This window comes from Semicossyphus pulcher, unplaced genomic scaffold, assembly GCF_022749685.1.
Source record: "Semicossyphus pulcher isolate SPU_LCO1_2020_fin unplaced genomic scaffold, fSemPul1.0.p SCAF_1, whole genome shotgun sequence".
Classification (NCBI taxonomy): Eukaryota; Metazoa; Chordata; class Actinopteri; order Labriformes; family Labridae; genus Semicossyphus; species Semicossyphus pulcher.
In genome coordinates this window covers 13,298,397-13,356,266 of record NW_027211603.1, presented here as the reverse complement: position 1 = coordinate 13,356,266, position 57,870 = coordinate 13,298,397, and the positions used below count along the sequence as shown (strand labels likewise).

Here is a 57,870-nt window from a genome sequence, read left to right as displayed (position 1 = left end):
CAGCCTTGTGTGAATTATCTGCTCGTCATTTTCTTTATTTTCTTTATTTATTTTGCCTTTAAATTGAGGCAAAATGTAATTTCCGAAGGTTTGGACACCAAAAATCATCACTGGTGAGGCTGCAGCAAATATACGCTCCATCAGGAATATTGATTTAACATGATGAGCAATGTAATATTGGTTATATTGTTAAGCAACTCAATAATTAATTTAAGCTCAATGTCTAAGAATCAAATTAAATGCTTTGAGTCACATCTTTGTAAGCAGTTAGACTTTGAGGTTTTGACAAAGTAAAGTACTTGAAACTTAAAAACAAACAAAAAAAAAATCCCAAATCTGTTCGAGTCTGTGGTGTCAACATGTGGCTATATGACCAGCAGATGGCGAGATTGAGCTAGATTTACAGACTCTTAATGTCTAGTTCTGTGCAGGTGTGGGTTAGGGTGCTCTTTTAACGTCTAGTCGTGTGTGTCATCTCGTGTGTTTGGGGGGTGGGGTATGTATTTTGTACTCTTTTAATGTCTAGTCTTCTTATAATGTCTATGTCTTCTTACCTGCCCAGGGACTACGGGCGGAAAATAGCAATTTGCTAAAACCCTGTGCAATGCATGTCTCCTTGTTTTATATTAGGGTAATGTTGTTTGTGCATTGTCCCTGCTCTGATAAAGAACATAACATAACACTTGGTTTATCTGTTTATAAGTGCATTAAAGAATATGCTTTAAACAGAAATATAGATTACAGAAGTACGTTACATTTTGTTCTTTTAACAGATTTAAAATCAGCAAGATAAGGCTGAACAGAATAGAAAGTGAATGAAAAGGAGAGGTTTATCACTCTGAACCAGATTGGGACGGATGCTACTGCAGAGTCCAGATTTACATGAACAAAAGAAAATGAGTTGTATTATGCTGTTCTCTGTGCAGTTTGTGAAGGTCCTCCTCCAGGTGGCAGCATCTACTCTCTCACAAGCAGCGGCAGTCCTGGTGTGCTTTTCATCAGACACAAAGATGGATTCAAAAAATATAAATGAACCTCAGACAAACACATCTTGTACATTTAGAAATGGCTTCTTGTGGAAACAAAATGATGTATCATAGATAATGGCTGACTTCAGCAGAAACATATCTCACATCCAAGGATGCAGCACATCTTTTCGTGCTATCAGTAACACTTGACCTTGCCTTTGACCACTCCCCTCGCCCCTGTCTTTGAATCAAAAGGTTGCATTTCTCCGCCTGGTTTCATTTCCACGTAACTGCTGATGCTTGTGGAAAATTTCAGTTTGCAGATTAATGAATAAAGCATGACAGTGGGTGTGTGTGAAGTATATTTGACACATATTCCCAAATAATCCTTCCAAAATAGCATCAGGGACGTTTGTTGGGACTGAGAATACCTGAGCAGGCGAATCACGCTCAGCCACAATCGATGTGCCATGTAATCAGATATTACAGTCAGGCCTCAGAAATAGAGGCAGTCACATGTATTTTTAGCATCAGGATATCTATTTGCTTGTTGTGGTGATTTTTCCCAGACACAGCAACATCTGAGCGACTTGGAAATACAAACCTGGGGGACAAATGAAGATGAACTTTTGGAGGAATGGTTGAATGATTTTCATGTTAGATAATGATGACGACACAGTGAAACAAGGCTTTTACATTAAGGATAAAGGTATGGATTACTTCATATCAAACATGTATGTCTTCACACGTCTACAACTGAAACATTTTACAAAAATAAAGTAAAATAAAGCTTACCAGTCCACATTTATCTGCCAATCTCACAAAAGTATAGAGCGCCAAAATTTGAAATGACAAAGTCAATCTACTTTCTAATGAAGATTATATTAAGCGACATTAAGGAATCTTTTTTAAGTCTGAGAGAATTGCTAACAATGTAAATAGAACAGAAAAGAATACAACTTTATTAATCCAAAAGGAAATTCTTGTGCCAGGTTGCTCCAAATTATCAGTACAAAAATGAGAAATACAAAATAACACAAATGTAAGTGACATATATGAAGTGTAAAGAGGGTAAATGCAGAGAGACCATGCCTAAGAAGATATTTACAGCTTTGTAAAAGACTTATTTACATTATAATTCCAAGTAAGAGGCATTCATTTAAAATGTTACTTAAGCAAAAGTACATATGTATTATCAAAATGTACTAAAAGTATTAAAAGTACAAAAAATACAGCGGACAAACATCCTCTATCAGTGTTCATTATCTACATTTTGTTGTATTATTATTAGTGATACAATAATGTGACAGCAGCTGGTTGCAGGAGGAGCAATTCTTATCTTATGAACTGCTTTATAAACGCCTTATATTTAATAAGCACAGTGTATGTTTTGTATTCAATAGCCTAACCTGTTAAGTGAACGCATAGAGTTCAGTTGTACAGTATAACGTTGGATAAATGGAAAACTTACATGAAGTACAAATACCTTATTAACATTACTTGAGTGTATGTACATGTTGCATTCAAGGACTGCTGAGGTATTTAGCAGAAAAAGGGGATTAACATTAAATGCTGTTAATTTGCATTATGGGAAATGTAGGATCCAGTGTTTTTGGAGGTTGGCCAACATAAAGGATTAAAAGTCAGAATATCCTGAATTCTGCTGCTTTGATTTTGACATTTATGGTTTTAATTTGACTCTTGTGAACCCGTATAATCGTATGGAGTTGCAATATTAAATTACTGTAGAAACCCTTTAAGTGAAGTTTATATGCCTGATTTTAATCTAACACAACTTAATAGACCTTCTGAGACTTATATCTGAACAAACCCTAATATAATAACAAATTTGAAGCGGCAAAACCACAGTTTATGTTAAACCCCAATCCCTACTTTATCTAAACCAAACTACTGCATCAACCCTCCTAATCTCACCCTTCTCAGTCACTTCATCTATTTCAGCTGTAAAGCTGAAACTCTCATAAATCATTTCAAGTTTCTCAGTATTGTCAAGGCCAGCGCCTCTATCTGGCAATCAGGGGACACAGCCGTGGTGCAGTTGCCATGGATACAAACAGCACATCTACCACAACACAAGCGCTTGGCCAGCTCATATCTCCCCCTACTTGTGTAAGAGCCGGTGATCCATCGCCATCACCCTGTCAGAAAATAAAACCATACGGCAAAAATATCCGACGCTTCTTTCCCCTAAAGACCTCTGTGGCGACACGTGTGTTTCTGTATTCATTAGGAGCTTTATTTAGCAGCATGTTATCGAGTTTGTGTGGAAACCAAACCAACCACACACACATACTGCCTGTCTTTCCTGGATGCTGATGCTCGGCCTTCACCCAGGTTCAGGGTCGGGTGTAAGGTTCAACTGTAACAACTTTCTAAACAATGTACACCTTTTATGGGTCGTGTATATCCAACTAATAACACTAAAGGCTGTCAGGCGGAGGCCTTGGGTTTCAGAGTGGATTATAAATCACAGCAGAAGAGACCAGATGAGGTTCCTGCTCTGTTGGTGGTCTGTTATGATAATTAAAGAAAACAGGGCTTTGCTGTCATGGGAGAGAGGTCACGATCTGTAAGTCTATACTTGGCTGTCATCTTACACCTACACCATAAAGACTTTGATCTATGCGCTATTTTACAGAAAATATCTGCGAGCTCGCTCTAGCCTTGGTGTTTGAGTTTTGGCCTCGTCTCAGCTAGCTACAGTAAATGTGGATTGAGACGTTTGCAGACAGTCACACCCCGACCCCTGACATCTGATCCCAACAATGTGGGGTTACTCAGTATTAAGCCATGACCGATTCCGAGTGGGCAACACACACCTACGCGCTCTTCAGGGAACTCAGCTGACTTTACTCTGTGACCCTTTAAAGCACTTTGGTCAATCCTCTGTTTGCACATAGTGTCTATAGCAACGCCACACAGTCAGCGCTACATCACGGCTCAGTCAACCCCTATTTATTTCATACACGTCTGTTTCAAATCAGAGTCAGATACATGTGGCTGCTCCAGGTAATAAGTGCAACAAACTGGAGTAGACTAAAGTATCACAGGTTTATATTCAGAGCTATTTCAGTCATGGTTGTTCAGAGCTGATATAAACCAGGAGCCCGTTGATATAGTAAACAGGTTCTGGATATACAGCTATTTGCTTCATTGGTGTCATTTACTTGACTTGAATTACTAATAGACCAAACCATTTTCCAGTACTGATATGATACATCTTCCAGGCATCTTTTATTTGTGGTGTACCCAAGCTGACAGACCGTATAAACGTCAATGTAAAGTCCCAGCTGATAAGGAGTCCCAGAATTCTACAATCTGTTCATGTTCATCAAGTTTTCATAAGTGTGACCTACTCAGTGAGTTTTTTTTGAACGATTATGTTTTTGGCCTTTTATGCCTTTATTGAGTGAGAGAACAGGGGATAGTGTCGGGAACAGGGGAAGAGAGAGTGGAGATGAGCATGAGGATGGGAGGCTGCTGCATCGAGGACTATAGCCTCTGTACAATCTAATCACTGAGCTAACCCGGCGTCCTCTCAATTACTTTTTTAAGTAACAACAAGACAAAGAGTCTACAGATATGCTTGAAGCCCTGTCAGGCTACTTATGCTCAGAGATGCTTTGAGCTACATGCTAACATGCTCACAATGCTATTCCTAACGATGTTTACAAGGTAGTATTTATCAGATTTTTCAAAACCTATTTTCATGCAAAATGTGTTGGGGGTAAGGTGCTACAATTCAAGTAATCCGTTATAAAGTTACTTTGGTATTTCCCTTTTCCTTTTGTCGCCACAAAACACATCTCAAAAGCACTCTTTCTGTTTCTCTCTTAGCTGCGCACCAGCGGAAGGTAACATAAGTGCTTGTCAGCTGTGAAGAGCTCTACTTTAAATTTGAAGAAGTAAGTAAACACAGCTACACTGGTGGCGACTAAGTTGTTGTTGTATTGTTTTCATTGAAACAGCTGTGCTTAATACTGTATGCCTCTGCCTGGTTTACTGTCAGACTGTTGTATTGCGTCTGTCATTCCTGTTATTAGGCTGCAGAGTTACAGATTGTGGGCCGTAAGCGAGGCTGCAATGACGGTACAGAGTCAATATATCCAAAGGTAGATGTACAGGAGGCTACACGCCGTCCTGACAATACAACCGACGTGAATAAAGTTGCAAAGGGGGTTTTCATTTTTGGTAACGCAAGTAATCTAACGCGTGACCTAGCGCAGTAACATAAGTTACTTATTAATGGCAGTAATCTTCTGATGTAACGAGTTACTTTTAAAAGTAATGTTACCCAACACTGATTCTGATTAACACTGATCACAAAGTACAGCTAAGCCTTCCTCCTGGGGGATCCCGAGGCGTTCCCAGGCCAGACGGGATATATATTCTGGGTCTGACCCCGGGGTCTCCTCCCACTTGGACGTGCCTGGAAAACCTCCAAAGGGAGGCGTCCTTATCAGATGCCTAAACCACCTCAACTGGCTCCTTTCAATGCGAAGGAGTAGTGGCTCTAATCCGAGCTCCCTCTGGATGTCCGAGCTCCTGACCCTGTCTCTAAGGCTGAGCCCAGAAACTAATTTCGGCTGCTTGTATCCGCGATCTCATTCTTTCGGTCACTACTCATAGCTCTTGAGCACAGGTGAGGGTTGGAACGTAGATCAACTGGTAAAGCGAAAGCTTTGCCTTCAGGCTCAGCTCCTTCCTCACCATGACAGCCCGGTACAACGGCCGCTTTACTGCTGATGCTGCAGCGATCCGCCTGTCAATCTCATGATCCATTTTACATCAATTTTTTAAGCTTGATGGGAAAGTCACTCTGCACGTATCTCGTCCTAGATCTGAAGGCACTAGAGTCAAAGTAGAGGGATCACCAAAGGCACTACAGTTCTTCCTCAAGGGTTAATGAATGTGTGTGCCACATTTTGGCAATCCTTTCAATAGTTATAGAGACATTAGAATCAAAATCAAACATGTCAACCTGATAGCAGCGATAGGAGAACCATGAATGTCTGTACAAAATCTCTCAGTCTGGACCCAAAGACAGAGAAACCAACAGTGCAATTCATAGAGTTGAGCAGCTCGAGCACGAAGAATACATGCTTAAATTTGTTATGTCATCACGAAGAAAGTTACAGTCAGACAGACCGAGACTCACTAGTTTAACACGAGGGCTCTGTCTCTATAGAGCATACGTTTCTGATGTAACATAGTAGATGGTAATGATGAATGAACTATTTATGTATGTATTTATTTGGACCTTGAGATTCAGAACAAATCATACCTTTTATTTCAATTGAAGTGAAGTAAAGCTTTATTGTTCCCAGACAGAACAATTGAAGAGTGATCTGATATCTTAATGGGTCTGACTGGGAGAGACCCATGTGATCATCTCCATGCCTGTCTCTCTGGGTTGTGTCCAAAAACATCACTGGCCTTTGGCTGGTTTGATCCCTCTGCATTTGCTATCTGCTACAACTCCCACAACCAACCACCGCTGACACATTCAAGTCAAAGGGGTCAGTCATGCACCCAGAAGCGTCACAAGTTTCCAAGATCCCTATCCCCCGAGCCAGCTGGGTCAAAAATAGTCCCTGTTAGCCTTTTATAAATCAGAGTGTTGCTATAAAAAGCCGTTGGCTGACCAGAAACCTGGGCTGAAGCCACATCGCCCTATCTTTAGCTTTATTTATGTCCTGGTGTTGACAGCACCACTTGCAGAGCTTTCCAGTCACCGTTCAATGGGTCACATGTGTGCCGAGCCCATCGGTCCGATGTTGGAAAGCACCGTCGAGTAAGAAACGGTAATCAGTGTGGCCGCAGAGCCGGCCGGCAGCATCCCTTACAGAAACAAACCCTCCAACAGCTGCTGAGTTAACGGCCTGATGATTCCTGCCCTCAGATTCTTTCCATCCACTTAGTGTTTATGGAGCTCTCTAGTGATGACAGATAAGCATGTCCGCTATTGTGAAATGATGATTGGCATTATTACAATCGTCACATGACAAAACTATTGTTACACGAGAGCTGTTAAAATAGAAAGAGCCATAACTGTGGCTTTGTTTGAGTAATGTAGGCCAAGCGTCCCCGTCTGTGGCTCGACAGTTTTATTCATCGTACATAAACACTTGTCGTCCCTTTTTCAGAGGGAGCCTCATTCATTCCTGCTAGCACGTGCAGCCGTGTCATGGGAATGACATCTTTTTCCGGAGTTCAAAAAGGCAGGCACCTTCTTAGAAAGCTTGGCTCCTATCACTCAACACGATATGAAAAGAAAAATATATGATCACGATGTCAATACAAACTGAGATGAAGCGCAGATGAAGAGTGAGTGCAAAGGAACATGTGTGTCGCTTCTGTTCAAGTCATTCGAAAAAATCTAAATGCTAAATAAGCTAGTTAGATGAGTCATTCAGTGTGTTTCTTTATGTGTCTGGAGAAGAAAGAATAGATGCTTTTCCAGTAAATATGATGATTATCTGCCTGGGTTGTTATTTTCATGATGGGTTGTGTTCTGCTTTTATTTTGGCCTTGTGCTGGACTGGTGACCTGTCTCCCCTTTCATCCAATGCTTACTGGGAAATATTAATTTCCTTTGACCCTGAACCAGAAAAATTATTTAGAGCATGGATACTTTTATTATCAATCCATTCATGCATACACCCATGTTACGACCAGTGAATGAGGCTGAGAGAATGAGCTCAGAGGCTTTGCGATAGTAATTAGGTGTATTGCAGGGGAAGGGAGATGGCAAGGGTGTGAGCGCGGCTGATGGAGTGGGGCAAGCTAAGGAGTTGAAGATCCAGCTGGCAGGTTGAGGCAGACAGCCAGGCAGGAAGGCAGCGGGGGAGAGTGGTAATCCACAGTAGCTGAAACAACGATCTGGTGATGAGTGGCTGGAGAACCGGTGTAAATATACACTGTTGGGTTGATGAGTAGATGGAGAGCAGGTGTGCAGGTTTGAGCAGGTGTATTGCATGAGCAGCAATCAGGAGGGAGCCGGAGAGTGTCACTGCAGGAAGCCACACCCACACACACACACACACACACACACATCTTTGCAGCTTGCCTGACTGTATAAAAACATGGACAACATGTCAGCTCCCTAAAAGTGAAGCCAAAACATTCTAGCGCCCCCTGCTGACTGGCTGCAGTATAGGTCATAAAGCCCGCCTCCTCCATGTTAACAGATGGGACATGAGTCAAACAATAAAATCAAAATACACGTCAAATAAATGTTTCTCAAACATGGTTTCTGTCATTAAAGTTAGTTCCCTACATGCTGACTTACTTCAAAGTGTTCATTTTTCTGACAAGTTTATTTTTAATTAGTTATTTGATGCTGTAAAAAGGATGATTGACAGCTCTGTTGACAAATACGGCTCCTGCAGCCGATCTAATCGGGATTAGCAGAGTAGAGGAGGAACGGCGAGAGGAAAGGTTACTAATACAATCACTACAGTCACTGAAGTTTACATATCTGTGAGTGTTTCAGACCAACACAAGAAGCTGTTCTGCTGTTAAAAACGCCGACATGCGGGATCTTTGCTGTTTTTTTCAGTCAGTTAAGTGTGTGTTTTAGTTAGCGGAAGTGGCTCTACTGCGCAACTCTGGCTCCAGATGATATAACCATCACAAGGTGGCCGGCCCATCACGGGAGCTATTTTGGCTTTAATTTTGTTCAGTGAGAGTACATGGAGACGCACCGTCCATCTTTATATACAGTCATCGGTTCTGACCTGGATAACATGACTGACTGTCATTTAACGTGGTCGTGACATATGATCCCAACAACCTGATCTTCTGTCTAAATAGAGATCGAGTTAAATCATTGAAAAACATGTGCATTATGCATGCAATTCATGCATGCATGTTTGGCTTCATGTGTATTGCAAATAGTGTGGTATAAAAATTACTATCAAAGTTCCAATACAATAGATTAACTCATTGCATGTAAATGATGCTTCCTCAAGGTGCGTTTTGTCTTTGTTTTAGTTTGGTGATGAAGGAGAATAAAAGCAGCAGTCAGAGAGCTGTGAACAATCTGGATTTTTAAAGATCTTTCAGGTAACCTGCTGAACAAACATGACACTAGAGCCGCTTTCCCGCTGGTCAAAAAACCTGCTCACACCCGCTATCACCCGGCATTTTAGCTTAATGGGAAAGGTTACAATCGGCATTCAGACCTGGGTCAAATGACTCTGCAGTAGACCCAGGTAATTTGATAGAAACACAAAACCTGTGTCGACCTCTGTCTCTCCGGTTCCATGCTATGCTCCGTCGGTAACTTCTTTTTTTTTGAAGATTATTTTTTGGGTTTTTTGCCTTTATTAGATAGGACAGATGAAGTGAGACAGGAAATGTGGGGAGTAGAGAGTGGGAGTTGACATGCACCAAACGGATTGGAAGGTTGGGAGTCGAGCCTGCGATCAGTGCATCGAGGACCGTAGCCTCTGCATATGGGGCGCCTGCTCTTCCAACTGAGCTAATCCAGAACCCCACTCCGTTGGTAACGGGGACTCCTTGTCATCTCAGCAACAAATTCCTCCCGTCTCTGTCCAAGCAGCGCTCGAACATCGTCCAAATTCAAAATTTTTCGCTGCCAAGTTTGATACACAGACTGAATAAGTAATCTGTACAACAAAGACCTAACCACTGTAACATCTTCACTGTTTATAAACCCTGTTTCTGGTGCGTTTGTGATGTCAGACGGTGACGCAGCAGAAAAGAGACAGAAAGGAGTATACTTGACTGGCAATGGGAAAAGACACACTCGGCATCTATAAGCGGGTCTTCCTGGGTCTCAAAAACCCGCCTCAACAAGCTAATTTTGGTGGGAAAGGGGTATAAGAGGCACCAGGAAATATATAATATATGGAGTTACAGTACAGAATGACCATCAAACAGCAGTTGTGATTCTGCATTAAAAACTAGATTAAAACTGCAACTGATCAGTGAACCCTGTGCACTTTAAATGAACCTCTGAAAGGTCAAAGTGGCCTTCATGTAAAAACAGTGTGTTACTGCCAGAACATTGTCTCTTTTACCTCTCTCCTTCTTTCATGTGTTTTGTCAAGAACATTTCAGAGCCCACACAAGGACAGTAGGTCTCATCCCACTCAAACTTCAGTTCATGACAGATAGCAGAGGCCATGTTCTGATGGTACAGAGATGGTGTAGGAGGCCTGTGTGTATGTGTATGTGTATGTGTATGTGTGTCTGTGTCTGTGTGTGTGGGCTCCTTACGCTCTTCTCAAGACGGCAGCACTGTTACACTAAAGCCTGTGAGCTACGATGTGGGGGCTACCGTGTCTTGTAACGCACGAGTGCCTGTTGCTCTTTCAGCGTCTCCACGGCATGATCATTTTAACCATCACGGTGAAAAGGTGGTCATTGTTGCTATTTTTAAACACTTATCGGACCTGGCATTGATCTGCACGGAGTCTGAGGAGAGCAATCATGCAAATGCTTGTGCCAAGATGTGTCAGAGCTGGTAGATGACTGTGTGGGATGAGTGAGTCTGAGGGGAATGAAAGATTGGAGCATTGTTTCTGCTGGTAATTTACGGTTGCTCATGCTGTCACATTGTCAGGAGATGTAGGTCTGTCGATATTTTTTATTCGCTTTGGACTGTGGGAAGAAGCCGTAGAACCCAGATTATGCCAGATTATTAACTAGTCGGTCCCACATCTCCCCTGTTCTTGCGTCCCTCCAATGGCTTCCTGTAAAATCAGAATAAACTACAAGATCCTGTTACTTACACATAAAGCACTGCATGACCTCGGCCCCAGTTACATGTCAGACCTCTTCGTTCCATTTTCTACGTCGCGGCCTTCTATACATCCCACGCTCTAATAGCAAAAGTGTTTTAGCCCTGACCCTCTGGAATCATCCTCCACAATCTATCAGATCTGCTGAATCTTTGGACAGTTTCAAGAAGCAACTGAAGATCATCTGTTTTGTAACCCTCCATCCCCGTCTTGTGTTTAAGTTTGTTTTCTTTTGCTTATTTCTTCTTTTGCCTTGTTTAACTTTATGATATTTTTTATTTTATTTTATTTTATTTCTTTTTGTGAAGCACTTAGTAACCTGGTGTTTTAAAAGTGTTCTATAAATAAAGCTTTACTTACTTACTCACTTAATATTATAATGATGATTATTTTATCTGAACTAAATTATGTACATTTATCTTTACATTGTTTTGCAAACTGTTTCCAAGGTCATCATGTGTGCACTTTAAATCTGAAATTTCTGAAATTAGAGAGAAAAGACGCTGTGACATTGGGATCTCTTTATTGCTGATGACCAACCATAAAGGTTTGAGGTACATGTGACCCTGTTACATAAAAGGTCTACAAAGTGCTCAGAAAGAAAGATGATGAAGATGGTCCACTCCTCTTCATCATCTACCTCCTCCCCCTGGGCACAATCCTCCGTCATCATGGGAATCATTTCATCATTCACTGCTACGCCGATGACACACAGGTCTACATCTCCTCCAAACCCACCGCTGCCATCCCTCCCACCTCCCTCATCACCTGCCTGGAAGACATCCGGAGCTGGATGAGCAGGAACTTCTTGAAGCTCAATGGCAATAAAACAGAGGCCCTGCTAATTGGCTTCAAATCCACCCTCACAAAATCACAACACACCCCAGCCACAGCTCATCATCGACGGATACCCTGTACCCTTCTCCTCCGAAGGCAAGAGCCTCGGCGTCACTCTGGACAGCACCCTTTCATTTGCACCTCACATTCAAAACATCACCCAGACTGCCTTCTTCCACCTCCAAAACATCTCCAGACTCCGCCCATCACTGACCACATCACCCCTATTCTCATCCAACTTCACTGGCTCCCGGTGCAATACCGCATCCAATACAAAAACCTCCTCCTCGCATACAAAGCTCTTCACCACCTAGCCCCTTCTTACCTCGGCGATCACCTCCAAGATCACAGCCCCTCCCGCACCCTCCGCTCAGCCTCTGCTGGACTATTAACCATCCCCACATCACGCCTCAGCACCATGCGTGCCCAAGCCTTCAGCTGCTCGGCACCCAGACTATGGAACTCCATGACAGTCAAACTCCATCACAACATTCAAATCCATACTCAAAACCCACCTGTTCAAACTGGCATATTCACTTTGACACTGTGCACTACACTTGTTTTAGGTTGATGTCTGGTTTTAATAATGTTTGATGTTTTATTGTATGCTTTTATTTCCTGTAAGGTAACCTTGGGTGACTTGAAAGACGCCATCAAATAAAATGTATTATTATTATTATTATTATTATGAAGGTCATGTGACAGCCCGAAAAGCTCCTCATTAGAAATCTTGAAAAATAAAATAGTATTGCACTATAGTTGAATATTCAGCAACAAGTAATGTTAAAATCATATAATATAAATGTCCTGTTTTGTTACAGTATCAGGCTGCTTGGTAATCAAAGGGGAGGAAATGCGGTTTGCTTCCTGTCTTTCTTCCTCTCATGTCTGACTCAGTAACTTTTGTTTTACATGTGCTTTTATTTGTCTAACATGTAGCTCCAGTGTATTTAATGCTACACAATAGTTTTCATGCTGCTTTAATCTGCACGTTCTGGATCTCGAAGGCTGTCACTCGGGACCTTTTGTCCTGATCCCCTTCATGGAGCTCTCCAGCTGCGGAGCACACTCTGCTCACGGCCTCTGTCACTCTCTCACGGCTTTATCACAAGTGCTGCATGGAATAAATTAAAGCAACAATCATACATAATGTGTTTCTTCTGTTGTCCCACAGTTTGATGAATTGACTTGTATTGGATGAATTAAAGGGTAAAATTAGTTGTTTTATATGGAAATCCAAAGCTTGATATATCTTAATTGTTACCCAAAATAGACAGCCACATTGTTGCAATGGGTGACGTTGTGTTCCTTACTATGAATACGGGCACTTCAGTTCATTTTGGGTCAATCCCACACACACCGTCCTGCTGCAGCACCAAATCCAGGGCTTAAAATAGTGCATATTTTCTCCTTTTGTAGCCATGTTTGCTAAAAACTACAGTGCCCAGCTGTTTCAGGAAGTCATTGAGCCTTTTTTAAATATCTAAGCATAAATTTGTCGTTCGTATTTTAAGATCTTCTAATTTGGGGCTCAGGGTCCCAGACAGGCTGTGGAAACAAACAAACAAACGCATTGTTGGTTTTGGTCTTTTTATGGGAATTGTTGAAATTAAGAAAAGTATAGAATAAAGTAAGCTTTATTCTTTAACCACTAATAAGTAGATCATTTATGATACGGTATAAGGTCACTGATGATGGTTGAATTGCAGGGGCGGATCCAGAGGATTTTGGGGTGGCCAATTAGATTTCAAGGGGAGCCCAGGCCACCCCAAAATCCTAAACTAGGATTGGCTATTTGCCTTGTCAGAGTTGAGACTCCTGTTAAATTCTTTCAGTATTTGAAATTGTTACTCTGACCACACATCTTCTGTTTGAGTCCTTACAGAATAAGCTTAGAAGGAAGGGTCAATTAAATGCTATTCATTTGCATGTGCGTGTGTGTGTGTGTGTGTGTGTGTGTGGACACATACTTCATGCCACCCCTGCATGAGTCAGTGCCGCAGTTGGGCCACCCCAGGCAAAAGAGTCTGTATCCGCCCCTGTTGATTTGGCAATAAATACTCTGTTTTCAGTAAAAGTCTGTTTCTTTCCTGTTGCCAATTGTCTGACTTTAATTGTTGTACATTGTGGGATATCATCTCAACAAATGCAATTAATTTATATTGAGGCCACCAAAAATTGTAGCTGTAGCAGAGTGGAGGCAATGTCGGCAGATGTGATCTGTACGGCTGAATTGTCCACTCAATAAAATATATGTAAAATGATCACATGAGACATCTTGGAAATTAAGAGGAACAAATCTGATTAATCTAAATATAGTTCTTGGCATAATATATCTCCTTATATCTCGAGGCATGAATTCTGCAGTCTATAAGTGATGAACAACCATTGCATCCTTTTGAAACCGGGTATATAATAGGGTGAGTGCAGCGTGTGGTTTAGAGTCTGGCTTTCTTTCTTGTGCGTTTATTTTCCAGCTGCTTCTTGAATCAAATTGTTGATTTCCAGCTTCCTGTCCTGATAGACTGAAATGTATGAGTGATTACAGTCTCTGAGATGCCATAAATAGCAGGAGTGACGCACATTCTCTGTCAAATGTCCATTTTCATGTGACAAGCAGTTTAAACTGTTTTCCTGTGCGCAACATCAAATTACTGCATTGGATGTATGATAGAAAATAGAAAGCAGAACTCTGACCTCCTCCGTTTTGTGGCTTTCTCTCTAAACGTTTCAATTCTCCTGTGTGTCAAAGAGCAATTCTGTTTTACATAGAAAAGAAAACCCATCTTTCTTTTTATGTTGTTGTTGAAGTGATAAAAACCTCACAGTTACTGCAGTAAAAACTATTGGTGATCCGATGTAAACCAATACATAAATCATCTTAAACAATTCATTTTATAACCTTTTAAGAGTTTTATATGTTATCAGAATGTCAATTAGTTCATTAGTAAATCTGCTTTTGTCTTAAGTCTGGAGCAGTTGTGCAGGAAGTCATCAGATCCTTTACTTTTTTCACTGGTAATGAAACAGGCTGATATGAATATGGATACCTCCACATGACCTACAAAGACCATTAGGAAGAAGATCATTATTTCCATATGGTCATTTTATATGCCTGCCAACCGCTGCCACCAGGTTGGTGTCAGATGAAGCGATTTACAGCACCTTTCCTCACAATTTCCACAGAAAAGATTCACAGTGAGTGATCCGTTTGATTGTAAGAATACAGCAGGAATAGATCATTTGTCAGTTAAACACACTTATGCTCGTTTGTCTGTCTCTATCCATCTGTCCCACTTTCTCGGTCCATCCAGATGTGGCAGATGACTGTTCACCGATGAGCCTGGTTCTGCTCGAGGTGTGTGCCTGTTAAAAGGTCGTTTTTCCTTGCCACTGTGAAGTACTGCTCATGATTGATTAATGTTGGGTGTCTCTTAATAATATTTTTAAGAATGAGTACGATCTAGACCAGCTCTCTCTACAAATTGTCTTGAGATAACTTTTGTTACGATTTGGCGCTCTATGAATAAAAAGTGACCGATTGACTGAATGATGAAAGGGCAGAAACAGCGAAGAGATAAGATGTAGCACTTTGTCCACAGGGCTCGCAAGACTCGACAAACTAAGGCCATGTCTACACGTACACAGGTATTATTGAAAACTGAGTTTTTGCCTCCTTCGTTTCAAAAAAATATCCTGTCCACACAAGCACGGTAATGAAAAATCCCCGTCCAAACGAACAACAGAAACGCTGTCATGACAATGCCACTCCAACAGGCGACGATACAACCCAGTCAAGCAAAGAAGTAGAAGAAGAAGAATCGCAGCCAATGAAATGTCTGAAAAAATCTATCCTGACACCTCTGTTACTCAATATAGTAAACCAGTAACTGTACATATAAATGTAAACATGTAAAAAGTCCTGTTAAGCATCACTGTTTTTGTCTCGTCCGTCATTTTGCAAGGAATGTCAACTCATTTGTGACACCTCTCGAAGGAGATAATGACGCACAGCCTGACGTCACAAGCCAAAAACGCTGTTTTTCCCCCGTCTTCACGTCTCGGCGGAAACTGAGTTTCTAAAAGTCTTCCCCCTTGCCGGAGTTTTACAAAAGATCCGTTTTCAGTGACCTAAAACAGCGTTTATGTGTGGACAAGAGGCCAAAACACTAAAAAGCTAGGTTTTTGGAAAATACCTGTGTACGTGTGGACATGGCCTAGAGTGCCTCTCAGTGTCTTTAAGTAAAAATAGCTGTACTGCAATATTGAAGCACTCCATTACAAGTGAAAATGATGCATTAAAAAATTGTAACTTAAGTAAAAGTATATTGCTAATTGCAAAAATGTGTAGTAGCATTACCATTGTTATTGATTAGGATTAAGCTAATTTACAACAATTCTACATACTTTTTTGTAGTTTAATCTAAAACAGGGCATTACATTGTATAAAAATATTGTGTTGTTATATGTAAAATCTGAATTTGTGAACCAACATTTAACTGTATAGTGTAGTGGAGTAAAAGCACAATATTCCCTTCTGAGTTGTAGTGGAGTAGAAGTACTTATTTACGCCCCACCACTGCTGGCGCAGAGCCTCAGCTTACAGGATCAACAGCTTCTCACGCTGCCTGCGACAGTGTCTGTGAAACTAGACAGCCTCCTACAATCAACTCCACTCAAACAGCTTTAAAGCTGATCAAAGGCTGCATCATACAGTTAGTTAGTTCTTCGGTGTTATCAGTCATGATTCTTTCGGGAAGAAAAGCTAGAGTCCAGTTATCTGCCAGATCGTCTGTCTAAGCGGGGTTACGGTAAAAGTGGACAGCTGGAGTCACAGCCAGTCACAATAGTGCAACATAACGCACCAGTGAGTTGTGTCACTGTTCCACAGCACAGTTCCTGTCATGAATCAATTTATCGTGCAAATGGAAAACCCTAACAGCCTCTGACCTTTCTCAACTGCCAGTAATTGCCGGCAATTTATATTAGTCAAACATAATTTACTGAAAGAGCAGGAGATGCTGAAACATCTAAGGGCAAGTTTATTCCCACACGCTGCAGGCCTTTTATTGCAGCATTTCTGGAGGTCATTTCGCAGGAAGAACGTTCATGTTTTTAACCTTTGAAGATTTAAGTTTCCATCGTACAATATTAACAGGAAGCAGATGTCCTACAGGCTCGTCTTCCTTCGTTGGTGGGAGCTTTTACTACACAGACATTCAAATGAAAGCTGAAAGCTCTGAGTGCAATCAGTGGTGGTAAATAAGATGATAAAAAGGTGTTTGCCTCCAGACGAAGTGCAGCCCAATCAAACATATTGCAATCAAAATGCAAATGAGCGCTGTATATGAATCCGTTTCTAATCTGCACACCTCTGTTATGTTTGAAAGATACGACAAATCACTCAAATGAACACTGAACTGGTCTCTCACAGAGACGTCTTCCTCAGCCTGTCAGGAGATCTGTATCACAACAAATACAAATTGGATTTTGCTAAACTGTCTCAAACCCAGGGGAGATGGAGATACTTAAACTGATTACATTTGCACAGATATGAGGACAGTTTGTTACTGGAAAATATGTACACACTGTTTTGTTGACAAAACTATAGTCGACATTATCCTGAACATCAGAAAAACACAGGAGCGTGTTGTTGAAGCTTTATTCAATTAATTCATAGTCCAACCTGAAGATATTATTGTTGTTTATGGTGATCATAGCAGTTAAAAGTCTTTACAAGGAGGCAGATTTCTATTCCATCTTCAAATTGATTCTGCAGCATAACTCAAGTGTTTCTATTAAGTCCAAACAAACTGATGCAATCCACTTTTGGGATGACAAATCATCAAAATAGGCTAATGATTAGTATGCGTCTGATGGTGTCTGCCAGTTACAAGAGTAGTTAAACATTTTAGGGAAAGTTGCTCATCTGTTTTCTTGCTGAGAGTTTGATGAGATGATCAATACCACTCTCATTTCTGAGCAGTGAACATAAAGTTAGAGCCAGTGCCTGGTAAGCCTAGCTAATCATTAACTGGAAAGAGGGGGCAACAGCTAGCATGACTTGGAGCGAAGGAAACGAACAACCAGCCTCATAAGCAACCCTAAAGCTCGATAAATTTCAAGTTATGCCTCATTTTTAGACTCCCAGCCAACAAATACTCCAAAATAACCCCCTTAAAACTACAGGGATTTGACAAAGAAGGTAGGCCTATAGCCTATTGTGTTTTTTAAGCTAGGCTAATCTGCTGCTGCTGTTAGCTTCATAATATACAGAGACTGAGCCGAGACTGCTGATCTTGTCCCGTGGCAAGAAAATTAAACAGCTAAATATTCAACTGTTCCCTTATACCTTTAATGACTCAAATTTGTGCTGAAAATAGCTATAGACACCACATATTATCACACGTAAAGCTGCCATTTCACATATCCAGCAGATCGAAATTTTTATCAATTTATTTGGAGTCAGGTTTGTTTTTTTACTTTGTGTGCTAAGCTCTGAAATAATTGCCCCCATCTTGGCAAAAAAGTCTACTGTGCATGTATAAGGGCGTACACGTCTCACATGTGGTCGTTTAAGAGTTCAGTGGTCCCGGTGGAAAGATTGCTATGCAAAGTATTTGGGCCAAGGAAGAGTAAAAAGTCATATTTATATCCATGGAAGATTTATGAGAAAGGCCTACAGCAGTACTGTTACATTTAACAGCTATGGATGGGAAAACTGTCAAGTTTAGAGCCAAAGTGAAACTACTTGATCTTAAAATGAGCTTAAAATAGCCCAAGCTTTGGGGAAACTCTGAACAGAGGAAGGAGGGATTAGGAAAAACACTGGTCTGTGCCGGTAACCGAGTAATGGAAAACCAGCTGGGCTCTGAGGGAAAACCCGTCCCTGAGTGTCCGTCCATATGTGGTGAATTATCTCTCATTTCCCAAGCTACTTGACGTGATTGGAAATCTCACCCCCATTTCTCTCTGTGGCCTTGCACCCCATGTTGGATAGCTGAACCCTCCCTCTGTGCTGGAGGATCTGTGGGGACACATCAAGGCTAAAGTTGGAGGCTCATTACCTCCCAAATGTAACGCTTGACCCTGTGTCACAAGCTAATCCCTTCTGCCCTCTCATCTCCCTCAGGGTCCTCTTCAGTGTACTTTGCTTTTACTTGGAGCTTGGATGTTGTGCTGTGATTGGAACAGTTAGCCGCAGATATAAATAGCCTAATATAAATGGGCAGTGGGCGCGCAAGCTATCAGCAGCATTGTCTGTGTATTTGGTGAGTCATTGTACACCAGCTGTCCAGCTAAAGGGGCATAGTCTTTACATGAATATGTAGTTGGTGAATATGTTAATGTGGTTATTTTTAGATTTGTCAGCTAATTTGTTGTCCATTGTTGCAATATTACTTCCTCTAATTCATGTCCACTGCAACAGTAGAGAGAATGCTAATTTATTTTTTTGCTAGTACTCTTCAAAAGTCTAGTAGCTCTAACCTGGGAGATAAAAAGTAAAATAGTAGTTAACCTTTTAACAGATACACACTTACAGTAACTGTTTCATAACTTTTGGACAAAACATGACAAACACTTTGATTAAACTGTGCTTAAACAACAGTTTACACCTTAATCCCCTATCTAGTATGTAATAATGCCTGACATACACTTAATAAAGCTGTTCCTAGATATTTAGTTTGGTCTTCTTCATGAAGTTGATGTTGACATTTCACATTAGATAAGTGTCAGAGTTGTGTTGTGTTTATGGTAGTCGCGGGTTAAGGGCTATAAGCAATATCCCATGAGACGGAGTGATGTTTTACTAAATATCACAGCTGCTTCGTCGTAGGCAGATAATCACAGCCGTGGTGATATTCAGTATAACATCACGACTTTGAGTATGATATTGCTTTTATACAATAGTTATACAAGCAAATAGTAGTAAAAAGTAATAATCAACAACAGATAATTTTTTACTCCACCAACTCAGCTGGTTCCACAACTTAACTGAAACTGGACTGTTGCTAAGCAACCCAAACATTCTCCTGCAGTCTTGCTACTTTGTTTGTGTCTAACAGTTACCACAGAGCAGCTTCATTGTATGATGTACTGTTATCGGTATGTTTTAATGTATCATCAGCCAGGGAAATAAGAGTCTGCTGTGTGATTCAGAGGTACCGGTTGATTAATAGACATACACAGTCTGCTGTAATGTTAATAAATATTCAGACCATGTAGCTAAGGCGGAGTGATACACAGAGTGAAAAGTCCCAGTGATGTTGTTCTCTATATCGGCACGAATGGAAAGCATCTTGTCCAGTCAGATTACTTGGTCAGAACTAACTGTTGTATTATTGCATTTATAGCTACTTTGATTGATTTGGGGACATCACAAGACAGAAGAACTGTAAAACAACAAAGTACACTCAGTTTTGTCATATAATCATTGAAACAAGTTAGTATTGTTAATGTGTAACATCCAGCCATCCTCCAGTTCTGACAATCTTAAATGTCCTTTCAACTTTCACTAACAAAGTGTTTTGGTTTGTCGAGTTTTCATCACACTGGCATTATAAATATAAAACTATACTTGTTTTTACCACTTACATGGACTATAAGGAATGCACCACATGCCTGAATTCTACACTGATATGTCTGTATGTTGATGATAGCTGATTATAGCCATGAGTCATAGGCATGCGTCATAGGTTGTGGCGTTGTTTTTCCTGGCAAAAACTGTCGATAGAATGTCGAAGAAAATGACGATCTTTTCTAAAGAGCTCCAAGACGCTTACTCTTACCTTTTTATAGCCAAAAGGCCTATGGTATGTGCGTATAACACTTACATCTGCACGTTCATAAACATGCAGTACACTTAAGGGTCCGAGTTCAAGGGTATGAAAATATACAGATTTATCTAATTATATATACAGTATAAATTAGTATTGATATGTATTTTGCTCTGGTTTGGTCTCCTCCAACTCCGAAGAAAAACACATCAGAGTCTTTTTACTGCTACTTCTTTGATTTTATTCACTGATTACTTTCCAAACAGTTGGTGACAAAAATGACGTTTCTATCTGTGTATAAGTTTCATTACTGAATTTGGATGATGCTTTTACCCTTTAACCAGCGTGTTTCAAATACAGAGTCTATGAGAGGAACTAAATATTTTACAACACTTCCAATTTGTCTGCCTGCTTTTTTTTCGCTCCCTAATCAAGTATGCACAATAATACAGAATTAATTAAACCTGTCACAGCAGGATAATGGAGGAGTATGAAGCATTTATTAAATCTGTCTTTTGTGAATGAGAGGTGATTAGTTTGTTGGACACTGCTGGGTAAATGTCATCCAGTGGACCTTCAATGAGCTATTCATAGCAACACTTTGGTCTGAATATAGCTTTGCTCGCCTGAGAGGTCGCCTGGGTCAGCATTCATAAAGGCTTAATCACTGGGACTGAGCGTGCTGCTAATGCGGTTACAAACATATGACATTTCAGGCTGTCTCATTAGATTAAAAGTGTTTTGGTTTGTAACGTAGAAGCAGGTAGGAAAGGAAAGATCTCCTGCAGTGAATGAGTGATGGCTGCAGGTATCAGAGGCTCAGATCTACAGTTAAGCTTACACGTGGAAATAATTGAATAAAGTTAAAAGAAGAGATGCATTTATGGTGCTTGGAACATTTTTTATTCTGTAGATGTGTCAAATTAGAATAAATCACATTTCAGCATTTACAAGCAGATTTCCTCTAATTTGTGATTTTACACCAATATTTTGGAATTATTTAGAATAAAAAGGAATCAAAGTGATAGCACTGTTCAAAGACCAGATATGTGTAACATAAATCAACAACAGGTAGATACTCAGTAAATAACAACAACGTACAGGTGCCAAAATAAGAGACAAAAAGATTCTTAGAATAAAAACAGATTGTTTTGAGCATAAAGTCCAAAACTGACCAGAAAGAAGGCAGCTTTCAAAGTAATGACTATAAAATATTACAACTTGACTTTAATCTAAATGTTAACTTTAATGTCATGTTGCTAATGTTTAATGTAATCTTGTAATATTATGACTTTATACTCAAAATAGATCAATTTTCTTTTCTATCCAGGGCCCTAAGACCGTGTCGTAATAAAAAGGCATCATTATGAAACCAGAGGTTTATAGCAATAAAAAATTGACAAACTTAATACTAAAGTCAACATCGTGTTCCAGGCACAGGCCGAAGCACTAAAAGCACATGAGAAATCTTAACTATTTTGCTTTCAGCTTAGTGTACATCTAGAATTTGATCCAATAACTGAAATGTACATTTATTTTTAGACGTTCATGGTCACTTAATGAATGTAGTGCCCTGAACATAACATCGTTTTATTTGTCCGGAGTGCCTGGACAGAGAGCAGGATAAACGATACAGTGGCTCACTAATTAGATTGAAATCTTCAGGGGAACTCTCTCCTGGTTATTTTTGCTCGGCCGTTTGGGGTTCTGGTAGGAGAGTCTCACAAACACGACAATGAGGATTGTTCCTGAAATAAAATCAAACATGAAACAGATTTTGAACACAGAGCTGTTTTTGCTTGCTTGTCAATTTAGTGAGTAGAATCATGAAGCTTTGAAAAAGACTCCCCAACACTACTTTTGTAAAGCACGTAATGAGGTCTATGATGCATGATGTTTGTTGTATGTAATCGCAGCATGACAACTGCGCCTCTGCTTACCTATGACTGCAAACGTGCCAAGCAGAATGCCCACCGTTGACTGAATAGTTGGCATGCCCGGCAGCTGTTTGGCAGCCATCTTGCAGTTCCCTCTGACGTTGCACGGACACACTGTCACTAACATGAGAGGGGGGAAAGGGAAACAAAAACAACTCACAGATCAGGGCTTTTAACGTCACAGAGAATATTCCCACTAAAGAGGAAATACAAATCATCTGGAGACTTTGTGTTATGCTTCTGATTCATGTTTGGCTCCCAGAATCTTCAAAACATTTGAAGTTACAACCACAGTGTCACGTACAAAAGCAAGAAGAAATTAACCTATTTTACCTGAAAAACTGCAGGCGGCAAAAAAAAGCAGCACACTTGTAGCCATTAACCATATATTTGATCCTAACCTGTGTATGATAAGCCATGTTGTGTATAAGGTGTCAGCAGGCTGCATTGAGCAGAGCACAGTCTTAACAGGGCTGTGTTTTCACAAGCCTGGAAAAATCATTTGCTAAGCCCCATTGCATCATTATTAAACAACAGCAGCGCTAGGACAAGCGGGCACACGGGGGGTTGATCTGTATTGATTGTTCCTGCTCTTTCGTCCGATAACCTCCTAGTGCGCGCCCCAGCTCATCAGCAGGAGGGTCGACATTACCTGGCAGGTTTATGAAGGTGCTCCTGGGAGGAGAGCTGCTGTCAGAGATGGTGAAGGGCACCGTGTAGACTTCAGGAGCCAGGTATGGGATGTTTAAGGACAGGTTGGTGTGAGTATCTGGAGGACAAAAACACTTGTATGTTGGTTCAGAAAATATGACATAAAACGTTGTTGTAAAATAATACATAAAACTCCTCGTGCTTAAATTATGTGTTCATGTTATATGAGGCTACACCTGGTATTTATTACATTAAGTTACCATTAAAGCTCAATGGGATAACTTGGCATGATAGAAGCATGCTTAGCATATTTTAGCATGAAAGGGAACAAGACAGCAAATTGTACAAGACTCAAAGAAAACACATGCAAACTGTGTAAGTACACAGAGACACTGATGTAGCCGTGTGTATCCAGAGGTCTGGAGTGTGTGACTCTTTATCTTATCTCTGTAAATCAGTCTAAAATACACGCCTGGCCGCATGACGTAAAAGCCCTGTCTTGTAAAGAGAAGAGGTTTATCAAGCTGTTTGAACCCTTATCTGAGGGTCTTAAACTCCACGCTCACACCTCACCCTCTTCCCCCTTCATGTTCCATTTGTCAGCGACACACGAGCCGAGCAGCTCTTCTGTCGAGGCTGTTAATGTATTTATTCTCTATCTGCTGCTTCGCCTCTCTGATGTGACATTTTCGCAGGTTGGATCTGTGACCACCTACCCACAACTATTGTTGATGTTTGTGAAACCGAGAGGCATTTTCTATTATAATAAGGGCTGGACAGTTTTGAAAAACATACCTAGCTGCAAATGTTTCATCTGTAAAATAAGATGTCTACCAGGACATGCCTGCTACATAACAGCAAATGGTATTTTGACATGTATTTAAAAATTGTGCCATCTGCAATTTAAAAATTGGAGTAGGCCAGATAGAGATTGCGATAAAATTAACATTACATTTCTTACAGAGAGGCTGGATGTTTCACATTTATCTGTTATGAACGCTAATTAGACAGAGGAGGGAAATGGAACAAGCATGTGCTGCCTCATTAGCTGAGTTTCGGAAGTGAAAAGAGCAGGCAATTATTTGAACTCAGTACATTTGAGAGTCTTGAAAGACTTTAGATGAACGGCAATGACACACACACACACACACCAACAGGTCTCCTACATGACAGGTTGCGGATTCGTCACTTAAACCTTTCCAACTCTACAGCAGACATTATACTGGCAAAAGTACACATTATCGGTACGACCATTACTGGCTGAGACCAGGTGCAAAGCATTCTGGGAGGCTCCTTTTTTTAGCCTCCATTAGCTGGCAGGAACCCAGCGGTGACGCCAAAGAAATTACACAGAAGATATAATTACAGCTGGGCTCAATCAATACCAACAGGAACAGGGGAGTGAAAGGGGGAGATAAAAAAAAACCTGAGAGGGAAGTGGTTGAACTGTTTGAATGACTAAATGACAGACGTCATAGAGGGAGCGAGTTTGCATTAAATGAGCCCAACACTAGCGGTTTACAAGTGAAAAAAAAAGGATAATTGGATTATATACCTCCGATCCAAGATAGGACTGGAGAAATTATGCAGGAAGAAAGTAGAACAGGGCAATTTGCACATCCTCAGGGCCAGATCACTCTGGTTCTTTGACTGTCTGTTCTGATGGATGACATAATGCCAATTTAAATTTATTTAAGTCTGAGTAACTCAAACAACCTCGAGAAACTCATCGCCCTCTGGGTGCATTTAAAAAAAATCTATTTGTCCATGATGTCACGATGCACAGTCTTGCGGCTGGGTGACATCAACCTGTCTTCTTTAATAAATGAACTTCCTCACTCTCTGCATTATTCATAAGCAGGCTGAATCACAGCAAAGTAGACATGGACCTTACAGAAAGACACAGCATTTAGATATGTGTGTTGATGGATAAAAAATATAAAAATTAAGCAGATTTAATGTTGTAATTATCATGGCCCCGGTCTATGGTTTAAATGTTATTTTAACGTAGGTTCAGGAACAGGACCACGCCTCCCCCGCTAACTATCATCTGTGTCTCTTTAGCCCTCACACCTGTGAGATAAATATCTGCTCCTAACTAAAAGTGTATCTTGTGGGTGGATGGGGTTAATTTAGTCTGTGTTCACCTCACCGTTTATAGGTGTTAGCTTCCAGTTACGTCGGACTGTAGCATCACTGCGCAGGGAGAAGTTGAGCCGCCCTCCGTGCTGTGGCCCGTCACTGTCCCGCGAGGCCAGCACCAGAGCTTGGTCCTCCCAGCGAGGTGTACACAGGTACTTCCAGGAGTAATCTCCAACCAGAACCGGACTGTTGTCGTTCACATCCAGGATCTGGACAGTCACCAGGGTGGACGCGGATAAGGAGGAGTTTCCTGACGATCACAAGAGATGAAATGATGCAGCTTTATTGCTCAGATCTGAAGGCTATACTTTAGTTCTGGATGATGATACACCAGCAACACAATTACCTTGTGCAACCTTCTTTGATGGTTGCTTGGGTTATTTTCTGTTCTCCTGCACTTACACTGTGACCTCACTCTTTTGTCTCTTCTTCTACAGCTGTATTCTTTAGGCTCTCGGTTTGTCTGTACACACGTGGATGAACTTACAGTATGTTTGCAGGCATGTGCCCTTTATTATGTGTGTGCTTTCTTGTCTTTGTTCTGTCAATAATTTGCAGGATGTGCAATGAGATTATAGGATGCATGGATATTCTTTATTTAAAAAAAATGCATTGTGAGTAACTATTTGTCACATTAAGGACCTGACACACTCCGTCAAGTTACCTGAGGCCGTGTCTTTGTCCATTATATTTTCATTTGTTATTTCCTGTTGATTCCTGTTCCCAGTGTCTCCCGCCTCTTGTGTCAACCCCAACCTGTGCCTCGCTTCCCCTGGATTGTCTTTGTATCTACCCTGTGTGTCCTCCTTCTTGCTGCCAGTTTGTTGTGTGTTCCTTGGTGTCGCCTTGCTCCGGCCTTTTTCCTTGTGCTTGTGTGTGTTTTCGTGTATCGACCATTGCCTGTTCTTTGACTCTGCCTTTTTGCCTGCCCCTCTGGAGTTGTTGCTGTTTTTGACTTCTTGTGTACCGAACTTGGACTGGACATGAAAACTGCCAGCATTTTAACTTTACCCTGCTCTGTGTGAGTCGAGCATTTTTGAGTCCAATGCCAGTTATTCCAATGGTTTTGTCAAGAACTATACATAAAAAGCAAAAGATATATTGATCTTATTATACTCTTTAACCTGAAATAACATGAAGGTTTATTAATAATTCACAGGATCGAACGTTTGCCTATGCATATAATCCCTTAATCAAATAGGTATATATAATGATGAAAGCCATCTTACGTCCATCCACTGCAATGACCTCCATGGTGTATGTGCTGTTCTCCTCTCTGTCCAAGGCCTGCACAGTCTTTAGTTCACCAGAGTACTTCCCTATCGAAAAGTATTTCTTGGTGTCTCCTTGGAGAGAATATCTGCACGAGAAAAGACGTGCAAGAATTATAATGCAGCTGTCTTAGTGACTAAACTGAAGTTCATCAGTTCCTTTGCTCACCTGATTGGGTGTGAATCAGGGTCGTAACCTCGGATGGTGGCGATGACCCGTCCTGGTTCCTCGCCCTCTCTCACAGTCACCTCATAATGGCTCTGAGACAGGATCGGACCTTCATTCACATCATCAACATATATGGAGACGGTTGCTGTGGATGCAGGTCCATATCGTCCACGGACCAGGGCCACCGGGTTCTGAGCGCTGATTACGAGGATGTACTCACTCTCACGTTCAAAGTCCAAGACCTGGGAAACAGACATACACACCAAAGAAATACACACACAGGCAGAAACAGGGATTAATGTTGTCACTTTACTGTAAGTTCTTTTGAACTTGTAAATGGTGAGATGACAGTTATGTGTAATGAATAAAAAAGATTGGCCAGATGGTTTTGCAATAGCAACAAACTTTATGATTTACTTTAACTTTGAAACCTTAAAGAAGAAGTTCGGTATTTTTAAACTTTCATCTTTTGATATTTTCAGAGCACTGAATGTATAAACCATATATACTCTAGATACCTCTAAGGTTAAGTGGGGAATAACTGTTTTTCAATAAGGGTGAACTGTACCTAAACACAATTATCAATATATCTACCCAAGGAAAGGAAATTAATAATCTTAAAAAACATTGAGCTTCTCACATTAAAGCAAATAAAATAAATGGAAAAGAAGAAATTGAATTTCAATGGATTCAATTCCACAGTGCGTGACTGCCAAACGTCCAAGGAAAACAGCACGTGTTCTTTTCCAGCACAGAGGGACACAGAACAGTCCCTCATGTCCGGTCCCCTTATCTTTCATCCAAGAAACTGGTTTTACTGGAAGAGTTTTGGAGTATTTGCAAAAGAAACCAGAGACATGTTCAGAGGAAAATGAACAAGTTGATTCACTTTATCATGAATAAAACATTTCCATTATGATACAGTGAGAACTAACGGTATTTGACAATGCAGTAAATCCCCCTGTCAAAGCTTAGAATTTATGTCTATGACCATAGAACATACATGAACTGATGTAGCAGGGCATTCAATAAAAAGTCTTGATAGTAAAAGAATGTCGAAGTCAGAAAATCAAATAAATCCATCGATTCACTTTCATACTTTTACTTCTGCTGTGTCATATTCAGTCTGTGCTATATTTGGGTCTGATGTTTAGCAGAAGAATTGGGAGTAGTAGATTTTAAGTGAGGCTTACTTTAATCCAGACACTTAATATAGTAACTGTGTTGGAAGGATTAAATACGTAGTTTAAAGCGAGGGTAGAATGGATTAAACACCGTTATGAATGTGTTTAAAGTGCAGACAGTTATTTGAATGCTTATTTCACTCATTTCAAAGAATCCAATAAAAACACATTATTGTATTTTAATCAGTACCGAGTCTGATAGACGCGTATGAAACCTGTCTTTTCTGTCTGGTTTTTCCCTTAAACGTGTTCCGTCTGCACATGAAGCTAGACACTTTTGAAAGCAGCGTTGTGTGACATCATGCTGCTCAGGCTGAGTGCGTCTCTGTTGCCATGGAGAAGCAACGCAGGCCTTGGAGGGTGCATGAGTACTGCCGTTGACTGGAAGTGACGCATCAAACTACTCAGGGTGTTATCAGAGCACCAGAACATGTGCATGGACTCTCTGGAGGAGGCTAGCGTCATTTGAACAACTCTTTACTCAAAGTCACGTGGTCACATGATGACACAGCTTGGGATTTAGTCCGGATTCTATCCTGAAATATGAATTAGGTATCAGTGAAACAACATTATCTCACCTTCACTGTTAGGTGAGGTCCCAAATTGGTATCTAAACTAGATAACCATCCAGTTTGAATCTGATTGTTCTTTTCTTTGTGAAGTGAAACATCTTTTTCATGCTACTAGAAGGATGCCGAAACTGTAAATGTAACACCGCCATATGGCAAACATGTTAGCAGACATTTGCTCATATACACATCTGGCAAATACGGAGCATCTTGAGCATGAACCTGGAGTCCTGTTTTAGGCCGCCTGATCGATGTTCACCCACTATACAGTCTGCTTTTAGCTCTGTTTTAGCCCTGTCTGGATCTTTAGCTGCTAAATGCTTCACTATGTTTACCAAATGACCTCTTAATTGGCCTGTCTGTCATCAAGTGGTGGGTAGGTAGTGTAATTGGTTTTGAGTTTTTTTGTTCAAACAGCTGGTGAGCTGAAAGAGCTATACTGTAGCTAAAGGGAACGGCAGAGGTGTCAACTACTGTGACTACAATACTACTGTAGCGTCGTATGATCCAAACACTCGTCATGTCCACTAGAAGCAATGAGCTTGACTCCAATAAAAAACAAGTCTCCCGGGTAAGTTTCGACTGTTTACTGAAAAGATCGAAACAGGTCAAAAAACTATATTGCATCTGTGTGTAATCAGTCCTCATTCATAAAAAGCTGCGGCTGTGACATCATCTATATATCTACGAGACCGTTATTTAAACAATTTAAAAAAACAAAATTGCCGACTCTAAATGTGACTGTTTTAAGTTAATATTAAACAAAAAAGCAAGCAAAACAAAGTTTTTACATTCTTCATTCTTAATAAATATGGCTCTTACAACTACTTTAATACTGCATTATCCTATTTCAAGATATGAATCTATTATTAGGTAGCGTCCTGGCAGTTGGGCCTGTTGGGACAGCCGCTGGGAATTGTGGGACAATGGACCGAAGTTTAATGAAACTGAATATTTCTGCAATGTTATTGAGTTGTTAAAATGAAGTGTTCTGTTATTGTTATAATAGTTGGCATGCAGTTATTTCCTTGTGGAGGGGTTACCATGAGGGTCTTTGGGTGCAGGTGCAGTCATATGGGGATGGAGACTGTTGTAATGTGTGAAAACATGTTTCTCAGTTAGGCTATTAAAGTGCCTTAGCTGACTCGATGTGTGTTGTCTACACATCACTGCTGCATGCTACTTTATCAAATATATCACAAGTTACAGTGTTACAATTTCATTTAGCGGACACTTTTGTCCAAAGCGACGTACATCTGAGAGTTAATACAACACAAGCAACGATCAAAACAGGAGGGAACGAAATCAGTAAGAAACAACAAACAGCTTCAAGTGTGACAGGACACTGGTGCCGACAGGCAGTGTACAGGGTGTGTTTCTTCTTTTTTTTTTCTTTTTGGTCAATATCATTCGGCGTCATCATCATCATGAGAATCCTAATCGACATAAACCACATCCTCAATGTCATCATCATCAATAGCATCAAAATCATTAAGTGCAGAGGTGTTCAATGAAAGAGCTGTGTCTTTAGCTGTCAGTTTTGTGTTTTCAGTGGTGGGCAGATTCATGGCAATTAACCCCGGTTATATCCACCAAATAGGGAAACCACTACATTATTATATTATATATATTATAAAAGCCATATTGCAGTTTTAAAGCATTTCTTGAGTTAACTTGAAGCATTTAACAAACCTTTTTGTAAAAAAAAAGTCCCATTCATGTCATCAAAGTTACCTACAATTGAAGTTACAACATGTCAACATCCTTCTCTTATGTTCCAACGTTACAAGATTTGCACTTTTAACTGATTACTCACATTTATAGTAATTGATGATTTATTGCTGATAATCTTGAATGGGTAAATATTACATTAACATGATAAAATAATCTTCCAAAGTTCCATTTTTTCGTTAACAAAAATGGTTTCACATATGATGTCATGTCTCCTCTTCCTGATTTGATTCCCTTCACTTCTCTCTGGTTCATTACACAGTTACCTCAATAGGCCGCCTCTAGCCTGCGTGGTAAACTGCCATTAGTGTCTGCTCACACAATCTAATTATTCACTTGGGCTGTGAGCGGTGTGTAATTTCTAATAATGAAATGTGTCTGCCTTCTGGCGCTGACCTCACACTGTAACGCCATGAATTAAAGGATTTGCTCAAATGCATTTTAATCCAGCGAGGCTTTACTTGTGATGGATTTAAGCTTTAATTTTTACTGAAGTGAGCTAAATAAACAACAGTATCCCTTCTGGTGATTCAAAGTTAGTTACAGCGGCATCTAACAAGGTCAGTGTGAGAGCTTTCAACACAGCTGCACAAAAAACCCCCACGACTTTAGTCAGTATTTCATCATTTCTAAGGGACAGAAGTCCTTGTGTGTTAATACAGGATCTATTTTTAGCTTTTAGACATCTCCTGCTTTATCTCAGCGGAGCATGAGCAACTCACAGTTCAATCACATTCAACTCCCACAGAGAGGTTGGATATAATAGACTGTCTCCTGCCTGGCCCACTTACAGAGAGCAGGCCATCAGAGTATACACACACACACACACACACACACACACACACACACACACACACACACACACACACACACACACACACGTATAGACACACACTCATTCCCCCAAAGCGAATCCCGAAAACGTCCTGCTGGATTATGACAGGCAGACGAAGGGTGATGCGACCCCTGGGACAGGACAGATTATAGGGCTAAAACCTTCATTGTCATCTGGACTCTTTTTTTTTTTTATTTGAGGCGTGTGGATCTGAAGTATTGATGTATTGGAATATTCTCCTCCAACCTGTCTGTCAGTGCCTCACACGTTCAGCTCACACTGTGATATTAAAACATGTCCTCATAAAAATGACATGAGTTATGACTGCTATTTTGACACAGCTAGCACCTGAGTGATCTCCTAGGTATATACAGGCACCGAGGACAGATACAAGCCATCAGGCCAAAAATTGTCCTTGACTTTATTTATGCACCTGAAAGAAGGGAACCTTCATACCCGTGACATGTTAAAGAAAACTTCTTCACATTTATTGGACTGGAATCTATTTTTTGAGCTCATCTTTGGTTATCAATGTTCCACATTCACAGGGTATCCATTTTTCTCTGAGGTCACGCTCAGGGTAGGAAGCTCCATTACAGTTAATTAGTATTATAACTGCAGTTGGTATTGCTGTATATCAGGTATGCAAACTGGAAAAGATAGGGCATCTGACGGATCGTCATCATTTCACTGCTCCTCAACTGATCAGCAGCTCAAGGGCACTGGACGGTAAAGATCAAGAGCAACATCAGGCCATATTTTAAGATTAAACATATTTAATCACTCACTATCTATCGACAGCTAAAGTGTGATGTGAGCTAGCATTGCCGTTAGCTAGCTAACATTAACATTATCTAGCTAACTTTACAGTAAACTTAAAATCTACACCTCTCTTTCCGTATTTTGTAACATTATCAAATGGTAACGTTGACTATTAAATTGAATGCTTACATAAGCTGTAGTTGACTTGTGAACATATGTCTTTACCTTAAAATAAACCCCCATGTCTGTCAGGATTCTTACGCTTCATTGTCTTCTTAGTCCCTTGTAAAGTGATGAAGTGATGAAATGATACAAAATATCCAATTCTTATTTTTATTCCATACGTTCATACAATTTGAAAACCTGTAATACCTCAGTACAACTTTATAACTTCCCACTCTTTGCGTGACCGCTGTGAAAAATGGCCACTGAGTGAATATGGTTAATAAGGTGGTAAAATGTGCACGTGCAGATTACTAACCTTTGAAAGGACGAGTGAGACCTCATTGGTCTGCTTGTCCGTCACTAACGTAAAGACCTCCTCCTCGTTCCCAGACTCCAAGCGGTAGTCCACCTGCCAGCTGTCTCCCCCTCGCACATCTGCATCCCCCGCCAGCACGGCTGTCACTGTGGTGCCCACTGGAGCGTTCTCTGGGATGTGGAAAGGCCCGTACTGACAGGGAGGAAGCGGAAGATGTACAGTTATAATGGAGAAACCATTTATCTGTCGACAAGACATACGCATGGCCACTTAAGTGTGCCTAATGAGAACACTAGGGTGCCTATGTACAGTGGTATGCTATTAAGTTATATATAGATTTCAGCTTATACACATTTCTACACTATTTACATATTCTTTAAGCAAAGATCTCCTAACGAAGAGTTGATTCAAAGATATACTGGAGGCAGTGTAATTTAAGTTGAACAATGAATGCATTATTCTTAACTGAACGGATGCATTAAATATTAAATAGTACAATTAAATATTGATGTCTAGTGCCAGAAACTTGTTGATGATGTTGCAATTTTTCAGTGTCTGATTCACTGTGCTGTTGTGACAGTATGTGACTACATATGAGTATATGTTTGCCCTCTCTTGCCCTGTCAGTGTTAGCTAAGCGTATTCACACACCTCTGTGTGTTTAGACAGACGTTTAATCTGCCACTCTCAGATGTCCTCTAGTGAAGCAGCCATGCCTCTGATCTGGCTGCCCCATCCACAGGGTCGCTGAACCCGGCCCTGTCACCACTCGCCTCCCACTTCACCCCCCTGTAGTGGTGCCTTCACATTGCCATGGAAAAAGCTGCACTTCTCAGGCGTGACCTGCTCAAGAGCATTTTCCACCTCTCTGTTTGTGTGCGTGTGCGTGCGTATGTGTGTGTGTGTGTGTGCGGTGTGATTATCCGAACATTTGTTTGTAACAGCTTGGAAATGAGCAGCAATGTTTGAGAGCCATATGGTTGAAAGCCCAGTGCCATTAGATGGAGTATAAACATAAAAACATGTCAACAGATGTTATATAAAAATATAAGTCTTTATTCACAATTCTGGCTCCTATTATTGTTCTGAATAGTTGTGCAATAGCTCTACAGCCAGTTTCCGCTGTTCAATTTAAAGGAGGAAACCTCTCTGCTCAAAATAAAATGTTCCTTCACAGCTCACAATGTCCGCACAGCCTTTCAGTGTCACAGAGGTCTGACGGAGAGAACAGCCGGAGACCGGTTCCCCATTATCACAGCATGATGGCTCTCCCACATAACTCCCAGCCCTCATGATTTTTCTCTCCTCTATTATGTGGCACATGTGGGTGAAAAGTGAGGGGATTTTCTGTAGCCGCCTATCTTTAGACTATTTTTCTTTCAAACCGCCAGCTACGTCAGAATGAGGGAACCCACTGTCCTGTCTCATGCTGGGCTTGTGCCTGCTGCATTCCTCAGCTGGATCACTACAAGATGAAAATAAACTATGGAGCTACCTGTAGTTCCCAAAGATGTTTTATAATTGCAGATATATAAATTAAATGTACATGCAGGAAGAGTGGACTTACACAACTGATCTTTTGAAAAAAAATACACGTGTTGATTTGTGATTTTGATGCCTTTATGAGACACCTGAAAGTAGTGAGACAACAGGAAATGAGGGGAAAGAGAGATGGAGGATGACAGGGAGCACGGGTCTGAATGGGGGGAGGACAGGGCACGGTCAACCAGGCACTTTTGGTAGGGATGTCCATGCCTGCTGGTTTTGGGATGGCATGGAAACTGGAATCATTTCTCTGTGTGGCATGGCCTTCTAACATTACAGAGGTTAAATTAGGATTTCTACTTATGTCCATATTGTATGTATCTCAAATGTCTCTCTTTGAGTGCTAATGGTGACACTCAATTGTTGATTTCACCCGGATCTCTGCAGTTTGGAGCTGGGTTCCTGTGACCCTGTTATTTCATTCATCTAGATGTTAGAATCACTGCAAACAGATTAATCTAAACGTATTGGATAGGACTTTTTTTTGTTTGATTTATTAAGATGTATTCGCATAAATTTAAATTAGAAAATAACATTTCTGTGATCTTCATCACAGATAAATGTATCAATAAGTTTATTAAGTTTATTAAGTTACGTTTAACTTCATAAAGTCAAAGTTAGTCAATGGTAGTTGCGACTCCTGCTCCACAGGGGTGGCAGTGACACCAAAAAGTGTGTAACCTGCCGGAAACAGTACAAGAATACACTGCAACCGACTTGTAGACTTATTCATTGAGTGTGCATAAATTCTGTATTTATGTATGAATGAATCAATAGGATTGGTATACCCAGATGTTGAGGAAATGTACATTCATTGGTCTTCAATAGGAAACCGAAAACAAAGTTGGCCGAAATTAAGAGATCACATCATTTTTAACATGGATTCCTTGGTTGTGGGCATGTATTTACAGAGCAGTCAATGGCTTTCTATGCTTCACTGACGCACGGCAGCAGGGAAAAATAGACTTGACGCGTACAACGAAAGGAGCAGCAGAAAACACACACCCTGCGCAGCATACGCGGCTGTTGGGGATTGCAGCATTGAATAACATCGGCCCGGCACACGCGTGTCAAAAATGCACTTCAAATACGTTATCTGTGTAGATTCCCCTTTATAGATCAGAAATATTTTTTCAAAACTATTTTTAAAGAGAGGATTTTATGGAAAGTGACCAATTTCCACGGTCCATATTCACCTTACAACTGTAGGTGATGGACGTCAGTGTAGCTGTCCTCCAGCTGACGCCCCGGGTTCAACTCTCATCCTCGGCCCTTTGCCACGTGTCATCCCCTCATCTCTCTTCCCATGTTTCCGACACTATCTACTGTCCTCTCACTCAATAAAGGCATTAAAGGCCATAAAGAAAAAGAAAAAAATGTAGATGAGCGCCCCTAAATATTCGGCTCTGTGGGTCGGAAAGTTTTGTGAACAGGCTTTTGCTAAGGGTGACCATGGCCAGCCCAATAATCGCTGACCACAGATGCTGTTCATGGAAACACTATAAACTTTTTTACAGCCCCCTTTCAACCAGGGAGAGTCAAAATTTTGGCTGAAGAGTCCCTATAAGTAGTCAAATATGCACATTCAAACCAGAGAACTCTGTGAGATTGTACTAGCTATTATGACACTGATCCTTACATCATTTCTAACACGCTAATGGCATTAAATAACATTGTGTTTATAATGTAGGGTAGTCTATAAATAGACGAGTGGAAACTACTCTCCAAAGAAAGCTCTATCAGATTAAACTATAAAAACACAGTGCACTTAGAGTACAAAGAACTGCATAAAACTCCTCCAGTAACTCGGTGCCATCGCTATAAGCCTGAGATTAGAGGGTGGATCTAGTTCCCCGCCAGGAAAATTAGATCAGTGACCTGCAGAGCGGATTCACGGTCTGCAGTAAAAAAGCCACTAATGACTGTGATGTTTGGCCTGCCGTCTTTTACAAATTGTATTGTTTTATTATGTCCTGGGCAGACTGTTGCATCGGAAGTTTGTGTTGCTCTCTTACCTCATGTTGGGAGAAGACCGGTGGGTTGTTGTTCTCATCCTGCACCGTCACGACCACGGTGCACGAGCTGTTTAAACCTGCCAGGAACACCGTCACAGCTTCTGTTAGTGACTCAGGGTCAGACCGTTACACAAATAAATAATGAAGGAACGAGAAGTACCTCATCTTGCCTCCATCACACCCTGAACCATGAGTCACGCAGACCACATCATCTGTCACCTCTAACGGAGTCTAACATATATACATCCCCCGGACACTATAGAGCCAACAAGTCCACTGACACGTTCGCTCACAGTAACCAGACATTATAAAAGCTGAGATGTTTAACGATACTCTATGGCACTGTTACTGCTTTGTTATTGTTTGCTTTTCTATAGCTTATAGCTTCATTGCCAGCTCACAATGGACACATTATTAGCCATGAAGACAAAGCAATAACCAGTTGAATAACATTGTATTCGAGAGATGTACTATTTTTAAACTGAAACACTTAATTTGGTTTTGACAAATTCAATTTTTCTGATATATGCCAGCCCCAAAAGGGAACCAGGATAACAACAGCACAGCTAGTGTATCTGTGTACAGGAAGTGTCTATGTTTGTCTGAGCATAGAAGGGGGAAGCTGGAGAAATGATTTGGTATAAGATTTTTCATTTGTGTACATAAATATCCTCTAACACAAGCAAGGTAAGAGGATACCTTGTGGGGGTTCCAAGTGGCCCCCAGCAACTTATTTTCCTGTATTAAAATCCGATCATAGCTAAATTTTATCTTGTTTTCATTTATCTTGTTTATACTGATGGTTTATTTCTTATCTTGATTTTATTCACCCTGCTCTTTACTGATGTTATTTTTATCTTGTTTTTACTTAGGGTTACCCTTTTAGTCTAGAGCACAGTCGTCAACCTTGTCTATCATGTCTACCAAGAGTTTAAAAGAAGGGCTGACTCACTCACTGTAAACAAAATGTGGAATGTTATATTCTTATGAAATGGTGGTCTGTGGTCTAATTTGTGTCAGGGGGCTTGACTTGAAAAACAACCACTGACCACAGCATTCCCTCTCATCATTTAAATGTATATTGTTATTTCAAAAAGCTTAGATAACATTTGTATAAAGGCAAACTGGATATTACAGTAAATAATAAAAATGATATCACACAATGTCCTACTTCAACAACAGGAAATACATAACAGTACATACAATGTTGTGAAGAGTTTTTTGATGGTTATGAAACAGACTGAAATTAATTCTTGTTACTCTGTAGGTCCTACACAAGCAAACCAGACCATCAGCGACAAGATTGATCATTTCCATATAGTTATTTTAATGCCTGAAACTGCTGGCGGGGGGGTAGGTGTCAGACAAAGAGATTAACAGCACGATCACAACCAGCAAAGAGATAAGAGGTACAGGTTTGTCCACAGGGGGCGGATCTGACAAAACTTGAATTTTTACTTCTTGTTGTTGAAATTTCGGCGAAGGTTAGAACCATTAATAACAAGTAAATCACAAGAAAATGTTTTTTCTTTCTGTAACAATGCAGCAGGCAGAAAAGGAAGTCTTGACAGGAAGTCCATCACTTACCGCCAGCATGTTCACCAGTGCCACCAGAGGCTATATCGTCTCAGACTATAGCTGATGGGATCCGAGATTGTGTGAGACCCAATGAGGCCCAAACAAAGAAACCTCAATATGCAGACTTCTGTTATTATTAATGAACTGAGTGTTACCTTTAGCATCTTCAGCAGTGATGGTGAGCGTGTACTGCGGCGCTGTGCCCTCCATGCTGTCTGCTTGGACTGAGATGACCCCTGAGTCACGGTCCACTCTGAAGAGGGCACGGGGACTCTCAGGAATCTGTCCGACTAAACGGTAGAAGATCCGCACGTTGTCCGTCTTTGGATCGTCATTATCGGCCGCCTGCACTGTCAGGATTTCGGTCCCTGTGGAAAGATTTACCAGCAAAGAGCAGAAAAATAGAGAAAAATAGAGATTTAAAAAAGTTCTTAAACATATTTCTTATGATCTAAATCTTTAAATAAGAAGAATATCAAACTACTTTCAGTGATTACTAAATAGCCAAGACCCTAAAATGTTAATCTTATGACAATATGTTACCATCACATCGCCCAGTTGACGGGAACCAGTGGGAGGACGGTTATAACAATAGCTTTCTCATTTAATCCTCACCCAGTCATTCCATTTAGATTAACAGATTGTCCTGTCTAATTCATTTCCCAGAATCAACCTTTTTAAAGCATCAGCAAAAAAAGCTTTTATGCCGGGACCTGATGATGTCAAAACACTCCATGGGCTTTTTATGAGCACAGGTAGACGTGAGGGTGCTTTCCCCCTCGTGTCCTGGCAAAAATCCCAGTCTGCTCTCACAAAAGGGACCTGGCAGACGCAGGCCTTTCATCACTGCAGGGACTTCCAGCTTGTGTTGGCTCTGTCTTATTGGGAAAATTCCCATTTTTGTGTAAATGAAACAAAGTATTAAAGTCTCATTGACTTGTTTTCTGAGTATCCCTAATTATACCAGTCGTTAAAAATATAAAGGGTTAGTCTAGGTTTATAAAGAAAAACATTACTATACACAGAAATTTCAGGGCAGTTCACTCCATATTAAAAAAAAAAGCTAGTTATCTAGCTTTGGGTGTTATTTACCTCGAGCAGCCAGCTCCTTGACCACAGTATGATACTGTGCCTGTGGAAAGGTGGGTCTGTTGTCATTGGCGTCGCCTACCATCACCCTCAACTCCACAGGCTTTGCAATTTCTCTGCCATCTGGACGCTCGACCACAATGCTGATCTGGAACTGAGAAAACAAAGACAAAAACGACATATTTGCCTCAAGAGTATTTAGGAAAAAAACAGTGATTTACTTGTGCCATATTAAAGCAGGCAATAAAAAGGATAAACCGACGCTACAATAGACAGGTAGACTACTTACCAGAGCAGGGTGTTCCCCTACCAAGTGCATGATGGGATATGATTCTACAATACGAGTGAGCTTACAAACAAATTGGATGTACGGTAAGTGTGGCATCTTTAATGCTATCTTTCTGCACCTCAAGCAGGTGGAGGCACAAAGCTTAAAGTGTTACTTAATACCAAGCATCTCCTGTCAGAATACAGCTCCATCAATCATTTTGGAAGTGATGGTAAGTGTGGATCTACATTAGGTGAAGCAAAACAGTAAAAAGCTCTGTGCCGTGCGCTCTTTACTTCACTTGATGTTATTTACTGTTCAAAACTACTTCCTGTTAAGTGTTGTAGTAGACATATGAAGTTGAATTAACCTTATCGTGTCTCCTGTTCATGTCAGCTACAGACTAAACTAAAACCACTGAACCGCTGCTTGATAAGGCATTTTACATTTAATGGTCACTTCATAAGGAATACAGGGCTAAATTCAAGCGGCATGTTTAATCATATCGAGTGATGTAGCTCAGTCTTTCTGTGCCATTCTTCGGCCACTTGAGCATTTGTGCTAGAATGTTCCGTTCAGTGAGCCGTACAAAACTCTCAGGAGCCTAAGTTGTAAGTTGTTCACTTGTAATCTAAACCACAAATATATATAATGATTCTTTTATAAGCCTAAAGTGAACATGATCTGAAATTAAGCTTTTTCCTTCAGAATCCTTCTCATATTGCAATAACTACATTGCACCAAATGCAGGATATGTTCACTGCCGGTGCGCTTTTCAGGTTTTGGGTTCATCCTTTAATTATCCCTGTTTTAAATCAATTTAAAGAAAAATATCCTTTGAAATGAGCATTACAAACTGTCATACAAGTAGCTCAAAATAATCAGAAAGTGAATGAAACACAGTAAAAATAACACGTGATTCATTATATTCTAATAGAGATGATCTTATTGGAACAAGTATAAAAAATAAGCTTTTTAAATCAGAGCAAACTTTAAATGGACACCTTGCTTTATTGTCACGTGTGAAACAAACAATATAACAAGAGTCCAGACAAAGAAATAAATGCTTCTGTCTTTCATGAAGACACAATTTAGCACCTACAGTCCTAATGTTTACACACTTAAAGCAGTTATTATAAACTGACATTTGTTATTGGGTGCTGGGGCTGTTTAGCCTGCAGTTATACAGACCTGGTCTTGTGTCTCTCTGTCCAGAGGGGCGTTGAGATAAATGACGCCTTCTCTGCTGATTGTGAAGAGCATCTCAGGAAACTCCCCCTCCAGACTGTACTCTGCCTGACTTCCACTCCATTTGACCTAAAACACACACACACACACAAAAGGTTTTCTTAATACAAAATCGAATACGTATACATGTGAATGTTGACGCCTTAATACCCTTGTCCTGTTTTTGCAATAAAACGTATCTTGCAGCATAAACCTAAAGATGTTTTCAGCAAGGCCTGGATGACGAATAAGTACAAAGCTTCGACTATTTATTTACATGATAAGGAGCCGACCGAATGCAGTGACAGTGATGTGGAACAGAGCGCACAGCCAAAAGTAACTCTGCAGGCTGAAGGGGATTTTCCACTCTGCTTTACAGCCCTTGACAGAGGGCTGTGCAGTGGGGCTGAAAGGGCCCTAGTCATCAAACAGCACCCAACAAGGAGAGGGGCCCTGCCGCAGTAGAGCTGATGTGCACCCAGGGCATGTGTATCTCCTCAACTCACTGTCACACACTCCTCCCTTGTTTTGGAGATGGCTACCCAAACACTACTCTTTTGTATATACAAAGCGACTTCACACAGCTGGCTGGCTTTCAAAGTTATGGTGAGCTTCTAGACCTTAGAACTTTTAAAAGAGATATGTTTAAAAAACTGATTAATGATCACCGGCTGCTATAACGTTCTATACAAAACATCTATGAAGTCATCTGTTTTGCCTCTGTCAGTGCTTTAAGTTAGCAGAGCACGTTCTGTATCCCCTGATCGCTTATGTTTTAGCTACATAAATAGTGCCTCACGACTGTGTGCTTTCCTCTAAGACTAATCATTTGCAGAAATAGAGAACTACTAAATTATCGGAGCTGAGATAGTATAGTCATTATCAAAAATGGTGGGCCGTACTGTAATACCTTTGTGGGAGGTATTTTTATTGTTAGTACAGTCTGAAGACGGAAAAGAAAGTATTAGAGAGACAGAAACAAAGAGAAGCTGTCTTGTTTGGGGTGTAAAACATTAAACCTGCAATAACTGAATTTTAGGCCACTGGGGGACGGGGTTAACAAGACGCAAACATTATAGTATCATCTTAAAAGATGAGATAGCCTAGCTAAAAAGTTAGCCAACAGTTGCTCGTTTATAGATCTAGCAGACACAGAGCAGCATTAGCATTTTTTGGAGTCACTTTTTATTCCAGAATTTATCGGCTATGTTTGGTCTCCATCAACACTCTCTGATGTCTCAGGCTCTTTAGCTGCTAAATGTTACACTGTCCTCACCAGCTAGTTGCTAACTTGATGTTTGGTGCTGGGCAGGTAGACCTAGCATACAGTGTAGCCTACTTTTAGAGCTGTTTTGCTGAAATCACTGTTTATATTATAGTGTAATAGCAATAGTAATAGTAAGAGTGATCTAATATAGTAACGTTTCTGGTAACTTTAAGCTGAAAGAAGCTAAAAGGCTCCCTGAAAGTAAGCACCTTTGCAAGTTTTGAAGACAATAGACAGAAACACAGCAACATCGAGCTAACAAAGACAGTAACATCTGGTTCGTCAACTAGTAGAGATAATGTTTTATGAAAGTTGGAACTTCCTGTGCAAAATTTCAGCCTTCAATGTCACTTTTTACGATAGGCGACATTGAAGGCGGTGTTGTTCCGAGTGTTATGTTAGCATCTTTGATAAACTTAATCTAACGAACAGCGAAAACGCATCACTAGTCTGACTAACGTTAACACAGTCTTTAGCCTTCAAGCATTACCAACTTCAACTGAAATAGCTTTATGACCTGCTGTTATAATTAAAAAAATCACACCCTTGATTATAAAATCATATCTCTGTTTCAGCTAATGCTAACATAAATTTAAAGACCGAGCATTGGCTGAGCAGCCTCAATGCTCATCAGTAACCAGTGTTAGCCTAGCTATCTCTCCTTATCAGACACTGAATCCAGAGCATGCTAACCTCTTAGCAGATGAAAATCTTCCTCTATGCCCCCATTTTCTCCTTATTAAAATCTATGTTTAATGACACCAACATTGTAATTGGCTCTATTTTCTAAGAATTTTTTCACAATGAGTGACTCTTCCATTACACTTAGCCTTGTGACCAACTGTTGACATACATTTGGATCTTAGCAGCTCAAATGTTGGTGTGATTCACTCCCAAATGAGATCACATCCAATGACTAATGTTAGCTGAGGTACCACATTGATACAAGTGTCATTCATAGTACTGAACACTGTTTATGAGGTCATGACCAAGGTCTAGGACGGCTCAAACTAACTCTGCAACAAATAATCAGATTACATTTAACTGAAAACAACTGATGATTCAATGCAGTTAAGAGCCTCGACTGATTCATTCACAGGCGCTGAGGCCTCGCCTCCACTCTAAAGTCTCAATAGATTGCATTACAGAGTTCAAGTAGTTTTCCTGATTGCATTACATAATCAAAGTTTTAGGCAGGCAATCAGAAACATACAATAGATAACAGATTGAAATTAACCTTCACAGCGCCGGTGACGTACACGCTCTGATAACAAATGCCTGGATTTCATTTTTTAGATTACAGCAAAGAGCTTGTTTTGATCTGATTGCGGAGTCTGTCAAATTGATCACAACACCCGAGTAAGTTTTATAAGTGACTTTTACACAGAGTTGGAAATGCATCAAGAAGCAGATTGATTTCAGCTTCTGCCAAAACGCTGTCACGTAACGGAGGATGTAGGCACAAGTAGAAGACAACATTTTTTACAGATGAGTGGATATGGACATGACTGCTCCATTTATCTGAGACAGTAGGGGAGGTGGGATCCATAGAGTGGGCTGTCGAACATGACTATCTCTGTATGTGTCATAGCAGCGGTTAGTCCCACCGCCTACTGAGCACAGCAGTATATCTACTCAGCGTGGGCGAAATGAGGCTTCCCCCAAGTACACCTCCATGTTATCCCAATCCAGTTGTGTGTGATTTAAATTCTGGATGGGGACAAATGGGACACTGTAACTAAAGGGTTTTCATGACGACGGCTCAGTGATGGAACAATGGCTGCTTCATTTCTCACCCTCTTCACACATTTTCCATTAGAAATCGGAGCAGATACACTGAGGCAATCTGTTCAGCAAAATATTTTCACATTACCTCATTTACATATACATGCACAGATGCTATTGGTTAGTATTAAATTGATGAATATTAATTATCTTTTCAAGGTCATCAAGCTGCATATTATTGCATTGCTTATTAGGTATTAAAGCTAAGACAGAAAGGTGGATTTGAATGTAGATTTAAAGTGGCCTTATGAATAAAAAAATCAAATGTGCCTACACTTGTGAATCCACACGTTTTCAGTGGGTGGACGTGGCTGTTAGAACAGGAGAGATGAGAGGCTGAGGGCGAGTGAGGGGGAGGTGGGAGAAATCAGGAGGAGGGGGAGGTATTGTGATGTACCTACCGGCTGCATCGACTCGCAGAACCTGCACAATGCATTCAATACAGCATCAGAGGTCTCTTTACAAACAAGCCTCTTTTTCCCCCACTCTTCTCAGTAGTGAATGAATAAAGTTTTTTTTTTTTTTGCCGTGCGGGCTTACATTTGTAAAACGTCCTCACTAAGGATAACTGCCACTGCTAGCTGTTTTTTTTTCCATGTGTTACAAAACCTCTGAGGGCTTTAGAGTTATTTATAGACACGTAGCTGATAAAGCTAATATTAAACCGACCAAAAGGTTAGACAATACCGAGGACAGACACGGTGATATGTTAGAGGAGCCTGAGGGTAACTTTAAAAGTGAGTCTATATTAAGCTCTGTAAATATAAAGGACAGTATAGTGTTAACTCCTTGCCTTGACTGATGATCAGATATCACCAGGGGAGATTTTTTGAAGCTTTAACTGGTAAACGTGAGCACATCTCCTCTGCTTGGCTTCCCTCCACTGACTCCCTGTGCGATCTAGGATTGATTCTGAGAGTTTATTTTTAACTTATAAATCACTAGCTCCAGTCTATCTCTCAGACCTTTTAAAACCACATCTGTTATCAAAGACACTCTGATCTACAGACCAGTTGCTTCTGGCTGTCCCAAGGTCACAGTTGAAGCTCAGGGGTGACCGAGCCTTTTCAGCCGCAGCTCCAAAGCTCTAGAGCGCTCTGCCTCCACGTGTTCGGCTGTCCGGCACATTGCCTGTGTTTAAATCAAACCTTAAAACGCACTTGGCTTTTGCTCTGCATGAGAGTTGCTTTTTTTTTTTTTAAATCCTCTTCCTTTCCTATTGGTCTTTTTACTATATTATGGTCCTGTTAAATGTGTTATATGGGTTTTAGTGTTTTATTGTGTTGTTTGTATGTTTTTTATGTTTGAGTGAACAGCACTTTGGCCAACCTTTTTGTTTGTTTTTCAATGTGTGTTATGAACAGGGGTGGACAGTAACGAAGTACATTTTCTGGAGTGCTGTACTTAAGTACTTTTTTTGAGTATCGGTACTTTATTTGATTATTATTGTTTGGGGAAACATATTACTTTTGACTCCACTATATTTCTATGAATGTTCTTGTTACTCGCTACTTTTGCTCTGAAGTCAGCTTGTCGTACCTGTACCTCGCACGTCCTAATGGTAGAGCAAACGTCACTCAGATCAGGCAGTTCATTTAGTGGTGGTATTGATGGCTACGGCAGAGGTTTGATGATTCTCCACCTGAGCACCCATGGTCATGTCTTCAGCCCATGTTTGAGGTTTTTGAAATGAAGAATGAGTCGTATCGTTTTTAATGTTGGCTCTGTTTAACGCACACAAACTTAATCACTGCCTATTATTTCGGAGCTGCAAATCTGGAAATCTGCAGCATGTGAGTTTAAAAACGTTAATTATGTTTTCTTAATAAACATAACGTAACAGAATGTACACACATGTATTTTTGACAGCACTCATGCTTTGCGAAAATACGTTTTGAGATTAAAAAAAAAAAGAAGTTTGAATACTACAGTATTTATAAAAGCAAGTACTTCAGTAATTAAACTCAAGTTATTTGACTGAGCAACATTCACTTGTATTGGAGTAATATTTGACCAGGAGTATCTATACTTTGAAGTTGTGTACTTAATCCACCACTGGGTATGAATAAATTTAGATTGGGAAAGAGTTACGGACTCTGAGGGGTTATTATTTAAGGGAGAGACCATGTCCTAAATTTAAGTTGAATACAGAATTTCAAGCTTAAGATCTGAAAATGGGGCTAAATCCTCAACTTTTGAAATTTCAGCTATAAAATGATTCATACTGGCTTGTACAAAATGATTCCGATAACATATGTGAAGTCTATTTGTGGGTGGATTTTGCCTTTGAGCGGTTAGTTTGTAAAATACCTCCCTTAGTGGTGGTGGTTGGTGGGTTGGTGGGTAGGTGGGAGAGAGAGAGAGAGTGATTACAGGAGTTAAAGTGACTCAGTCAGGAGGTAGCCTGAAAGGATCCATGGCATTTGAACAGCATCAATAATGCAGGATTTGGTCACTTAGACCGACCCAAGAGGCACTAAAAACAGCAGCTGGCAACATGATGCCACTTTACACTGTCCAGGCTATTGACAGTTTGTTTTATTGTAATACGATAGTTGACAGCTGGAACTGCATTAACAACACAGTCAGCACTTCAGAGTTGTTTGCGTGATTAACGGTGAAAATCCAATCAGTAAAAGTGTTTCAATGTGTACTTTGTGTGCTGAAGAGGTGGACTGGTGTGAAAGTGTTTCGGAGTGTTTTGCTGCCTCACCTGTGAGATGGGGATGGGGTATGGGCCTGGGAGGTTCTCCTGAAGTCTCACCGGGTCGGGCGATGCCCAGGTGTTTCCAGTTACCTCTACGGTCACGATGCCGGAGGTGAAGAAAGCGTTTGCCTTCCCCGCCATGTCCTTCACCATCACTGAGAGCTTGTAACGGCCGCACATCTCTGGGTCCAGAGTGGAGGCTCCTGCAGATCACAGTACTTCAAAATGTTTCTTTCATAATTCAAATCTACCTTATATATTGTACTGTGTGTAATGACATGATATTGTTTATGTGCATGTACCAAAGTAAAATAACACATTTAAAGAGACACAGACTATATCTTCCCTCAGACAACTGCAACATTACAAACGCTGTCTTCTAAACTGAACATGTCCCTACTTTCTAAGGCATCTGAAGGCCTCATTTATCATTATTTCTTGCTAAAATGTAAAAGAAAAACACAAACAGCCCTCTGGAAAGGTAATCATAACCATCGGTTACAGCTGGTCTGAAAATAAAGTAGAAAATCAAGGAGGTTATTGTCAATTTTCACTGCTCCGATGTGGCTTTGTGGAAACAGCAGCAGCAGTGTGGGCAGAAAAGTGACCGGCAAGCGTGAAAGTCATCCGGCTCCTGCTGAGCTGCAACAAAGGGCAATACCAGAGCTGCAGAAAATAGACCCAGCATACAGGACTCTACTGCATCCAGGGAATGCTTGCCTTAAAGAAGCCCCATCGGTCAACTGCATTATTTTATGACTATGCCTTAACACTTATTTGTGTTTTATCTGAATGTTAAAAATATAATCTCAAAGACTTTCATTTAAATAAATGTCTGTTAAGTCACTATCTATCGCTGAATGAGGTAACACAAGGGTGTTTGAGCCTATGGCCCACTGATGAAAGCCTTTGCATTTGCAGTATATAGTGTTATTATGGACTGGGTGTCTGTGGCGACATTGGCAGAAAAAACCACAAGCAGCGCCCAGTTAGTGACGCGTTTTCCATCACCCAGCAGTGGTTGGTCTGTCAGAGAGGGTAGGCGGAGCTAAGCGGCTGCTTTTCCGGTCTCTGCAAGTGTTGCGAGTAAGACAGTAAAGACAGTGTTCAAGCTTTCAAAATCTTTAGTTCACTATAAAAAGTGATAGTGCACAAAAAAAAAAATACGATAATCGGTATTTGTTTCAGCGATCATTTTATCATTATTGTAGAGTCTTTGTTCGTGAGGGGGGGCACAGGGGGGTCCAAGCTCAGTGTTACCGTGAACCTTTTAAATTTTCATGAAATAAAGTATTTCTCCTATTTCCTATGACCCTATTTTAAGAACTACATGAAGTATATCTTATTATAACTTGATTTTAGTGGAAATTCCCATAATAAAATGTGAGAATTTAGGGGAAATTGCTGATGAGATATGCACTGATATACATTTTTGTTTTGCATAAACATTCCAACAGCATTTTTGATTAGAATCCATTCAATTTGTTTTTTAAGCTATGTGACCAACAAACTTTAGAATAATAAACTCTCCAGCCTCTCTGGAAGACAAACTACGTAATGGCAAAGGTTATTCTAAGCCTTCACAAACATGACTTGGGAATTTCTGTCCTGCTATTTCTTGTTTCTGACTGACTGGTATCATTTTATCTTTAAAAGGCTAATGGTGTCTATTTGTTATTTGTGGCAATGTTTGTGAAAGCTAACTGGAAATGATAGCAAGCCTGGTGGTTCCATAAATACGTAGCTTGTTCAAACTTGTTTGTTCAACAAAGCTTGTTTTCTTGTGTCGGAGGTCCTGAGGCTGAGCCTGTATTGTGAACAAACCTCCCTTTGGGGACAAACAAACTATCAGATTAACTTTCCCCACAGAGACCAGTTGGGACTGACCTTCCTCAGTGAGGGAAACCTCTCCCGTGATGGAGTCGATGAAGAACATTTGGCTGGAGGGGATCCTGGGAGTCTGTTCCATGAGGCTGAACCGCAGCTCAGCATGGGCAGTGTTGCGGTCATCACGATCCAGAGCCTCCACCTGCATGAAAGGGATCCCTGAAAGACACAGGCGGTGCATAGTCGAAAAAGTCAACTTCTGAGTCAAAGATATCTCTCCCCACAAAAAAGTCAAAGCACATTCACTTTTCAAATAGTTAAAGTTGATCCACCCATTATCTATACTGCTTATCCTTCTCAGGGTCATAGGGGGCTGGAGCCGATCCCAGCTGTCATTGTGCAAGAGGCAGGGTACAACCTGGACTGATCGCCAGTCAATCACAGTGCTGAAACATAGAGGCAGACAACCTTTCAAGTTCACTTTCACACCTATTGGCAATTTAGAGTCACCAATGAACCTAAGTTTCCTGGTTTCCGTTTGTACTACGCTTGTAGTCCGAGTAATATTGACCAATCACGTATCAGCAGGCTGCGGCATATGCAGGAAAAACAGTCAGTGTGGAGAGCAAAAGCAGGTGAAACTTATTGCGCCGTAATGACATCCAGGCTCTCATCAGCGGCTATCTGATGATGATTTAGCTTCTTCTTCTCTATAAACAGACATCTGCATGCTTACAGCTAACAATCTGTTCTAGATCAAAAATTCCACTTGAGATAAATTCCCTGACGCTTCGTCACAATAGTCGTTCAGATTTCCCAACTTCCTCGAATGCATCATAACTGATCGAGACCTCCGTTCAACAAACCAGCATTTTAATAGCTTTCTTATACTCTTGAGGACAGACCTGACAAACTTCATTTTTACTTTTTACTAATCTGCATCATGATGTTGACATTTCGGCGAAGGTAAGACCCGCTAATTACAAGTTAATAATTCTGTTTACAATGCAGCACACAGAAAAGGAAGTTGTTTATTGCTAACCGCTGGCTACATGCACGTTCATATACATGTTGACAGGTGTCTCGTCGTCAGACTATAGCCGATGGGATCCGAGATTGCCAATGAACCTAATGAGCGTGACTTTGGACTGTGGGAGGGAGAATCTGCAGGCTCCACACAGAAGGGCCAACTACATCTGAACCTGGATTCGACCTAGGAACCTTCGAGCTGTGAGATGACAGCGATAACCATTGCACCACTGTGTAGCCCGCTAAAGGGTGATAGAGATTCAAAATGCCCAACAACATAAGGTATGATAAAAAAAATAACTGAAATCATTATTGTATAGTTTGAGAGGTGGTCCCAGGAAGCGACCCTAATGGGAAGTTAAAAATAAATAGGAAACAAGACGAGGTGCTGTTTACAAATGATGTACGCGGACTTAAGTGATATATGGCACGTGGAAACATGATGAATTAGTGTTTTAACCACAACAAGCGAGCACTTAAGCAGTCAAATTTTATGTACTTGTCTTCAAGCCAGATGATATTTATTTAGACAAAAACCAAACACAGAATGACCTATTAAGGAATTTTCATGTCGTGTTTTACCTGCAATGGATTAACTGTACATGTCTTCCAAAAACAGATGACATGAATGACTTTAAATTAAATACATTTTGAGTATTGTGCGCCAGTGTGGGTGCTAAGCCTTGTAACTTTGTAGCCTTTTTTTTCTAGTGCTGCCATAATGTCATTGTGTCATTAATTGAAATGTTATGCAACGCAGACACATCCCCCCTCACAGGTTCTCGTACTTTTGAGAAGGCCGAGCTGCACGCTGCCTCTCATGCTCATCTCTATGAAAGCGGGCACGTTGTCGTTCTTGTCGATGACACACACTTCGACGGTGAAGCTCTGACGTTGCACTGATGATCTGAAGGACACCTGCAGTACACACACACACTGTAAGTATAACACACTCTGATGAACAGGTAAGAATTAGCCTGACTTATTTTTAAATTGTACTAACTTTCAGGGAATTATTTGTGATAACTATTCATTAGCAAAAACGTGTACAAGAGATTGCTATCTCTACTATAATATGACGGGAAACCATGCTTTATGTCACCTGCAGAGAGTAGGACGGCTGTTTCTCTCTGTCCAGCGGTTTCAGAGCATACAGGAACTGAGCGTCGACTCCAAATATCCCCTCATCATCGCCTGTTACCACCAGGTCACTGTAATTACCCGGCAGGCCGTGGAGCTGAACACAACAGAAGAAAATACATAAAACATCAGTTGGTGTTCCTGTTTGAAAGCCAGCCTTACAAACAAACAATGAAGTGTAGGAGGACCGGAGCAGCAGGAGAGTTACGGCAGCCATCTGTGGTTGGATATTCACATGCCTTTACACTGGACGACTGACTGAGTTTTGAGGTGAGAAAATGCTTAAACATTAAGTAATTACATCATATAAAGCTTGATAACAACATAACACGAAAGGGAGGTGAGATACACATAATGATTTTAGTAAAATTGATATTGTGGTTTCCTGATGAAAAGTCACATTAATATGAACCTCTGAGGTGAAATATCAAATGCTGACTGCAATCACACTAGCTGCAACTTATCTGTGGGTTTTCTACAGGCCTTAAAGAATAAGACAGGTGATATTTCATATATTTCTTACTGTGTATAAATCCAGTGAAAAGGACTAAAACAATGATGTCTCGATCGATAGAACAAGTACTGTATGTGTTGCCAAGGTTACATAGCTTGTTCCTCTGGGCCACAGACTCTTTTGTTGTTTAAAAGCTATTAAAAACACATCAGGGAGCCACACTGTCGAGCTGGCTGACACGTTCTGTAATTATTATGAACATGGCCACTTTATTTACATGCAGTTCAACATCCTGCATCCTGCTGCTTTAAGGTTGAGCTTTGATGAAAATGCCTTTTTAATGCTTTAAAAAGTAATAATCTCTAAGATTTTCATGTAAATACATGTCTGTTAAGTCACTATCTATCGCTGAATGAGGTAACACAATGGTGATTGAGCTTATGGCCCACTGATGAAAGCCTTTGCATTTGCAGTATATAGTAGAATTACAGTCTGGGTGTCTGTGGCGACATTCGTGGAAAAAAATCACAAGAGGCGCCCAGTTAGTGACGTGTTTTCCATCACCCAGCAGTGGTTGGTCTGTCAGAGGGGGTAGGCGGAGCTAAGCGGCTGCATTTCCGGTCTCTGCAAGCATTGCGAGTAAACAGTAATCTACTATGGCTGAACAAACAAAGAAAAGATCGATGACTACAGATACAACTTCAAAAATAAGTGAAAATCCAAAGAAAAAGAAACAAATTCGACGCTCAGATGAAGGCAAACAGTCTAAAAAGGAAAGCGACCGTCAGCGTGGAAAATCAAGAGTTACAACAAAGGGAGCCAGCATAGACGTCTGGTTAAACTGGGACGTGAACTCCCACAGTTACTTTTTTGTCAGATTGTCAGTTTAAGATGACAGCCCCAGTTGTGCACCTATTTGTAAATATATCACAATAACACAACCCTTTTTTGTATTCCTATATAAAATCCAATCATGTTTTCCCTCTGTAAAACAAATCATAACGTCTGCTTGCAAAACTTGTACCAACCTTTAACCACTATTCTCAAGATATCCACTAGTCAAAACATCATCAATATTTAGCGGTACATCATGGCATGTCTTGGTTTTATGCCACATCAAACCTGGTTCCATTACAATTGGTTTAGTCTCTGTCTCCCAGACAGGAAGACATAACTTTGTAAAAACATGTCCGTTAACATGCTATTTGAAGAGTGTTAATGACACTCAGTCCAACAGAAAGACAGCCACCTCAAACCTGGTTCAGTTCCCCCAAAAACACAGTGGTTACTGGCCCATTGGTTAGAATTTATTCTCTTTGAGGAAATTGTTATCTGTGACAGCTCCAGATTATGCAGAAGGCATTTCACAGTGGACTGCTTCAGCAACTGGAGCATACAATTGGTTTAGTCTCTATCTCCCCGACAGGAAGACATAACTTTGTAAAAACACGCCTTCGTTCGAGTGTTTAAAAAAAGCTGCCCACGTTTTGTCCTGCCTGCCTTTGGATTCAGAAAAAGCATACTCTGTAAATGCTGTCTCAGCTATACTTTAAAGACTTGCCAGCACACTAAATGTTTATTAATCCGCTGCTGAAAATAGTCCCCAAAATATACACCATTTACTGCAGATTGAATTTAATTTGCTAAAAAAACAGTGCCAGCTGTTTTAGGTAAAAAAAAAAAAAAGAGTTGTTTAACATTTCAACTATATATGTGACTAGTTTGTGGTATATATATTTATATACACATATATATATAAGGTGTATATCTTCAGTGGGATTATTAAGAGATCAACCAACATGTCCTAACAATCTCTCAGTGTTATTATACCCTGTATAATAGCTCATCCTCTTAAAGTTAAAGTATCCCATGATCCAAATGTCTTCAGTTTGAGTGAGTAGTTTGCGAAGGTAGACCCACAAGATGAGTAGAAACCTTAACAGTGCTGTTGTGCTTTACAAGGTTTGCTAAACTGATGATTCAATCACTTAAAATAGAACAACAGACAAGTGCAGCCCTCTGTGATGAACAGACCATCATGAATAGCTTTTACCTTGAACAAATCTCGTTCTTGCAACTATTGTGTCCTTTCAATTTACAACACAAAGTGCTGTTATTATCCAACTCCTCCGTTCTGTCCATTAACATGCTATTTGAAGAGTGTTAATGACACTCAGTCCGACACAAAGACTGAAAATATGACGATGTGTCATAAAAGATGTGATGACGTCACAAGACGACCAATCAGAGCGCCAGATGCTCGTGCTGCTGCTCAATCCAGAGGATGTGTGAGCGACATGGGTGAACAAAGCACCCAGTTGGACTGAGGATGGGTCTGATGCCCGAAAAGCATTGTGAACAAGCTGGATGAATGACGGCAGCACGCTCATACAGCCTCAGCCCCAAGTGCAACGGGGGAGAAAAAAAGAGAGTGATGCTGCTTTGGCTTACGATACCTTCATTTCTTTTCCGCCTATAGAGCAATGATGGTCTTTTCAACGCAGTGCTCACCACTTAGAGATCGAGAGGCGCAAAAGGGTGGCAGGAGACCTTTATTTACCTGTATTTAACCCTGAAGAAGTCTCCTCCAATAAATGTAATTATATAATGACTCATAAGCAGTATTTAAAGACCTTTACAACAGTCATTTGTGCTTGTTTGCAATCAAGCAGCATCTGAATCCCTACATTTAGGTACATAGAAGAATAAAACTCAATATTGTATGTAATCCCGTGGTTCTCAACTGAACTCGCCTCAGGACCCACAACCGTCTCTTTAATGACAAATCACTACCCAGATTTCTAAAAAAAAACACCACAGGATGTCAACATCACAAAACACAGCAGTATAATGGTCAATAAGGACCAGCAGCATAACAGGAAAATATTCCCTCTGCACTTAGCAGCCGTTTTCCAAACAGAGATAAACTAAAAAAGAACAACATAAATGCAACTACTGAAGGGCTCATCAAGTTTCAAGAATGTAAATGTAACTGTAGCAGGGATTATCCAATCAGTGGATACATGGAGTGTGAATAAACTACACTACTACTGCCTGCACATCGTAGGAAATGCATTTTCAAAAAAAAAATTTTAAGCACACATCCGTCCTAACCCTCCAGTTGAGAACCACAGATCTAAACCATGTGGTTGTTTTTGGAAAAAAGGCACAAAACACATCTAACCTCTTATCAGAAGGCTACGAGTGCAAGAAGAGCATTTGTTTGGTGATTTCAGGTAAATATAAAGTCCTTACCTTGGCGAGATACCATGGGAAAATGCCGTCGTAGTTTTCTGGGACACCAATTTTAACATTTGCTCCAGAGCATGCAGGCGCAAATGTGTAAAGTGTCACCAACTGCAAACAAGATATCACGAGTGAATTAGTTCAACCTTTGATGCAGAGTGAATAAAGTTTTACAATTAAAAGTGATCAAACACTTACTATGAGAGCTTTAATCCGCATTGTCTGATCTCTTCTGTCAGCCATGAGTCCCTGTAAATGTGGCATATTCACAGCATTTCAGACCACATGGCCTCTGCCCAACAATCAACACAATTTCTGCCTTGTTACTGATTCACCACCGTGGAATTCTTTCATACAAGCAGATTTCACAGTTTAACATGTGCGACAGGCTGTATCTAAAAGCATTACCAGCTAGAAAGTCGTTTAAAGGAACGTCTGCAACAGCTGCAGCTTTAGCAGTACCAAATCACAGCGCAGTGTAAAGAACTCTACTCAAGGCGTTAAAGTATAACAAACTTTGGATATACTGTCAGTAAATAACAGCACATGATGAAGTGATAAAAGATGCTGAAAATAAGGTCAATTAAGCAGCAAAAGGGATAAAATTCGACTTCCATTTGAAACAAAACATTTTGTTCCTTACCTTCTCCAAATGATGTGTGTGCTCGCTCTGAGAGGTGTGAGAGGAGTTTAAATTGGGTGGAAAAATTGCGTACTTGTACTCCTTCGTGGATTAATGGTTAACACCTTCAGATAGACATGCTTAACTACCTTGTTTCCTTCCTGTAAAACCAATGGCTAGTGGGGATCCATTCCACTGATACCACCACATGAATATTCACGTGGATGTAAATCGCCTGAAGGACATCGACTTTTTCTTTTTCTGCTGAACACTTTGATTTCGTAAAGAAATGACAGACTTTAGATTGTATGTTTGATTTTATATTTTATTGAAAAAGGAAATCAACGTAAACAAAGAATTTCCAAATAATGTCAAGGTTCACAAGACTGAAATAACTTATTGCTTTACCCATACATTCACAACCTGATTCAGTGTTATGGAACAACAGAGAACTACAGAAGTTTCTCTTCTCTTTGACGTCCTCAGTAACTTGGCTGAGGCACGAACCTGCGTACCACGCTTCAAGTAAAAACATGACTCCAGATGACCTAATACTGTGTCTTTTAGGATAATGAGATGTATGTTGCATTCGGCATCATTCACGTTACACTATATACATCGAACTCCTTCAATAAAGGAGCAACAATAACCCGACAACGAGGCAATCTTTGCAACTCAATAGATAAAACAAGCCTTTGTGGATTTTTTCGTACAAACTGATCATTTTATGACAGCGACATGTTTAAGGCAGACAAAAAAAAATATGATTGCAAAGCTTCATGCAGGTTATCACCATGATCATGATACATTTCTTATCAAGTCCTCTCTTTGCTTTTGGTAGGTGTCTAAAAAATAAAAATATATTCCTGTACATCTCTATTAGTCCTTTAGGGTTAGTGTTAAAACACACACAGCGTTTGGTCTTCAGAGGCCAAAGAAAAAAATGTCCATCTGTCCCATTCTGATCCTCAGAGAACCGTCAGGTCGTGGCAGGACTTTGATTTCTGCCTGAAAGCCATCTTCTTGTTCTTGCGTGCGACCATGCGGCCCAGAAACCGCTTAGCCTTCTTGCCGATGCTCTCCCTGCGCCTGCAGTTGGCCATGCGTCGTGCGTTCTCCTCCTTGCTGTCTTTCCTCAAGCGGATCTGTCTGACGATGCCCTCGAATAGATCCTGCACGTTGTGATGAAGGGAGGCAGATGTCTCAATGAACTTGCAGTCAAACACCACTGCGCAGGCACTTCCTTCTGCAATCAAGAAAACATGGAGAAAGGAAGATTAGTACATTGGGAAGATGTAGATTAAGAGACATTAAGTCTATTAAGGCTAAAAACTGGAATTGGTAACTGTAGCTAGCATGAATTAAACGATAATAGTTTTAAATCTTTGTCAGAGCTTTAGTTTGCAGTGGATTTTAAATTTAGGCTGCTTCCTGAGCCTGAGCAGTCAAGTGGGAAATGTGGCCTGACCCTAGCAAAGCCGGTCAAGCCGAACTCGTTCTGTCAGGTTTGATCATGAAATGTCTCAAGATTTGCTTTCAGGCTGCAAATTAGAATTCTAAGACTCTGAAGTACCCAAACGTAATAACCCACTGCCTCTGAGCTTAGAACATACATTAGTAAAGTTAGTTACTCAAACTGACTTACCATCTACGGACACCTCTCTGGACCGCACCAGGTCACTCTTGTTGCCCACAAGGATTATGGGAATGTTCTCTGACTGCCTGGCCCGGCGCAGCTGAATCCGCAGCTCTGACGCCTTCTCGAAGCTCGACTTGTCTGTCACTGAATACACAATGATGTAGGCATCTCCCATCCTCATGCACTGCTCCTTCAGCCACTGGCTGTTATCCTGCAGGAGAGAAGCAGATTCCACCTTTAGCATCAAACATATCTGATCCCATATTTGACTAATATCATTTACAGAATCAATGTAAACTGTTGCATAAATGATGTGTGTCTCACCTGTTCCCAGATGTCATACAACATGATGGAGGCTTCTTCCTCGTCCACAAGGATGCACCTGTCGTAAGTGTTTCCTGAAGGAAAGAAAAGAAGATTATGTTACACTCTGACAGAAGGAGCAAAGCATCTCTTATCTGAGCAGTTGTGTTTTTTGTTAGGGAGTTGCTGCTTTTCCTCACGCTGATATTTGTCTTTTGTAGTCTACACACTGATGCAGAAAGTTAATCACAAGCCTGTGATCCAGCTTTCACTGGCCTTTTATATTTTCCCTTCACATTATGCTACTGTATGTTTCCCTGACAGCTGTACTACAGAGAGCAGGGCCGGTGCCTCGCCGCAGATGGAAATAGCAATAATCAATGCTTGTACCCTCCTGCGTGCAGAGATAAGAACACTGTTTGTTTTTCTATTCCATCAGCGGGACTCTATCAGTCCTCAAAGATAAAAAACTACTCTGGATTAGAGCTAATACAGCTTCATATGGCTTTTCTGTTAATCTTAAAAATCTTGTTTTTAAAGGTTAAGGGTAAGATCTGGCTGATATTTTAGAACCACACTTTGTCACTGAACTTTGTCTAAATATTGGTTGTATAATAAATGATGTGCAGTTTAAGATAAGTAGAATAACCTTTGACATTCCTAATTATCACATGCATCTTCATAGACACTGAATACATTGAGTGTGTATGTGGGTTGCCAGGGTTGATGACTCATCCTCCTCAGCATCACCATTTACCTGGTTCATCGCAGTCGTGACCAGCATCCTCAACTCCTCCAAAGACGCGCGCCAGGCTGGACTTGCCGACTCCGTGCTCCCCGAGGAGAACCACCTTGTACACCTGGGACTCCGCCTCGCTGCCGGTGGAGATCACGGAGTCAGAGGAGTCTGACGCGCAGCTGCCTCGGTGCTGCTCGGTCGGGGAGTAGGAAGTGCAGCGCAGGAGGTTGGACAGCTCGTCCGTTTGACCCGTCTGTGGCATCGTGGCGCGCAGGTCCCGGTCGTCCACGGGCATGCTTCTCCGGTGTAGGTTTGGTAGATTCATTGGGAACGGCATGCTTCCTCTCCTCTTGTCCATGTTCCGCAATTTGTCACCCTTGTTCAAAGTCATTGTGCTTATACAGAGGATCTGTGGATAGATGTGACATGCGTAAGTGAATTTGTGATCTTTATGTTAAATTACTTTTAGGACAAAAGTAGCTATAAAGTCTTTAAAGATGCAGTTTGAAATAATGACACAATTGTATGTAAATGTGAATCATTCTGCAAAGGCAAAACAGCAGCATGCATGACAAATAAGATACAATTATTTTCCTGAAATGTCGATAACTTGTCCAAATGATAAAAATAGGATAAAAACTTAAAGTCTCCTTAGTATAAAAGACACTTACTCGGTTCTGGCTGTTAAATCCAACGAAGGCAATCCAATAATCCTCAGTTTGAAGAGTTGTTGTAGCCGAAATAGCGCGTTTGCTCAAGTCTGACCAGAGTCGCTGCTCGGCCCATTTATATGGAACTGGTAAGTGACGTCGGCAGGGATTCGCCCCGGAGAATCACGTCTCCGCTTCTAATAGTGGTGCGTAAGGGTAACATCACACAGAGGAGGGGGTGTATGACTGGAAAGGCTGAGGAATCTCCCTTCCGCTTCGCCAAATGGGGAGCTCACCTCTGAAGGGGCGGCCAGAGATGAATCCTTAAAGAGGGAAAGCCCACTTAAAGCAAGAGTGATATCAATATTTAATATGAATTTATTAGATATATTTAGAGACGGGAGAAGGGCATCCGCATGATGCAAGAGGTGAATTAGGGCGTTAAGCAAAGGCGAGAGGGATGCTGTTATGGAAATATGATCGATTGCCTTGCAAAAAAATGAACTGTTCAAGGCTGAGTGGAGGTCATTGCTAAATCATACTAGATGCGGAACTAATGTGAGGGAGTTGCCAACGTTCTGAATACATATGGTTATAGGTAAACGAAAAAGCAATACATGCAAAATATTTGGCAT

General features: G+C 40.7%; 2 protein-coding genes across 2 annotated transcripts; both read right to left on the bottom strand.

Moving 5' to 3' along the window:
* Positions 1-22,020: 22,020 nt before the first annotated feature.
* cdh16 (cadherin 16, KSP-cadherin) lies at positions 22,021-53,525 on the bottom strand. Its single transcript, XM_069657874.1, has 17 exons — positions 53,481-53,525; positions 53,292-53,393; positions 49,545-49,679; positions 49,231-49,360; positions 47,474-47,632; positions 45,593-45,789; positions 39,792-39,917; positions 38,336-38,486; positions 37,399-37,611; positions 35,666-35,742; positions 32,106-32,297; positions 26,544-26,785; positions 26,333-26,463; positions 25,114-25,353; positions 22,963-23,079; positions 22,314-22,430; positions 22,021-22,121 (listed from the first exon to the last, which is right to left on the bottom strand). The coding sequence occupies exons 1-17, from the start codon at positions 53,523-53,525 to the stop codon at positions 22,021-22,023; spliced, it is 2,475 nt and encodes an 824-aa protein (XP_069513975.1).
* Positions 53,526-54,227: 702 nt separating this feature from the next.
* Positions 54,228-57,328, bottom strand: rrad (Ras-related associated with diabetes). The gene is made up of 5 exons (XM_069658785.1): positions 57,257-57,328; positions 56,604-56,994; positions 55,868-55,941; positions 55,550-55,754; positions 54,228-55,150 (listed from the first exon to the last, which is right to left on the bottom strand). The coding sequence occupies exons 2-5, from the start codon at positions 56,974-56,976 to the stop codon at positions 54,873-54,875; spliced, it is 930 nt and encodes a 309-aa protein (XP_069514886.1). The 5' UTR covers positions 56,977-56,994; positions 57,257-57,328; the 3' UTR covers positions 54,228-54,872.
* Between the last annotated feature and the right edge of the window lie 542 nt (positions 57,329-57,870).

Bases quoted from the DNA above. Each gene is read 5' to 3' on its own strand.
- rrad (XM_069658785.1), bottom strand. From the start codon at position 56,976: ATGACTTTGAACAAGGGTGACAAATTGCGGAACATGGACAAGAGGAGA. The intron at 55,942-56,603 runs GTAAATGGTGAT...TCTTTCCTTCAG, and splicing joins TCACGACTGCGATGAACCAG to GAAACACTTACGACAGGTGC. The intron at 55,755-55,867 runs GTGAGACACACA...TCTCTCCTGCAG, and splicing joins TGTATGACATCTGGGAACAG to GATAACAGCCAGTGGCTGAA.
- cdh16 (XM_069657874.1), bottom strand. From the start codon at position 53,525: ATGGCTGACAGAAGAGATCAGACAATGCGGATTAAAGCTCTCATA. The intron at 38,487-39,791 runs GTCTGTATAACT...TTGTTTTCTCAG, and splicing joins ACAGAGAGACACAAGACCAG to TTCCAGATCAGCATTGTGGT. The intron at 22,122-22,313 runs GTAAGCAGAGGC...ATTTTATTTCAG, and splicing joins TGGCACGTTTGCAGTCATAG to GAACAATCCTCATTGTCGTG.